The 72,089-nt window shown below is 35.0% G+C and overlaps 5 protein-coding genes and 7 non-coding genes across 12 annotated transcripts in view; 7 read left to right on the plus strand and 5 right to left on the minus strand.

The window, feature by feature from the left end:
- Window positions 1–7,537: 7,537 nt before the first annotated feature.
- LOC109162850 (glyceraldehyde-3-phosphate dehydrogenase A, chloroplastic) lies at window positions 7,538–11,294 on the plus strand. The gene is made up of 5 exons (XM_019311555.1): window positions 7,538–7,708; window positions 7,832–7,951; window positions 9,439–9,737; window positions 9,817–10,061; window positions 10,619–11,294. Exons 1-5 carry the CDS (start codon window positions 7,664–7,666, stop codon window positions 11,119–11,121), a joined length of 1,212 nt encoding a protein of 403 aa, XP_019167100.1. The 5' UTR covers window positions 7,538–7,663; the 3' UTR covers window positions 11,122–11,294.
- Window positions 11,295–14,200: 2,906 nt separating this feature from the next.
- Window positions 14,201–14,271, minus strand: TRNAS-GCU. Its single transcript has one exon. It is a non-coding gene; the product is annotated as a tRNA-Ser (tRNA).
- Window positions 14,272–20,931: 6,660 nt separating this feature from the next.
- Window positions 20,932–21,002, plus strand: TRNAG-GCC. Its single transcript has one exon. It is a non-coding gene; the product is annotated as a tRNA-Gly (tRNA).
- Window positions 21,003–22,197: 1,195 nt separating this feature from the next.
- On the plus strand, window positions 22,198–22,268 carry TRNAG-ACC. The gene has a single exon. It is a non-coding gene; the product is annotated as a tRNA-Gly (tRNA).
- Window positions 22,269–24,646: 2,378 nt separating this feature from the next.
- On the plus strand, window positions 24,647–24,717 carry TRNAG-GCC. The gene has a single exon. It is a non-coding gene; the product is annotated as a tRNA-Gly (tRNA).
- Window positions 24,718–27,177: 2,460 nt separating this feature from the next.
- On the plus strand, window positions 27,178–27,248 carry TRNAG-ACC. The gene has a single exon. It is a non-coding gene; the product is annotated as a tRNA-Gly (tRNA).
- Window positions 27,249–29,624: 2,376 nt separating this feature from the next.
- On the plus strand, window positions 29,625–29,695 carry TRNAG-GCC. Its single transcript has one exon. It is a non-coding gene; the product is annotated as a tRNA-Gly (tRNA).
- Window positions 29,696–32,135: 2,440 nt separating this feature from the next.
- TRNAV-GAC lies at window positions 32,136–32,206 on the plus strand. The gene has a single exon. It is a non-coding gene; the product is annotated as a tRNA-Val (tRNA).
- A 4,899-nt stretch (window positions 32,207–37,105) lies between these two features.
- Window positions 37,106–40,368, minus strand: LOC109162754 (exopolygalacturonase-like). Its single transcript, XM_019311437.1, has 4 exons — window positions 40,177–40,368; window positions 39,290–39,598; window positions 37,678–38,190; window positions 37,106–37,562 (listed from the first exon to the last, which is right to left on the minus strand). Exons 1-4 carry the CDS (start codon window positions 40,324–40,326, stop codon window positions 37,344–37,346), a joined length of 1,191 nt encoding a protein of 396 aa, XP_019166982.1. The 5' UTR covers window positions 40,327–40,368; the 3' UTR covers window positions 37,106–37,343.
- An 11,790-nt stretch (window positions 40,369–52,158) lies between these two features.
- Window positions 52,159–53,552, minus strand: LOC109162645. Its single transcript, XM_019311332.1, has 2 exons — window positions 53,286–53,552; window positions 52,159–53,154 (listed from the first exon to the last, which is right to left on the minus strand). The coding sequence occupies exons 1-2, from the start codon at window positions 53,550–53,552 to the stop codon at window positions 52,159–52,161; spliced, it is 1,263 nt and encodes a 420-aa protein (XP_019166877.1).
- A 5,877-nt stretch (window positions 53,553–59,429) lies between these two features.
- LOC109162633 (protein IQ-DOMAIN 14-like) lies at window positions 59,430–64,086 on the minus strand. Its single transcript, XM_019311320.1, has 3 exons — window positions 63,598–64,086; window positions 63,327–63,509; window positions 59,430–60,375 (listed from the first exon to the last, which is right to left on the minus strand). The coding sequence occupies exons 1-3, from the start codon at window positions 63,976–63,978 to the stop codon at window positions 59,728–59,730; spliced, it is 1,212 nt and encodes a 403-aa protein (XP_019166865.1). The 5' UTR covers window positions 63,979–64,086; the 3' UTR covers window positions 59,430–59,727.
- Window positions 64,087–71,434: 7,348 nt separating this feature from the next.
- Window positions 71,435–72,089, minus strand: part of LOC109162646 — a 1,752-nt gene continuing 1,097 nt past the window's right edge. The window contains exons 2-3 of the mRNA XM_019311333.1: window positions 72,080–72,089; window positions 71,435–71,962 (exon numbers count right to left, since the gene is read on the minus strand). The exon at window positions 72,080–72,089 is cut by the window's right edge and continues 109 nt beyond it. Coding sequence (XP_019166878.1) covers window positions 71,435–71,962; window positions 72,080–72,089 — 538 coding nt within the window. The remainder of the gene's footprint in view (window positions 71,963–72,079) is intronic.

The raw sequence follows: 72,089 nt of genomic DNA on the forward strand, positions 1-72,089 counted from the left end.
AACGGAAGTAACGGTTTCCGTTACTTAACCTATAATGATGGCACATAGGTTATATATATGTGTATGGTCCTCCCACTGCTCCTGTGACTTGTGACTACACCATCTAGTTGTACATGAGACTAAGTGGTAGACAAAATTCTAAAGTTTCTTACTGTTCTTCAAACAATGCAACGAAGATTACAACTATGGCTGGAGATACTTGATCATATGCTTCCGCTATAAGGTTAGATAACATGTATTGTTTAGTATATTTCTAACATTTGGTATCAGAGCCTGTTTAATCTCTGCCTAGTTGTTTAAATTACTTGATAGATACATATTTTGAGTTATATATATGCAGTATATGTTTTTACTGTTTTTTCCTTGAAAATATGTATCAAGTGTGTATATCTATTGTTTTAAAATTTTTACAATATAGAAGTATATATGCATATACATACTTTGTTATCCATGGTGTATATTTTGTATATTTCTATATGAAATGGATATATGCATTTGGATGTTCGAATAAAAGAAAATCAACATAATCAAAAGTCCTCTATCACTGTTTGGATGGTTGTTGATGGAATTGTTGCCTTAGCCTTTTAAGTATATATATACATTTGTATATCTAAGTTTGCAATTCACTGTGTACATACTCATAAACATATAAATGATCATTGGCCATCCGTTTATCTTTGATATAAAATATTTAATGATGGCACGTAGTATAAAGTATTTAATTTGCAAATGCATATAAAATATTTATTACTATATGAATATACCTGGGTTTGTTACTGTTGGTATATATTTTGTTCTTGCCTGGAATTGTTGTCTTTTTTCCTTTTCCGGCGAGCTTTCACTGGAGGTAAGGAGCACTATGGAGTGGGTGCTGTCGGAAAACTGTGTCAGCAACATTGCAACTCCTATTTTGGTGGTCAACCGCTGTCTTCGCCGATGAGAAGTCTTGTGGCGATTTGCAGCAGATGGAAGGTCACCAGCCGGCTATGCATGAAGAAGTTGGAATCGTTTCTGATATTGACTTTTGCTACCGTGAGTCCGTGAGATTGCCGTAGATGCTCCGTTAGGGTGTTGTAACGCGGATCGAAGAACAGATGGATTCCCTCTGTTCCTAGTGGCATTAAGATCTCCATCTTCGTTTCCGGCTGAGGCATCAAGGTCGACATCGTAGTGCTTTGGCCGAAGGCTCCTGTTTCCAGAGGATAGGTAATAGGAGACGATAGGCGGTTCCATGGTTGCTGATGGCATCTCCTCGTCCGGCTTGGAGGAGATGGAGGGTCGTCGGTGTCTCCTCTACCTATTTTTGACGATAGCGTATAAGCAGCGCCGTGGGGTACTGTACGGCGGCTACCGGCCATTTTATTGTTCAGAAAGGTTAGCTGCCATTGATTTCGCTACTAGGAGGGGAGGAATGAAGTTGATGTGGCTTCCAATCGGCAACAAAGAGGAGGCTTCTCTTCCGGTGATGTCGCCGGCGTTCGCCTGGTCTGCAATCCTTCGGCTGGGTGTGGTCATGGAGAAGGCATGCAGTAAAGGAGTAAAGACGATGAAGAGTCTCCATGGTGCGTTAATTTCTCTGTTAATTAAGTTATCATTAATTGTGATGCCCACTTTGATTGAGTATGAATATTTAATTTTATATTCATATTTTTTGAGTTTGTTTTAGGCATATAATTAAATTAAGTGCATAATATTATGGTTTAAATTATGCAATTTAGTTTGTGAGAATTTATTTTGTAAATGTCAACATATCATATGGTTTTGATATGGTTAGAATTTACAATTTTAAGCTAGTTCTCATAAAGTTTACTATATGCATTGAATCACTTTCGTTTTGGGCCTACAAGTTAAAACCTTTCAATAATTGAAAAGTATATGGTTATTATAAATTCTTATTCAAATTTTATAATCCTTCAAGTTTTGGATTTATGTTGTTATTTGAATAATAATTTTATAGCTCATTTTAAATTGTTATTATGATGTACAATTTATTTGGATATGAGCATATTGAATTTCACATATAATTGTTCACTAGCATATAACATTATATTTTATAGTTATGTGTATTAAATTATGCCTTTGGAATTGCATAAGATAGGAATTATAATAATTCCTTGTTAAGGTGAACCTTGTGTGTGGAATAATAAACGGCAGTGCATTATGTTTAAGCACCTTTAGACCGTTTAGAATGCTCACTTGAGATTAAAAGTCTTTCCATATGCGAACTATTAAAGATTTGAAAAGATTGTTCGTCAATTATGTCTTTAGTGTAAGAAAACATGAACCAGTGAAAAGTTTCTCGGGAAGGGGCCAATGTGCTACTAGTTCCCTTGAAACATTACTCTGTCTAAGGAGTTGGTTATTTTTAATGAGGCTCTGTCCCAACCAACTTTCCTGGGAGTACACTTGGAATTTTTTATCACATTGCTGCATAATTATTTTTTAGGCTTTAAAGTTGATGCCTAAGATATTAAGAAAATCGTCTAGTGATCTTATAATTTTGATTAATTAAGTAGTAGCCACGGTGTCTTTTGATTAAATTGAAATTTTGTGAGATCACATACAGTCATAGATGTATTGATTGTGATTAATTATATGATATAATAAAATTTAGCCCACAGACAATTTTGTTATGTTTATATAATTAATTAGGGTAAAAACACCAAACTATGATCATAATTTAGCCCACATGCAATTATGCATCGGAATATAGTTTTGGTGAGTTTTATCATTGCAGATAGGAAGGTCAATTTATTTAACATATGGTTTTAATATAAATAAATTGGCGTCTTCTATCATAAAATTATGATATATGTACACATTCAAAAGTATTTTTATGTGTACATTTTTTTAGTATTAGTCTAGTTTCTTTTATGTGTATTTATTATGTATGGAAGAAATTTGGATTAATAGCTTGGTACATTAATATTCTTTTGTGTACAAATATCAAGTGATCAATACAATTTCATAACTGAAATTATTAAGTTATTTTGATCACTTTGTGACTAATTACATAAAGTATAATAAAATCTACCCACAAGAATTTTATTATATTAATGTAAATAGTCAAGATAAAATATTAAATCATATTTCTTAATTTACCCACATGGATTAAGAAAAGGAACATGGTTTGATAGTTTTATCATAAAGTTGTAGATGGATCTAATTGAATAAAACTTTAGCCCACAGGCAAGTTTTATGTCACTAGATTCTTCTATTCCCTTTGATAATAATTTTATCACAAAGTTTTAGTTGAGTCTAATTGAACAAAACTTTAGCCCACAGGCAAGTTTTGTGTCACTAGATTCTTCTATTTGATTATCATAAAGTCTCAGTTGAGTCTAATTGAATAAATCTTTAGCCTACAGGCAAGTTTTATGTCACTGGATTCTCCTGTTTAAATTGATGATCAAGATAAAATTTCATCATACCAATTTTAGAATTTATAACTTTAAGGCCAGTTATAATTCTATATTATGTCACATGGGTTGCATTGGCAACACATGTATTTTGTTAACCTCCAAAACTTTAGTAACTTGAAATTGTTACTGTATGTGGCTTACTTGGTTTTTTCAGCCCAACCACAGTAGAGATTTTGAATTTAGACATGATATACTTTTGGATCCTTATATTGGAATTGTACATATCTAGCCAAATTTCAACTAAAGCAATTTATTTTGTTTAAGTAGTTGGAAATTGTGTTTGTTACATGTACATATTTAACATGTCCAACTATGGTGGGGAATTATAATCCTTGTTAAATTAGTTGGACTTGAGGATCATTAGTGTGTATATCATTTATGCTCAAGAATAACTTTATTAGTGGGAGTAATGATTTGATCAGTGGGGGTGATCATTTGAAAAAGATCCAATAAAGATACCCGTTTGATCAGTGGGAGTGATAATTTGGAAAGATCATTAAAGATGTCTCACTTCAATATTGCTCCACTTAAAGGATAAGACACCTTGCCTTGTTATTATCAATAGTTCAAATTGTTGAACTACAAGTTGTGCAACATATTTTTGAAAATGTTGTAACAACATTAATAGTTTTTTTATTATAACATTGGCATGAAGTTTATGGTGAACTATCACGAGTTGGATTCTTTAGCATTTATTGGAGTCTTTCGTCTCATCAAATTGATCCTGGGCATTAAGATCTAAAAAGGCTCAAAAATCAATGTTGAGAGACATAAAGCAAGCAAAGACTCATGATGTTGGTTCATATAGATGAATCTTGTGGATTTTTGTTATGTTGACACAATATTTTTATTGTTTCATAAAGTTAAACTAATAAATCCTCGTTGTTGCTCTCGGGCATAAAAACTGGACTTCTTTTTATTTTGGAGATTATTTATAAGGTGTATGTTTAAAGTTCCGTTTGTGGGCTTAGACTCAAGAATTTGTTATCTAAGTCTTTGGAATATAGACTACTCAATTACTGTCGTTTGCTAAGATTAATAAGAGTAGGAGTGATAGACGTGTCGACTCTGAAAACTTAGCTCTCAGCGATAATATTAAAGATAATAATGAGTTAGTCATGCAACATATTAGCATTATGCTAATAGTTGTGGATCCCTACTTAAGGCATGCTTATAAAAGTTTTGGGATCATACGGGGTACATGGAACTTATTATGTGACTATATTTTACGTACATTTATGTTGTCACTTCTATGTAATTTGGATGGTTTCTCCTAGGGTTATGCGCAAAATTATTTGAGAAACATCCATAAGGTTGGACCAAGAATAAACGTTAGGTTTATTCATAAAGAACCTGAGTTGAGAATCAAAATGCATGTGATGCATAGATGGTATTACTCACACTTTAATTTAGAGGACATACCACTATGATTCATGTTTTTGATCTTCAACGAAGGTTGTGCCAATACTTGCACCAAATGGAAAATTGTAACATTTTCAATTAATATTATACAAATGAGGTTGTGCAAGTAAATTAGGCCAAATTTAGCCATTGCGGCAATAATTAGTTTTTATAACTAATTATAATTAAGAATGAACATAAGGTTTATTCATTAAGTTTTATACCACATAAGGTACTTAGAGAAGAAGTTACATTGTAATCATAAGTGGATACTACTCTGATTAAGAGGAATTATCTCTATGGTTCATGTTTTTTGCTTCTTTGAGTTAATACTTGCACCAAGTGGGAGAATGTAACATTTCCATTATGTCACCATTAAGTGGTGCAAGTTAATAGGCCATTTATGGCCATAATGTTGTGGTTTGAAACGGAAGTAACGGTTTCCGTTACTTAACCTATATGATGACACGTAGGTTATATATATGTGTATGGTCCTCCCACTGCTCCTATGACTTGTGACTACACCATCTAGTTGTACAGGAGACTAAGTGGTAGACAAAATTCTAAAGTTTCTTACTGTTCTTCAAACAATGCAACGAAGATTACAACTATGGCTGGAGATGCTTGATCATATGCTTCCGCTATAAGGTTAGATAACATGTATTGTTTAGTATATTTCTAACATCTACCTCTTTACATTTCATTATCTACCATACAAATTTACTGACATTTATCGTACAACGATCTCGGGGTATTGGGTTAATCAGAAGACCGAATTTACAACAATTCCATTTGTTGAATCTTTGAATATTAGATAATATTGTAAAATGTTTTTCTTATTTTTGTTAAATAAAATATATTTATTATCTCAATTGAAAAAATAAGCTAGACTTACAACCTTACACTAAGTCTAAGAAAAATGCCAAATAGTTTTCACAATGTAGTTCAAAAACAAAAACAAAAAGAATGATGAGAGAATATTCAATTCAGGTCAATTTAAATCCACAATGAATAAAAAAAAAAAAACTAGATATATATCATACACTAGCTTATTGCTTTCAGGAGCCACAAACTTTGCTCTCATTATTCAATGGATGTTTTTTTTATTATTTTTTTTATTTTTATAAATTAAATTTAATTATTGATGGTTGAGGCCTTTGGATCATTTAGCAAAGGTGTAGACACAAATTTGATGTGGCTGATGGATATGGACAAAGGATTTCTAGTCATTGGCTATCCAATGGCAAGGAGTATCACTGACATGTTGGCAGTTGTGAATTGTGATGGATAGTGTAGCTACCATATCACTACATACATATATAATTAAAAAAAAAATATTGAAAAGCCAAAAATAAAATAATCTATAAAGAAAGAGGAAATTTCAATTTTGGTCATATGACTAGGGTCTTGTTAATTTCAGTCCTTGACTTTTAAAAGTGTCAATTTAGTACTTTAACTATGCAATTTTTGTCAATTTTGGTCACTCCGATCAAATTGTCGGCCAAATTTCGTCGGAAAATTTTAATTGTTAAAATAATGAGGGTATTTTGATCATTTCACGTCTCTTTTCTTCTTCCCAGGCGAGTCCATCCCTTCCTCTCCGTTTTCGGTGAATGCAATGAACTAAGATGATGGGGAAAGGAGGCTTGATGGGATATTAAAGATAGGGTTTAGAGGGAGAAAGAATGCTGGAAACGGGAGAGAAAGAGATGGACTCGTCGGAGAAGAAGAAAAGATGCGTGAAACGATCAAAATACCTTCATTATTTTAACTATTAAAATTTTCCGGCGAAATTTGGCCGGAGTGACTAAAATTGACAAAAATTGCATAGTTAAGGTACTAAATTGACACTTTTAAAAGTCAGGGACTGAAATTAACAAGACCCCTATAGTCATATGACCAAAATTGAAATTTCCTCTATAAAGAAATTATTTTTTTGTTAGTGTGACAATTCACATCTGTCTCTCGAGTGCAACATCTCACTCGTAGTGTATGTTTGCATACAACAGTCATATAAAATGCAACGAATAAGGTTGAATTTGAAAGAGTTAATATAACATTCTACTATTCCAATCCGTTTTTAGAATGAAATTTGAATGAATTATAGTTTATGATGCATATAAACTCTTAAAGGTTAATGATTTTGTGTTTTGGAAACATTTCCTCTTATTTATAGGTTTTATATTATCATTTATCTCACACATTGTACATATCCCATGTTTCTAGCTATCCCATTTCTTCATTTTCTATTTCTGTGCAACCTAAGTTATGGTTAAAGCAATTGAATAAGTAAAATGCTTAAAAGTTTCATAAATTTTATCAAAAATATTATAAGTGTGTTTGCTAGTTCGGTGTCAACCGGGGATGATTAGACAATTCCAATCTCCCTATTAAAATTGTGTACTTTAACCGTTTCAATTTCACCATTACAACTATTGTAAGTAGACATAGTTAGCCAAAATGACCCACTCACTCGTTCAGTAAGTAGTATTTGGGAGAAGAGACAAATGTTCGAAACTTGACAGTAACAATGTGGAGGCCTTATCTGCTGAGTCACTGAGTTACTGCCGTGACCACCATTTTGTAGAAGAATGGTTAGCCAAAATGAGGAGAGTGTTACTACTACTACTATTCCCACAAAGGGAAAGGGTCCAATCACCACAGCCATAGAATGAGTGAGAGGCTATATATGTAGGTATGATCCATAATCTGATCCACTCTAGCTACTTCACACTTCACACCACACATTCTTCACTCTTCCCTCTTTGATAAACCAATAACTCAAAACCTCCCCACTCCTGCAGTTAACTCTCCTCCTCGCTCCTCCTGTAAACCCCGCCATGGCTTCGGCTGCTCTTTCCGTAGCCAACTCCACTCTCCACCAGGTCGATCGCTCATTCCTCTGCTCTGCTCTTTTGACAACTACTGATCCATATATATAATGAATGCACAGAAATGCGATTATTATTGTAGCTAATTTTAATTCGTAGGTGTGGTTTAATTTGCAGGTGAGCAACAAGGGATTGTCGTCGGAGTTCTCCGGACTTCGCAGCTCGTCTTCGTCGCTTCCGTTCGCGCGGAGATCCTATGACGACTTGCACTCCGTCGTTTCCTTCCAGACCTCTGTTGTGAGCATCATATCGCATTTACATCCTACTTTCAAACTCTTCTTCTCTCTCTCTCTCTCTCTCTCTCTCTATATATATATATATATATATATATATATATATATATATATATATATATATATATATATATATATATATATATATAATCTCAATCGATCTTCTTCTATTCTATATATGCCGCATATACATACACAGCGTTAAGTTTGAATTGATTGTATTCATTCATGTTTACTACTTTAATTTCTTCATCAATTCTGTCTCTAGCTAGCTTTAATTTGCTACTCATACTCTGATCTATCTAGGTTCATCATCATCGAGAATCAGATTTTTGTAATTCAAATAAGTTGGGCATTGGTGTTCTAATTATAAGTGAAAAACATTTTTACATTTATTGATGGATTGATTTTGACGTATTACAGTCGAAGTAATTCAGTGATTGAATTGTAAAAGATTTAGTATGCATATATATCATAATGATATTCATAAATACATTTAATCATGTCAAATTGAAAATATTTTTGTCTTAAGCAATTGTAAAGTGTGGAATGTATTATACTTCCAAGATATTCATAAATCAACTAAATTTTAATTTTATTTAAATTTCTTTTATGTCAATTTTAAGGACCAATCCACATTTTCATTTTTTACTTTTAATTCTTGATTATCAAATTTAGTCGTCCATTAACTTTTTTAATGGACTAAGTTTAGTCTAAAATGGATTAAGTAACCTGGCTCACATGTTTATATAGAAAGGTAAATTAAAATATGATGAATGGTGATACAAAGGATGATATTTTCAACTAAATTTGATTGGTTTGAATTGTTGAATGACTAAATTAATGAGTAGTGAAACTACAAGTAAAAATTTGTTGTACCAAAAGTGATTAATTATTGTATGATAATAGAGTGCTTTAGCTTGCATTCATGTTGAGATGTAGGAGTTAGGAAAGAAAGAATTCTGAGAAAAAAATAAGTTGAGAATAAAGTATAAATTAAAATTACATTGCTTGGTAGTTAAGAATATAATTTTTGAAAATTGAATGGAAAAAAACTAAAATACCCTGGATAATAATAATAATCATCAAGGGTAATGTTGTAATTTTATTTTTTTTCTTCTTTTCATTCACCATCGAATTGGAATTTATAGGGGAACACTATGAATTTTAATTTCACTATAAGTATAATTTCTTCCAATCAAACATTGTAATTGTGTACATTTTTAGTATATTAAATGTACATTATTTGTGTACTGAAGATACATTATTTGATAGTATATATAAAATAATGTACTTTTAGTATTAAAATAATGTACTTTTAGTATATAAATAATATACCTTTAGTATATTAAAAATGTATTTTTTATTTATGATCCACACAATTATGGTCCATGCAATAATGATTGCTCCTAAAGATGATATTGTGGCATTGGTTGCAATAATAATAATAATAATAATAACAATAATAATAGTAATTGATAATATATATAGGTCGGAGGGAAGCAGAGGAGGGCAGTAGTGGAGGCGAAGCTGAAGGTGGCCATTAATGGATTCGGAAGAATTGGAAGGAACTTCTTGAGGTGTTGGCATGGAAGGAAGGATTCTCCCCTTGACGTCATTGCCATCAACGACACCGGAGGTGTGAAGCAGGCCTCTCACCTTCTCAAATACGACTCCACCCTCGGCATCTTCGACGCCGATGTCAAGCCCGTCGGCGACGATGGCATCTCCGTCGACGGCAAGGTCATCAAAGTCGTATCCAGCCGCAACCCCCTCAACCTCCCTTGGGGGTGAGTAATATTTTTTTAATTTTGATTTCAATCAATCACTACTTTTGATTTGATTTGATTTTTCAAACTATATGTGCAGGGAATTGGGAATCGATTTGGTTATTGAGGGAACCGGTGTTTTCGTGGACAGAGAAGGCGCCGGAAAACATATCGAGGCCGGAGCGAAGAAGGTTCTGATCACAGCACCGGGAAAGGGCGACATCCCCACCTACGTTGTGGGCGTCAACGCCGACGCTTACAGCCCCGATGAGCCCATCATCAGCAACGCCTCTTGCACCACCAACTGCCTTGCTCCTTTCGTCAAGGTCCTCGACCAGAAATTTGGTAATAATCTCTCTTATTTGTTAGATCAAATGTTTATGCTAGTAGCCAAAGTACAACTTTAATCCCTTATAGATAACCATCATATTTTATGAGCACAACAATTTCTTAATTACTAATTGATAGATTTGGTCCTTCATGAGTCTTTACTCAACAATTCTTTAGTCACTAATTGATGAACTTGACTTTTTACTGACCTTATCCATCTAGACACCAATTAATGAACTTGACACTTGTCTTGGCCCAATTGAAGAATTTGGCGTGAGGACTTGACCTTTTACCAGTATTCACCCAACAATTTCCTAGCTATCAATGAATAAACTTGATTTTTTACCGATCTTTGCCCAACAATCTCTCAAACCAATTAATGGACTTGACCTTTTTACCAGCTTCTACCAACAATTTTCTAATCACCAATTGATAAACTTGATCATTTACTGGCCTCTGCCCAGCAATCTCTCAAACTAATTGATGGACTTGTCCCTTTTAAAAAAAGTAAATGCATATCTATCTCTCCTTGATTGATTATGTTAATCCTTTGAGATTACTATACTACACAGGCATCATCAAGGGCACCATGACTACTACTCACTCCTACACCGGCGACCAGAGGCTGCTGGACGCCAGCCACAGGGATCTCCGACGTGCAAGAGCCGCCGCGCTCAACATTGTCCCAACCTCAACCGGCGCCGCCAAGGCCGTCGCGCTTGTCCTCCCCAGCCTCAAGGGCAAGCTCAACGGCATCGCCCTCCGAGTCCCCACCCCCAACGTCTCCGTCGTCGACCTCGTCGTTCAGGTCTCCAAGAAGACCTTCGCCGAGGAAGTCAACGCCGCGTTCAGGGAATCCGCCGCCAACGAGCTCGACGGCATCCTCTCCGTCTGCGACGAGCCCCTTGTGTCGGTCGACTTCAGATGCAGCGATGTGTCGTCCACGGTGGACTCCTCGCTCACCATGGTCATGGGAGACGACATGGTTAAGGTTATTGCCTGGTACGACAATGAATGGGGTTACTCACAGAGGGTTGTGGATCTTGCTGACATTGTTGCAAATCAATGGAAATAAATGCCGGCCTCTCATCTAAACCTCTCAAAGTATTAGCATATATATATAACTTTTGTACTATGTATGTAGATTGTTTCTTTAATTTCCTTCTTCCTCCAAAGTGTACTGTGATGAGAATTTAATTCCTCAAAACAATTTTTCATCTCCATTATATTATTGGAGCTTAATTCAAATATATAAAAACTTCAATTCCTTTGGAAGGTTTAATGATACAAACATCTTCTGTTGAATGATCTTATCTTAACATAATAAAACTTAATCTATCCCGCCGGATCGTAGTGCAATGCAATGCAAATCCAGAACCAACCAGGACAAAATTAAGTATTATTGCTCCCACTTAATTTGAGTTGACTCCTACTTCTTCATAGCTAGCTTAGACGGTAAGATTTTCCTAATATAGCTTAGACAGTTGATTAGTCTTACTAAGCAGTTTGGTTGGACTGAATAACTGAAGTTGTTATTCAACCACACTCTTATATAGCAAAATCCAGTTACGGTACTCATACTGTTCAATAGACACCAATACACCAGAGGGTTCTAAGTAAGTATGAGACAAAATATGGCTATTGTGACTGGAGATCATGTTGTACAATAGAGGGTTAAATCTGATATAATAACAATGTCGTACACGTATCGATAATATACGAGTACTATAAATTTAGGCTGGGTGAACCAAGGGAATAGAAAAAGGACGTTCTTGCTATGCGTTATAATTAACATTTGCATTAAAAGCATTTCACGACCAGGATATCATGTGCTTTCTACTTGCAAACACAGAACTCGGGACTACTTTGTAGGCTCAGACGAGGGAAAGGAGAATAGAAAGCTGTAATGCTCGGTGTGTTTTGATAAAGGTGGTAGGAGTTGTTTATAAAGGTGATACTAAACAGCTCCTCCACTCCAACCAAAGAAAGGAGGGAAAGGTGTTGGCCACAAATAAATGAAAGGCTAAAATTCTCCTATCCACAAACAAATGAGAGGCTTAGGTTTATTTGCATCTTTAAATTTCCCAACAATCCCCCACATATTTAAAGAGGAAAGGATAATGTTTGAGCGAAACCCTAAGATCTGATTTTAATGTCAATGAGGAGGTCTTGAACTGACATGTGAAACCACCGAGTATTTTACTTTCTGTACGTAGGATGCTCCTTTGAACTTTCAGGTTATTAAAATTTGAACTCAGGTGTTCACGTCAACTCTGATCAGGTTCTACACAGTCAAACACTTTGACTGATAATCAATCCCTGTTTAGTCAAACTGTACTCTATTTAGATTTTTAATTCTGTCAAGTCTATCTCAATATAGACCACCTTCATGCTATAGAGTATGTTATGATTGCTTATTTCCATAACTTGGTTGTAAGTCTTTTCATTATTTCGTTTGACCACCAAAGGTGGTATCCATCACGAATTCATTACCTCATTGGCTTTAAGCCCATCTCCCTTGAGGTTTCAAGGGTGGCTTTTCAATTTAAGCCTTTTGTGAGAGGATCTTCTATATTCCTCTCAGATCTCACAAATTTCATTGTGATGACCCCGTTTAGCATTAGCTGCCATACAGACTCATGTCTGACTCTTATGTGTCTTCTTTTTCCCATTGTAGACACTATTCTTTGCCACACAAATGGCGGTTTGGGAATCACAATGTATGGGCACGGTAGGTGTTGGACACCCCCATAATGACACATCTGCGAATAAATTTCTTAGCCACTTAGCCTCTTAGCAGGCTAGATCAAGTGCTATGAACTCTACTTCCATAGTCGATCTAGCAATGCATGACTGTTTCGTTGATTTCCAAGATACAACTGCCCCACACATGAGGAACACATATCCACTAGTTGAACTGACATCCTCGATGTCTGTAACACCCCACCTTTTTCTTAAACTTTAAAACATAGATTAAACCGTCTAAAAAGACGAAAATAGCGGAAATAAGACTAAAAAAAAAGGATAAATTAGAAACCTTAAAGGAATCTTAAAACTTCAAGGGAAACTTAAACCCTAAGATCTCAAACTTAAGGCTTATAAAAGTCAACTTCCTAGGCTCATATATTTAACTTTAACAACCCTAGGACATCAACCTAGAGCTCTGATACCAACTTGTAACACCCCGCCTTTGTAAGACTCAATCATCACGTGTAATATTATATTTTTTTGTCATCATATATATATATATATATATATATATATATATATATATATATATATATATATATTATAGGATAGAAATGAACAGTCGGCCCTCAAATTATGTACCAAAATGTAATTAGATTATCAAATTAAAAAACTTCAAATTGAACCATTAACTTTGTGTGCATTTTGATTCCGAATATTATTATAATCAATGTAATCGTGCATTATTTTAGGAAGTACATTTTTTGAAGGATTAAGTTCTTTCTACAACCTCGTCAACAACAGAGCTCACGTTATTTTTGTCGTACATTCTTAAGTATTTTTTTTTGTGCATTTTGAGATAGGGATTCATGTGTGCTGATGGTGTATGTGTAGACTTTAGTCAAATTTCTTGTGCATTTTAGTCAAAGTTCCCGAAAAGAGGTCCTTATGGAGCAACTAGCTCTTTCCGGATGGACCCTACAACTCCTTCCGGAAACAGCTCCTATTGGAGAGTTTTAAACTTGTGCGCGCTCCTATGTTCTAAGTCATATTTGGTATTCTTCTATAATACACACTAATTTGTCTATAAATGCACACTTCAGTAAGAGTCTAAGAGATGAAGACAACCGACGAGAGTGATTAAGGAAAATCGAATATTTTCTTAAAGTGATGAGACAAAAATACCCTTGTCTAAAACAAAGTTTCGTCGGAAAAGTTATCAAAATGTCAAAAAATGTTCAAAATTTTATAGTCTAGGGAGTTTAATGACAAAAACGATAGTCTTACATTAAACGTGAAATTGTCACAAAAGACTTGAGACCTCTACAAATATAATGAGAAGGGAAATAAATCATGATATTTAAAAATGAAGATTCAATATATAAAAAATGAACAATGATCTGCATATAACATATAGTGATTGGTAATAATTAGATTAGTTTATAAAACATTTCTAAAACCAAAAATGCACCAGTCGAGAATCGAACTTGGGTCTATACCATAGCAGGGTACTATTCTACCACTAAACCACTAGTGCCTCCACAATAAAATAAAGGTGATCGGAAATACCAACGTTTTTACGTCCACCACAATTCTTTAATGAAAATTTGATATAGAATACACTTTTTTCAGCTATTTTTTAGAGTGATTGGAAAAGTGAACATTTCCCGCAGTGGTTATGGAATTAGCAACATAAAAGTTAATTTATGTGTACCTAAGACTCAATCATCACGTGTAATATTATATTTTTTTTGTCATCTTATATATATTATAGGATAAAAATGAACAGCCGAGCCTCAAATTATGTACCAAAATATAATTAGATTATCAAATTAAAAAACTTCAAATTGAACCCTTAACTTTGTGTGCATTTTGATTCCGAATATTATTATAATCAAATGTAATCGTGCATTATTTTTTGTAGGATTAAGTTCTTTTTACAACCTCGTCAACAACAGAGCTCACATTATTTTTGTCGTATGTTAATTGTTTCGTTGGACTCGCTGGTTCCAGGTAAGTTCGTCGTCTGACTGGAATTTTCAAACTATATGTCATATGCGGATCATTGTTCATTTTTTATATATTCAATGTTCATTTTAAATATCATGATTTATTTTCCTTGTCGTTATACTTGTAGAGGTCTCAAGTCTTTTGTGAATATTCCACGTTTAGTGTAAGATTATCATTTTTGTCATTAAGCACCCTAGACTATAAAATTTTGAATATTTTTTTTGTCATTTTGATAACTTTTTCTACGAAACTTTGTTTTAGACAAGGGTATTTTTTTCTCATCACTTTCAGAAAAAAATCGATTTTCCTTAAAATAACGTGAGCTCTGTTGTTGACGATGTTGTAGAAAGAACTAAATCCTTCAAAAAATATACTTTCTAAAATAATGCACGATTACATTTGATTATAATAATGTGCGGATTCAAAATGCACACAAAGTTAAGGGTTCAATTTGAAGTTTTTTAATTTGATAATCTAATTATATTTTGGTACATAATTTGAGGCTCGGCTGTTCATTTTTATCCTATAATATATATAAGATGACAAAAAAAATATAATATTACACGTGATGATTGAGTCTTAGGTACACATAATTTAACTTTTGTGTTGCTAATTCCATAACCACTGCAGGAAATGTTCAGTTTTCCAATCACTCAAAAAAATAGGTGAAAAAAGTGTATTTTTTTTTCAAATTTGCGTCGAAGAATTGTGGTGGACGGAAAAACGTTGGTATTTCCGATCACCTTTACTTTATTGGGGAGGCACTAGAGGTCTAGTGGTAGAATAGTACCCTGCCACGGTACAGAACTGGGTTCGATTCCCGGCTGGTGCATTATTGGATTTAGAAATTATAGTTTATAAACTAATCTAATTATTACCAATCACTATATGTCATATGCGGATCATTGTTCATTTTTTATATATTGAATGTTCATTTTTAAATATCATGATTTATTTTCCTTGTCGTTATACTTGTAGAGGTCTCAAGTCTTTTGTGAATATTCCACGTTTAGTGTAAGACTATCATTTTTGTCATTAAACACCCTAGACTATAAAATTTTGAATATTTTTTTGTCATTTTGATAACTTTTTCTAAGAAACTTGTTTTAGACAAGGGTATTTTTTTTCTCATCACTTTCAGAAAAAAAATCAATTTTCCTTAATCTCTATTGTCGGTTGTCTTCATCTCTTAGACTCATACTGAAGTGTGCATTTATAGATAAATTATTGTGTATTATAGAAGAACACCAAAGATGACTTAGAACATAGGAGAGCGCACATGTTAAAAACTCTCCAAGAGGAGCTCTTTCCGGAAGGAGTTGTAGGGTCCATCCGGAAAGCGCTAGTTGCTCCATAAAGAGCTCTTTTCGGAAACTTTGACGAAAATGAACAAGAAATTTGACTAAATTGTACACATACACCATCAGCACACATGATTCCCTATCTCAAAATGCACAAAAAAATGCTAAAGAATGTACTACAATTAAAACGCACCTATCACGTTTTACTTTGAAAATTCCAGTCAGACGACGAACTTACCTGCAACCATCGACTCCAACGAAACAATTAACATAAGACAAAAATAACGTGAGCTTTGTTGTTGACGATGTTGTAGAAAGAACTAAATCCTTCAAAAAATATACTTTCTAAAATAATGCACGATTACATTTGATTATAATAATGTGCGGATTCAAAATGCACACAAAGTAAACGGTTCAATTTGAAGTTTTTTAATTTGAAAATATAATTACATTTTGGTACATAATTTGAGGGCCGGCTGTTCATTTTTATCCTATAATATATATAAGATGACAAAAAAATATAATATTACAAGTGATGATTGAGTCTTAGGTACACAAAATTTAACTTTTATGTTGCTAATTCCATAACCACTGCAGGAAATGTTCAGTTTTCCAATCAATCAAAAAAATAGGTGAGAAAAGTGTATTTTTTTTTTCAAATTGGCGTCGAAGAATTGTGGTGTACGGAAAAACGTTGGTATTCCCGATCACCTTTACTATATTAGGGAGGCACTAGTGGTCTAGTGGTAGAATTGTACCCTGCCACGGTACAGACTTGGGTTCGATTCTCGATTGGTGCGTTATTGGATTTAGAAATGTTTTATTAACTAATCTAATTATTACCAATCACTATATGTCATATGCGGATCATTGTTCATTTTTTATATATTGAATGTTCATTTTTAAATATCATGATTTATTTTCCTTGTCGTTATACTTGTAGAGGTCTCAAGTCTTTTGTGAATATTCCACGTTTAGTGTAAGACTATCATTTTTGTCATTAAACACCCTAGACTATAAAATTTTTAATTTTTTTTTGTCATTTTGATAACTTTTTCAAAGAAACTTTGTTTTAGACAAGGGTATTTTTTTCTCATCACTTTCAGAAAAAATCAATTTTCCTTAATCTCTATTGTCGGTTGTCTTCATCTCTTAGACTCATACTGAAGTGTGCATTTATAGATAAATTATTGTGTATTATAGAAGAACACCAAAGATGACTTAGAACATAGGAGAGCGCACATGTTAAAAACTCTCCAAGAGGAGCTCTTCCCGGAAGGAGTTGTAGGGTCCATCCGGAAAGCGCTAGTTGCTCCATAAAGAGCTCTTTTCGGAAACTTTGACGAAAATGCAGAAGAAATTTGACTAAAGTGTACACATACACCATCAGCACACATGAATCCCTATCTCAAAATGCACAAAAAAATGCTAAAGAATGTACTACAATTAAAACGCACCTATCACGTTTTACATTGAAAATTCCAGTCAGACGACGAACTTACCTGCAACCATCGACTCCAACGAAACAATTAACATACGAGAGAAAATATTAACAAAGCTATTAAAAACAATAATAAATAAAAATAGATATAAAATTAAATTAATTATTGTATATTAACTATAAAAAGATTATTAAAAATAACAATCAAAATAATGTTTATCAAATCTCCACACACTTATTTATTTGCTTGTCCTCAAGCAAACACAAAAAGAAACGGTAAAAGAATGTACACATACACCATCAGCGCACATGAATCCCTATCTCAAAATGCACAAAAAAATGCTAAAGAATGTACTACAATTAAAACGCACCTATCACGTTTTACTTTGAAAATTCCAGTCAGACGACGAACTTACCTGCAACCATCGACTCCAACGAAACAATTAACATACGACAAAAATAACGTGAGCTCTGTTGTTGACGATGTTGTAGAAAGAACTAAATCCTTCAAAAAATATACTTTCTAAAATAATGCACGATTACATTTGATTATAATAATGTGCGGATTCAAAATGCACACAAAGTAAACGGTTCAATTTGAAGTTTTTTAATTTGAAAATATAATTACATTTTGGTACATAATTTGAGGGCCGGCTGTTCATTTTTATCCTATAATATATATAAGATGACAAAAAAATATAATATTACACGTGATGATTGAGTCTTAGGTACACATAATTTAACTTTTATGTTGCTAATTCCATAACCACTGCAGGAAATGTTCAGTTTTCCAATCACTCAAAAAAATAGGTGAAAAAAGTGTATTTTTTTTTTTCAAATTTGCGTCGAAGAATTGTGGTGGACGGAAAAACGTTGGTATTTCCGATCACTTTTACTTTATTGGGGAGGCACTAGTGGTCTAGTGGTAGAATAGTATCCTGCCACGGTACAGACCCGGGTTTGATTCCCAGCTGGTGCATTATTGGATTTAGAAATAATTAGTTTTATTAACTAATCTAATTATTACCAATCACTATATGTCATATGCGGATCATTGTTCATTTCTTATATATTGAATGTTCATTTTTAAATATCATGATTTATTTTCCTTGTCGTTATACTTGTAGAGGTCTCAAGTCTTTTGTGAATATTCCACGTTTAGTGTAAGACTATCATTTTTGTCATTAAACACCCTAGACTATAAAATTTTGAATATTTTTTTGTCATTTTGATAACTTTTTCTACGAAACTTTGTTTTAGACAAGGGTATTTTTTTCTCATCACTTTAAGAAAAAAATCGATTTTTCTTAATCTCTATTGTCGGTTGTCTTCATCTCTTAGACTCATACTAAAGTGTGCATTCATAGATAAATTATTGTGTATTATAGAAGAACACCAAAGATGACTTAGAACATAGGAGAGCGCACATGTTAAAAACTCTCCAAGAGGAGCTCTTTCCGGAAGGAGTTGTAGGGTCCATCCGGAAAGCTATAGTTGCTCCATAAAGAGCTCTTTTCGGAAACTTTGACGAAAATGCACAAGAAATTTGACTAAAGTGTACACATACACAATCAGCACACATGAATCCCTATCTCAAAATGCACAAAAAAATGCTAAAGAATGTACTACAATTAAAACGCACCTATCACGTTTTACTTTGAAAATTCCTGTCAAACGACGAACTTACCTGCAACCATCGACTCCAACGAAACAATTAACATACGACAAAAATAACGTGAGCTCTGTTGTTGACGATGTTGTAGAAAGAACTAAATCCTTCAATAAATATACTTTCTAAAATAATGCACGATTACATTTGATTATAATAATGTGCGGATTCAAAATGCACACAAAGTAAACGGCTCAATTTGAAGTTTTTTAATTTGAAAATATAATTACATTTTGGTACATAATTTGAGGGCCGGCTGTTCATTTTTATCCTATAATATATATAAGATGACAAAAAAATATAATATTACAAGTGATGATTGAGTCTTAGGTACACAAAATTTAACTTTTATGTTGCTAATTCCATAACCACTGCAGGAAATGTTCAGTTTTCCAATCACTCAAAAAAATAGGTGAGAAAAGTGTATTTTTTTTTTCAAATTGGCGTCGAAGAATTGTGGTGTACGGAAAAACGTTGGTATTTCCGATCACCTTTACTTTATTAGGGAGGCACTAGTGGTCTAGTGGTAGAATTGTACCCTGCCACGGTACAGACTTGGGTTTGATTCCCGATTGGTGCGTTATTGGATTTAGAAATTTTTTATTAACTAATTTAATTATTACCAATCACTATATGTCATATGCGGATCATTGTTCATTTTTTATATATTGAATGTTCATTTTTAAATATCATGATTTATTTTCCTTATCGTTATACTTGTAGAGGTCTCAAGTCTTTTGTGAATATTCCACGTTTAGTGTAAGACTATCATTTTTGTCATTAAACACCCTAGACTATAAAATTTTGAATATTTTTTTGTCATTTTGATAACTTTTTCAACGAAACTTTGTTTTAGACAAGGGTATTTTTTTTCTCATCACTTTCAGAAAAAAATCGATTTTCCTTAATCTCTATTGTCGGTAGTCTTCATCTTTTAGACTCATACTGAAGTGTGCATTTATAGATAAATTATTGTGTATTATAGAAGAACACCAAAGATGACTTAGAACATAGGAGAGCGCACATGTTAAAAACTCTCCAAGAGGAGCTCTTTCCGGAAGGAGTTGTAGGGTCCATCCGGAAAGGGCTAGTAGCTCCATAAAGAGGTCTTTTCGGAAACTTTGACGAAAATGCACAAGAAATTTGACTAAAGTGTACACATACACCATCAGCACACATGAATCCCTATCTCAAAATGCACAAAAAAAATGCTAAAGAATGTACTACAATTAAAACGCACCTATCACGTTTTACTTTGAAAATTCCAGTCAGACGACGAACTTACCTGCAACCATCGACTCCAACGAAACAATTAACATACGACAAAAATAACGTGAGCTCTGTTGTTGACGATGTTGTAGAAAGAACTAAATCCATCAAAAAATATACTTTCTAAAATAATGCACGATTACATTTGATTATAATAATGTGCGGATTCAAAATGCACACAAAGTAAACGGTTCAATTTGAAGTTTTTTAATTTGAAAATATAATTACATTTTGGTACATAATTTGAGGGCCGGCTGTTCATTTTTATCCTATAATATATATAAGATGACAAAAAAATATAATATTACACGTGATGATTGAGTCTTAGGTACACATAATTTAACTTTTGTGTTGCTAATTCCATAACCACTGCAGGAAATGTTCAGTTTTCCAATCACTCAAAAAAATAGGTGAAAAAAGTGTATTTTTTTTTTCAAATTTGCGTCGAAGAATTGTGGTGGACGGAAAAACGTTGGTATTTCCAATCACCTTTACTTTATTGGGGAGGCACTAGTGGTCTAGTGGTAGAATAGTACCCTGCCACGGTACACACCCGGGTTCGATTCTCGGCTGGTGCATTATTGGATTTAGAAATGTTTTATTAACCAATTTAATTATTACCAATCACTATATGTCATATGCGGATCATTGTTCATTTTTTATATATTGAATGTTCATTTTTAAATATCACGATTTATTTTCCTTGTCGTTATACTTGTAGAGGTCTCAAGTCTTTTGTGAATATTCCACGTTTAGTGTAAGACTATCATTTTTGTCATTAAGCACCCTAGAATATAAAATTTTGAATATTTTTTTTGTCATTTTGATAACTTTTTCTACGAAACTTTGTTTTAGACAAGGGTATTTTTTTCTCATCACTTTCAGAAAAAAATCGATTTTCCTTAATCTCTATTGTCGATTGTCTTCATCTCTTAGACTCATACTGAAGTGTGCATTTATAGATAAATTATTGTGTATTATAGAAGAACACCAAAGATGACTTAGAACATAGGAGAGCGCACATGTTAAAAATTTTCCAAGAGGAGCTCTTTCCGGAAGGAGTTGTAGGGTCCATCCGGAAAGCGCTAGTTGCTCCATAAAGAGCTCTTTTCGGAAACTTTGACGAAAATGCACAAGAAATTTGACTAAAGTGTACACATACACCATCAGCACACATGAATCCCTATCTCAAAATGCACAAAAAAATGCTAAAGAATGTACTACAATTAAAACGCTCCTATCACGTTTTACTTTGAAAATTCCAGTCAGACGACGAACTTACCTGCAACCATCGACTCCAATGAAACAATTAACTTACGACAAAAATAACGTGAGCTCTGTTGTTGACGATGTTGTAGAAAGAACTAAATCCTTCAAAAAATATACTTTCTAAAATAATGCACGATTACATTTGATTATAATAATGTGCGGATTCAAAATGCACACAAAGTAAACGGTTCAATTTGAAGTTTTTTAATTTGAAAATATAATTACATTTTGGTACATAATTTGAGGGCCGGCTGTTCATTTTTATCCTATAATATATATAAGATGACAAAAAAATATAATATTACACGTGATGATTGAGTCTTAGGTACACATAATTTAACTTTTATGTTGCTAATTCCATAACCACTGCAGGAAATGTTCAGTTTTCCAATCACTCAAAAAAATAGGTGAAAAAAGTGTATATTTTTTTTCAAATTTGCGTCGAAGAATTGTGGTGGACGGAAAAACGTTGGTATTTCCGATCACCTTTACTTTATTGGGGAGGCACTAGTGGTTTAGTGGTAGAATAGTACCCTACCACGGTACAGACCCGGGTTCGATTCTCGGCTGGTGCATTATTGTATTTAGAAATGTTTTATTAACCAATTTAATTATTACCAATCACTATATGTCATATGCGGATCATTGTTCATTTTTTATATATTGAATGTTCATTTTTAAATATCACGATTTATTTTCCTTGTCGTTATACTTGTAGAGGTCTCAAGTCTTTTGTGAATATTCCACGTTTAGTGTAAGACTATCATTTTTGTCATTAAGCACCCTAGACTATAAAATTTTGAATATTTTTTTTGTCATTTTGATAACTTTTTCTACGAAACTTTGTTTTAGACAAGGGTATTTTTTTCTCATCACTTTCAGAAAAAAATCGATTTTCCTTAATCTCTATTGTCGATTGTCTTCATCTCTTAGACTCATACTGAAGTGTGCATTTATAGATAAATTATTGTGTATTATAGAAGAACACCAAAGATGACTTAGAATATAGGAGAGCGCACATGTTAAAAATTTTCCAAGAGGAGCTCTTTCCGGAAGGAGTTGTAGGGTCCATCCGGAAAGCGCTAGTTGCTCCATAAAGAGCTCTTTTCGGAAACTTTGACGAAAATGCACAAGAAATTTGACTAAAGTGTACACATACACCATCAGCACACATGAATCCCTATCTCAAAATGCACAAAAAAATGCTAAAGAATGTACTACAATTAAAACGCTCCTATCACGTTTTACTTTGAAAATTCCAGTCAGACGACGAACTTACCTGCAACCATCGACTCCAACGAAACAATTAACATACGACAAAAATAACGTGAGCTCTGTTGTTGATTCAAAATGCACACAAAGTAAACGGTTCAATTTGAAGTTTTTTAATTTGAAAATATAATTACATTTTGGTACATAATTTGAGGGCCGGCTGTTCATTTTTATCCTATAATATATATAAGATGACAAAAAAATATAATATTACACGTGATGATTGAGTCTTAGGTACACATAATTTAACTTTTATGTTGTTATTCCATAACCACTGCAGGAAATGTTCAGTTTTCCAATCACTCAAAAAAATAGGTGAAAAAAGCGTATTTTTTTTTTCAAATTTGCGTCGAAGAATTGTGGTGGACGGAAAAACGTTGGTATTTCCGATCACCTTTACTTTATTGGGGAGGCACTAGAGGTCTAGTGGTAGAATAGTACCCTGCCACGGTACAGAACTGGGTTCGATTCCCGGCTGGTGCATTATTGGATTTAGAAATTATAGTTTATAAACTAATCTAATTATTACCAATCACTATATGTCATATGCGGATCATTGTTCATTTTTTATATATTGAATGTTCATTTTTAAATATCATGATTTATTTTCCTTATCGTTATACTTGTAGAGGTCTCAAGTCTTTTGTGAATATTCCACGTTTAGTGTAAGACTATCATTTTTGTCATTAAACACCCTAGACTATAAAATTTTGAATATTTTTTTGTCATTTTGATAACTTTTTCTACGAAACTTTGTTTTAGACAAGGGTATTTTTTTTCTCATCACTTTCAGAAAAAAATCGATTTTCCTTAATCTCTATTGTCGGTTGTCTTCATCTTTTAGACTCATACTGAAGTGTGCATTTATAGATAAATTATTGTGTATTATAGAAGAACACCAAAGATGACTTAGAACATAGGAGAGCGCACATGTTAAAAATTCTCCAAGAGGAGCTCTTTCCGGAAGGAGTTGTAGGGTCCATCCGGAAAGCGCTAGTTGCTCCATAAAGAGCTCTTTTCGGAAACTTTGACGAAAATGCACAAGAAATTTGACTAAAGTGTACACATACACCATCAGCACACATGAATCCCTATCTCAAAATGCACAAAAAAATGCTAAAGAATGTACTACAATTAAAACGCTCCTATCACGTTTTACTTTGAAAATTCCAGTCAGACGACGAACTAACCTGCAACCATCGACTCCAACGAAACAATTAACATACGACAAAAATAACGTGAGCTCTGTTGTTGACGATGTTGTAGAAAGAACTAAATCCTTCAAAAAATCTACTTTCTAAAATAATGCACGATTACATTTGATTATAATAATGTGCGGATTCAAAATGCACACAAAGTAAACGGTTCAATTTTAGGTTTTTTAATTTGAAAATATAATTACATTTTGGTACATAATTTGAGGGCCGGCTGTTCATTTTTATCCTATAATATATATAAGATGACAAAAAAATATAATATTACACGTGATGATTGAGTCTTAGGTACACATAATTTAACTTTTATGTTGCTAATTCCATAACCACTGCAGGAAATGTTCAGTTTTCCAATCACTCAAAAAAATAGGTGAAAAAAGTGTATATTTTTTTTCAAATTTGCGTCGAAGAATTGTGTTGGACGGAAAAACGTTGGTATTCCCGATCACCTTTACTTTATTGGGGAGGCACTAGTGGTTTAGTGGTAGAATAGTACCCTGCCACGGTAAAGACTCGGGTTCGATTCTCGGCTGGTGCATTATTGGATTTAGAAATGTTTTATTAACTAATTTAATTATTACCAATCACTATATGTCATATGCGGATCATTGTTCATTTTTTATATATTGAATGTTCATTTTTAAATATCACGATTTATTTTCCTTGTCGTTATACTTGTAGAGGTCTCAAGTCTTTTGTGAATATTCCACGTTTAGTGTAAGACTATCATTTTTGTCATTAAGCACCCTAGACTATAAAATTTTGAATATTTTTTTTTGTCATTTTGATAACTTTTTCTACGAAACTTTGTTTTAGACAAGGGTATTTTTTCTCATCACTTTCAGAAAAAAATCGATTTTCCTTAATCTCTATTGTCGATTGTCTTCATCTCTTAGACTCATACTGAAGTGTGCATTTATAGATAAATTATTGTGTATTATAGAAGAACACCAAAGATGACTTAGAACATAGGAGAGCGCACATGTTAAAAATTTTCCAAGAGGAGCTCTTTCCGGAAGGAGTTGTAGGGTCCATCCGGAAAGCGCTAGTTGCTCCATAAAGAGCTCTTTTCGGAAACTTTGACGAAAATGCATAAGAAATTTGACTAAAGTGTACACATACACCATCAGCACACATGAATCCCTATCTCAAAATGCACAAAAAAATGCTAAAGAATGTACTACAATTAAAACGCTCCTATCACGTTTTACTTTGAAAATTCCAGTCAGACGACGAACTTACCTGCAACCATCGACTCCAATGAAACAATTAACATACGACAAAAATAACGTGAGCTCTGTTGTTGACGATGTTGTAGAAAGAACTAAATCCTTCAAAAAATATACTTTCTAAAATAATGCACGATTACATTTGATTATAATAATGTGCGGATTCAAAATGCACACAAAGTAAACGGTTCAATTTGAAGTTTTTTAATTTGAAAATATAATTACATTTTGGTACATAATTTGAGGGCCGGCTGTTCATTTTTATCCTATAATATATATAAGATGACAAAAAAATATAATATTACACGTGATGATTGAGTCTTAGGTACACATAATTTAACTTTTGTGTTGTTATTCCATAACCACTGCAGGAAATGTTCAGTTTTCCAATCACTCAAAAAAATAGGTGAAAAAAGCGTATTTTTTTTTTCAAATTTGCGTCGAAGAATTGTGGTGGACGGAAAAACGTTGGTATTTCCGATCACCTTTACTTTATTGGGGAGGCACTAGAGGTCTAGTGGTAGAATAGTACCCTGCCACGGTACAGAACTGGGTTCGATTCCCGGCTGGTGCATTATTGGATTTAGAAATTATAGTTTATAAACTAATCTAATTATTACCAATCACTATACGTCATATGCGGATCATTGTTCATTTTTTATATATTGAATGTTCATTTTTAAATATCATGATTTATTTTCCTTGTCGTTATACTTGTAGAGGTCTCAAGTCTTTTGTGAATATTCCACGTTTAGTGTAAGACTATCATTTTTGTCATTAAACACCCTAGACTATAAAATTTTGAATATTTTTTTGTCATTTTGATAACTTTTTCAAAGAAACTTTGTTTTAGACAAGGGTATTTTTTTCTCATCACTTTCAGAAAAAATCAATTTTCCTTAATCTCTATTGTCGGTTGTCTTCATCTCTTAGACTCATACTGAAGTGTGCATTTATAGATAAATTATTGTGTATTATAGAAGAACACCAAAGATGACTTAGAACATAGGAGAGCGCACATGTTAAAAACTCTCCAAGAGGAGCTCTTCCCGGAAGGAGTTGTAGGGTCCATCCGGAAAGCGCTAGTTGCTCCATAAAGAGCTCTTTTCGGAAACTTTGACGAAAATGCACAAGAAATTTGACTAAAGTGTACACATACACCATCAGCACACATGAATCCCTATCTCAAAATGCACAAAAAAATGCTAAAGAATGTACTACAATTAAAACGCACCTATCACGTTTTACTTTGAAAATTCCAGTCAGACGACGAACTTACCTGCAACCATCGACTCCAACGAAACAATTAACATACGACAAAAATAACGTGAGCTCTGTTGTTGACGATGTTGTAGAAAGAACTAAATCCTTCAAAAAATATACTTTCTAAAATAATGCACGATTACATTTGATTATAATAATGTGCGGATTCAAAATGCACACAAAGTAAACGGTTCAATTTGAAGTTTTTTAATTTGAAAATATAATTACATTTTGGTACATAATTTGAGGGCCGGCTGTTCATTTTTATCCTATAATATATATAAGATGACAAAAAAATATAATATTACACGTGATGATTGAGTCTTAGGTACACATAATTTAACTTTTGTGTTGTTATTCCATAACCACTGCAGGAAATGTTCAGTTTTCCAATCACTCAAAAAAATAGGTGAAAAAAGCGTATTTTTTTTTTCAAATTTGCGTCGAAGAATTGTGGTGGACGGAAAAACGTTGGTATTTCCGATCACCTTTACTTTATTGGGGAGGCACTAGAGGTCTAGTGGTAGAATAGTACCCTACCACGGTACAGACCCGGGTTCGATTCTCGGCTGGTGCATTATTGTATTTAGAAATGTTTTATTAACCAATTTAATTATTACCAATCACTATATGTCATATGCGGATCATTGTTCATTTTTTGTGACAATTCCACGTTTAATGTACGACTATCATTTTTGTCATTAAACACCCTAGACTATAAAATTTTGAATATTTTTTGTCATTTTGAAACCTTTTTCGAAGAAACTTTGTTTTAGACAAGGTAAATTTTTCCTCATCACTTTCAGAAAAAATTCAATTTTCCTTAATCTCTCTCGTCGGTTGTCTTCATCTCTTAGACTCAAACTGAAGTGTGCATTTATAGATAAATTATTGTGTATTATAGAAGAATATCAAAGATGACTTAGAACATAGGTAATCGCACAGGTTAAAAACTCTACAAGAGGAGCTCTTTCCGGAAGGAGTAGTAGGGTCCATCCGGAAAACGCTTGATGCTCCATAAAGAGCTCTTTTCGGAAACTTTGACTAAAATGCACAATAAATTTGACTAAAGTGTACACATACACCATCAGCACACGTGAATCTCTAACTCAAAATGCAGAAAAAAATGCTAAAGAATGTACTACAATTAAAACGCACCTAACTCATTTTACTTTCAAAATCCCAGTCAGACGACGAACTTGCCTGCAACCATCGACTCCAACAAAACAATTAACATACGACAAAAATAACGTGAGCTCTGTTGTTGACGAGGTTAGTTGTAGAAAGAACTTAATCCTTCGAAAAATATACTTTCTAAAATAATGCACGATCACATTTGATTATAATAATGTGCGGATTCAAAATGCACACAAAGTAAACGGTTCAATTTGAAGTTTTTTAATTTGAAAATATAATTACAATTTGGTACATAACTTGAGGGCCGGCTGTTCATTTTTATCCTATAATATATATAAGATGACAGAAAAATATAATATTACACGTGATGATTGAGTCTTAGGTACACATATTTTAACTTTTATGTTGCTAATTCCATAACCACTGCAGGAAATATTAAGTTTTTCAATCACTCAAAAAAATAGGTGAAAAAAATTGTTTTTTTTTTTCAAATTTTCGTCGAAGAATTGTGGTGGACGGAAAAACGTTGGTATTTTCGATCACCTTTATTTTATTGGGGAGGCACTAGTGGTCTAGTGGTAGAATAGTACCCTGCCACGGTACATTCCATGCTGGTGCATTTTTGGATTTAGAAATGTTTTATAAACTAATCTAATTATTACCAATCACTATATGTCATATGCGGATTATTGTTCATTTTTTACATATTGAATGTTCATTTTTAAATATCATGATTTATTTTCCTTATCGTTATACTTGTAGAGGTCTCAAGTCTTTTGTGACAATTCCACGTTTAGTGTAAGACTACCATTTTTGTCATTAAACACCCTAGACTATAAAATTTTGAATATTTTTTGTCATTTTGATAACTTTTTCGACGAAACTTAGTTTTAGACAAGGGTATTTTTATCTCATCACTTTCAGAAAAAATTCGATTTTCCTTAATCTCTCTCGTCGGTTGTCTTCATCTCTTAGACTCATACTGAAGTGTGCAATTATAGATAAATTATTGTGTATTATAGAAGAATACCAAAGATGACTTAGAACATAGTAGAGCGCACAGGTTAAAAACTCTCCAAGAGGAGCTCTTTCCGGAAGGAGTTGTAGGGTCCATGCGGAAAGCGCTAATTGCTCCATAAAGATCTGTTTTCGGAAACTTTGACTAAAATGCACAAGAAATTTGACTAAAGTGTACAGATACACCATCAGCACACATGAATCCCTAACTCAAAATGCACAAAAATATGCTAAAGAAAGTACTACATTTAAAACGCACCTATCACGTTTTACTTTAAAAATTCCAGTCAAACAACAAACTTACCTGCAACCATCGACTCCAACGAAACAATTAACATACGACAAAAATAACGTGAGCTCTGTTGTTGACGAGGTTGTAGAAAGAACTTAATCCTTCAAAAAATATATTTTCATAAATAATGCACGATTACATTTGATTATAATAATGTGCGGATTCAAAATGCACACAAAGTAAACGGTTCAATTTTAGGTTTTTTAATTTGAAAATATAATTACATTTTGGTACACAATTTGAGGGCCGGCTGTTCGTTTTTAACCTATAATATATATATAAGATGACAAAAAAATATAATATTACACGTGATGATTGAGTCTTAGGTACACATAATTTAACTTTTATGTTGCTAATTCCATAACCACTGCAGGAAATGTTCAGTTTTCCAATCACTCAAAAAAATAGGTGAAAAAGGTGTTTTTAAAAAAAAAAAAAAATTCGTCGAAGAATTGTGGTGGGCGGAAAAACGTTGGTATATCCGATCACCTTTATTTTATTGGGGAGGCACTAGTGGTTTAGTGGTAGAATGGTACCCTGCCACGGTATAGACCCGGGTTCGATTCCTGGCTGGTGCATATCTTGATTTAGTAAAGTTTTATAAACTAATCTAATTATTACCAATCACTATATGTCATATGCGGATCATTGTTCATTTTTTATATATTGAATGTTCATTTTTAAATATCATGATTTATTTTCTTTATCGTTACACTTGTAGAGGTCTCAAGTCTTTTGTGACAATTCCACGTTTAAAGTACGACTATCATTTTTGTCATTAAACACCCTAGACTATAAAATTTTGAATATTTTTTGTCATTTTGATACCTTTTTCGACGAAACTTTGTTTTAGACAAGGTAATTTTTTTCTCATCACTTTCAGAAAAAATTCAATTTTCCTTAATCTCTCTCGTCGGTTGTCTTCATCTCTTAGACTCAAACTGAAGTGTGCATTTATAGATATTATATTGTGTATTATAGAATAATACCAAAGATGACTTAGAACATAGGTAAGCGCACAGGTTAAAAACTCTACAAGAGGAGCTCATTACGGAAGGAGTTGTAGGGTCTATCCGGAAAACGCTTGTTGCTCCATAAAGAGCTCTTTTCGGAAACTTTGACTAAAATGCACAAGAAATTTGACTAAAGTGTACACATACACCATCAGCACACATGAATCTCTAACTCAAAATGCAAAAAAAATGCTAAAGAATGTACTACAATTAAAACGCACCTGTCTCGTTTTACTTTGAAAATTCCAGTCAGACGACGAACTTGCCTGCAACCATCGACTCCAACGAAACAATTAACATACGACAAAAATAACGTGAGCTTTGTTGTTGACGAGGTTAGTTGTAGAAAGAACTTAATCCTTCGAAAAATATACTTTCTAAAATAATGCACGATTACATTTGATTATAATAATGTGCGGATTCAAAATGCACACAAAGTAAACGGTTCAATTTGAAGTTTTTTAATTTGAAAATATAATTACATTTTGGTACATAACTTGAGGGCCGGCTGTTCATCTTTATCCTATAATATATATAAGATGACAAAAAAATATAATATTACACGTGATGATTGAGTCTTAGGTACACATATTTTAACTTTTATGTTGCTAATTCCATAACCACTGCAGGAAATATTAAGTTTTTCAATCACTCAAAAAAATAGGTGAAAAAGGTGTTTTTTTTTTTCAAATTTTCGTCGAAGAATTGTGGTGGACGGAAAAACGTTGGTATTTTCGATCACCTTTATTTTATTGGGGAGGCACTAGTGGTCTAGTGGTAGAGTAGTACCCTGCCACGGTATAGACTCGGGTTCGACTCCTAGCTAGTGCATATTTTGATTTAGTAATGTTTTATAAACTAATCTAATTATTACCAATCACTATATGTCATATGCGGATATATTGAATGTTCATTTTTAAATATCATGATTTATTTTCCTTATCGTTATACTTGTTGAGGTCTCAAGTCTTTTGTAACAATTCCACGTTTGAAGTTCGACTATCATTTTTTTCATTAAACACCCTAGACTATAAAATTTTAAATATTTTTTGTCATTTTGATAACTTTTTCGACGAAACTTTGTTTTAGACAAGGTAATTTTTTTCTCAACACTTTCAGAAAAAATTCAATTTTCCTTAATCTCTCACGTCGGTTGTCTTCATCTCTTTGACTCAAACTAAAGTGTGCATTTATAGATAAATTACTGTGTATTATAGAAGAATACCAAAGATGACTTAGAACATAGGAGAGCGCATAGGTTAAAAACTCTCCAAGAGGAGCTCTTTCCGGAAGGAGTTGTAGGGTCCATCCGAAAAGCGCTAGTTGCTCCATAAAGATCTCTTTTCGGAAACTTTGACTAAAATGCACAAGAAATTTGACTAAATTGTACACATACACCATCAGCACACATGAATCCCTATATCAAAATACACAAAAAAATGCTAAAGAATGTTCTACAATTAAAACGCACCTATCATGTTTTACTTTGAAAATTCCGGTCAGACGATGGACTTACCTGCAACCATCAACTCCAACGAAACAATTAACATACGACAAAAATAACGTGAGCTCTGTTGTTGACGAGGTTGTAAAAAGAACTTAATCCTTCAGAAAATATACTTTCTAAAATAATGCACGATTACCTTTGATTATGATAATGTGCGGATTCAAAATGCACACTAAGTAAACGGTTCAATTTTAGGTTTTTTAATTTGAAAATATAATTACATTTTGGCACATAATTTGAGGGCCGGCTATTCATTTTTATCCTATAATATATATAAGATGACAAAAAAATATAATATTACACGTGATGATTGAGTCTTAGGTACACATAATTTAACTTTTATGTTGCTAATTCCATAACCACTGCAGGAAATGTTCCGTTTTCCAATCACTGAAAAAAATAGGTGAGAAAAGTGTTTTTTTTTTCAAATTTTCGTCGAAGAATTGTGGTGGACGGGAAAACGTTGGTATTTCCGATCACCATTATTTTATAGGGGAGGCATTAGTGGTCTAGTGGTAGAATAGTACCCTGACACGGTATAGGCCCGAGTTCGATTCCCAGCTGGTGCATTTGTATTTAGAAATGTTTTATAAACTAATCTAATAATTACCAATCACTATATGTCATATGCGGATTTTTTTTTATATTGAATGTTCGTTTTTAAATATCATGATTTATTTTCCTTATCGTTATACTTGTAGAGGTCTCAAGTCTTTTGTGACAATTCCAAGTTTAATGTAAGACTATCGTTTTTTGTCATTAAACACCCTAGACTATAAAATTTTGAATATTTTTTGTCATTTTGATAACTTTTTCGACGAAACTTTGTTTTAGACAAGGTAATTTTTTTCTCATCACTTTCAGAAAAAATTCGATTTTCCTTAATCTCTCTCGTCGGTTGTCTTCATCTCTTAGACTCGTACTGAAGTGTGCATTTATAGATAAATTATTGTGTATTATAGAAGAATACCAAAGATGACTTAGAACATAGGAGAGCGCACAGGTTAAAAACTCGCCAAGAGGAGCTCTTTCCGGAAGGAGTTGTAGGGTCCATCCGGAAAGCGCTAGTTGCTCCATAAAGATCTCTTTTCGGAAACTTTGACTAAAATGCACAAGAAATTTGACTAAATTGTACACATACACCATCAGCACACATGAATCCCTATATCAAAATGCACAAAAAAATGCTAAAGAATGTTCCACAATTAAAACGCACCTATCACGTTTTACTTTGAAAATTCCAGTCAGACGATGAACTTACCTGCAACCATCGACTCCAACGAAACAATTAACATACGACAAAAATAATGTGAGCTCTGTTGTTGACGAGGTTGTAGAAAGAACTTAATCCTTCAGAAAATATACTTTCTAAAATAATGCACGATTACATTTGATTATAATAATGTGAGGATTCAAAATGCACACAAAGTAAACGGTTCGATTTGAAGTTTTTTAATTTAAAAATATAATTACATTTTGGTACATAATTTGAGGGCCGGATGTTCATTTTTATCCTATAATACTAGTCTTTTCTATGCGCGATGCGCAAAAACATATGCCCAATATTTATATTTTTAAAAATAGCTAACAAATTTTTACTAATTATAATCTAAGTGAAATAAAATTTATTTATTATATTAATCTAATATATAATGAATATATAATGTTTTACAAGTATTGTTATAATTAATGAATATAAGAAAAGATATGGTAGATGCATGTGCATGGTAAAAGTAATGGAAAAGATAACGGAAGTTATAACGGTGTAAGGGTATTTTTGTCCAAAAAATTGTATAGTACAACTTTAAAAGCACAATGTACAAAACTTTTAGCATTAAAAACTTGGAAATAAATGAGGGGTATAACTTTGATTGAGACTTATTATGTTTTTAGATATATAAGATGACAAAAAAATATAATATTACACGTGATGATTGAGTCTTAGGTACACATAATTTAACTTTTATGTTGCTAATTCTATAACCATTGCAGGAAATGTTCAGTTTTCCAATCACTCAAAAAAATAGGTGAAAAAAGTGTTTTTTTTTTCAAATTTTCGTCGAAGAATTGTGGTGGACGGGAAAACGTTGGTATTTCCGATCACCTTTATTTTATTGGGGAGGCACTAGTGGTCTAGTGGTAGAATAGTACCCTGCCACGGTACAGACCTAGGTTCGATTCTCGATTGGTGCATTTTTGGATTTAGAAATGTTTTATAAACTAATCTAATTATTACTGATGGGGTGAGGACCCCAGCCCAAGATAGGATGTAAGGGTTAGTAAAAGAAAAAGCCCGATGGTGGCCTGGGCCAAATCCAGGAGTCGGCCCAGGCCCAAGACTCAGCTCAGGAGCCGGTAAGAAGTATTCAAGTCAGTCTAAGAGCCGTTGAGGGAACACTCAATGTGGCATTTAAGAGGACTCGGTCAAAAGGGCCGTTAGGAGGCCAAAGAGCTGTTGGTCGACTCGGTCAGTTTTCCAATCACTCAAAAAAATAGGTGAAAAAAGTGTATTTTTTTTCAAATTTTCGTCGAAGAATTGTGGTGGACGGAAAAACGTTGGTATTTCCGATCACCTTTATTTTATTGGGGAGGCACTAGTAGTCTAGTCTAGTGGTAGAATAGTACCCTGCCACAGTACAGACGCGGGTTCGATTCCCGACTGGTGTATTTTTGGATTTAGAAATGTTTTATAAACTAATCTAATTATTACCAAGTTTTTTAATTTGATAATCTAATTACATTTTGGTGTACAGAGCATGTACCCCGCGGGCAGGCCCACGGGTGGGGGCCTACCCGTGGCCCCACCCGCGGGGAACACTTGTGGTTGATGCGGGGATTTGTTCCCCGTGATCCTTTTCTTCTTGGTGTTGATGTTTTGACCTCCCGTTGTTGGATTATTGAGCCATTTGTGAGTCTTCTTGATGTTTCGTATGTCTAGATCGGTGTGTTAGGAATCCATGTTAGGATTTGGTGTCTTGAATTGTGCTAAGGGTCCAACCTAGTGATTCGTTGGGCTAATGTGAGTCTTGAAGGTTCGTTTGGACCATGTTGGTTTACCCGCTTGTTGAGCATGCTAGTTTGATGTTGTTATGCTAGTATGTGTGATTTGTTTCTTCTTGTTGGGGTTGGCAACTTGTGTTGTTAATCATTTGGTGTTGGATGGTATCCTTCATTGTTGAGTAGTGTCTCATGTCTTTGTTGTGATCTCTTGATTGATTCTTATGGTGTGATCTTGTACAAATCGTTGTACCCTTTGTTGATACTTGATTGGGGCTATTGATGGGCCTTAGTCTTCTTGATAATGATGATGACTATGTGTGATTATGAATGAGATTGGTGGTGTGTGACTTGAGCTTTACTCACATGATCGGTGGTGTGTGAATATGATATTTAATGATACCCATGTGTACTGAGTGTTCGGCGGTGAATGATTGGCGATGTAGGTGGGGGACGACGGTCCCAGGCATGCAGAATAAGGTTGGACTTTAATATGAAAATGTGCTAGATGATAGATAGATTATTTGACTTTAATATGAAAATTGAAAATGAAATGTAGATAATAAACTTTAATTTCCATAACCCAAATACATTTGTGTTTAAATTTTTTTATTTTTATTTTTGAAATTATTAATTAGGACAAGACCAATAAGTCTAATATTGGATCAATGACAGACAGGCTGGAGGCAATTGTATCAATTGGTGTCTCTAGGGAAAATTATACAGCTATGTGGACCACGGTCCAAAATATCGTCGTAAATATTATGAGTAAAAATAATGTACATTAATGTGTTAGAATAATGTACATTACGTGTTTAGAATAATGAAACATTTGTGGTAACATAATGTACATTATTTTTTTAAAATAATGTACATTATGCTTTAGAATAATGTATATTATGTTTTAAAATAATGTATATTATGAGTTATAAAAATGTATGTTACAGTCTAGACGCGCAAAAAAATAAAATTTAGCAAAACAATGTCGTTTTTGGACCGTAGTCCACATAGCTGTGTGGACCACGTTTCACGCATTAACCATTGTGTCTATAGTCTCCTGGCCTAATAATTTCTTATTTAGTAATCTAACCTTCTCACAACTTAGAACGATTAAGCTATTAAGTCTTACACTACTAAAAAGCAACCATTTCTTCCCTACTAAATTAAGGCATCGAAAACATTACATACACTGCTAATTAAAATTTCATTCGAAGACATCATTAATTTTTGATATATCATATTTTGTAAAACAAAAAATAAAAAAAAAAACAAAAAAAAAACAAAAAAAAAATTATTGGTAATTGTTGATGGAGAAAAGATTTCCGGTGGCCATAGCCCCCGGTTTCAAACCCAAAAATAGGGTAAAATTTATCATTTATGGGTTTGAATGGAATTCAAAAGGTTTGTGTTCTACTCAAATCAATAAACAGAAGAATTTCTTGGATTTAACGGAACCCAAAAGATGATTTCTTTACCATTTTCGAACCCAAGAAAATTTGTTTTTAAAAAATGTTCAAAAAGACAAAAACTGCAAAATTATGCTCTGGAACCGTGTTCACTTTGCAAAGTGAACACGGTTCAAAACTATCATAATTGTGAATATAGAATTCATTAATTATAAATATAGAATTCTATAATTATGAACATAGAGGCTCCACACTCCGATCCAACAGAGCATTTGGGAGGGTGTAAATCATGGTTGCTTATTGCGCATCCGGCTTGACAGAGCATTTGGGAAGGTATAAATCATGGTTGCTCTCACAATGCTGGTGAGACTCGATTCCTGATTATTCTTCCCAAACTTCATCCCTATGACTAAGTGAGCTATACATGCGGGCAAGATGGTAATATTTTGAAATTACTGACTGCCAGTACGTTGGACGAGCATTAGTTATTGCTGTTAACTTTTTAAATAAAATAAAATGAATTACCGATGTATAGTACTGTACTCTTTTGTTGAAAAGTTTGTCAAAACTAATTCCAATGTCAATATTACATTTTATATTTACTTTTTTGGGGGGGTGGGGAGGGGGGGGGGGGGTGGGGAATGTACCAAAAGTAAAACAAATATTGTTAAATGTTGTAAATTACTTATGAATGTTGGTATTTTGGAAAGATTATTTTTTGCTCAATGCCTTATTATTTTAACTTAGATGATCTTAGTTTCACCAGAGTAATCCTAAATTCACAGGACTCCACCTCTAGAGTCATTGCGGAAGTAAATTACTGTCTCCAGTCATGACTTTTAAGTCATGCGACGAATCAACTATGCAAAATCCTAGCCGGGTTACATTTTGATTATTTAACCTTCTAAATTACCGTACAACTAACGCAACTACCCAATTTTGAATTAAGCATTAGTTATTAAATTCTTGTGTAAAGTCATTAATTCTAAACACCGCACATCCTAAAGATAATCAAAAATAGAAAACAAAGATTAAAGTAATTGGCCAAACCAACCAGTACAATAGTTAAACCAAAACAACAAGATTTATACTAACTATATTATGCGCATATTTTGAACATAAAAAGAGGCTACAAAACGACATCATATATAGTGTTTCGAATGAGCCCTAATAGTCAATTAGAAAGGGAATAAAACTAAAAACCTATTGAAATAGAGTGGACATATTTTAAGATTAAGACGTACCATTACATTTATGTAACAAATAAAAAGAAGTACGAGGAAATTAAATTAGATCGAGTGGATCATAGACATCCCGGTGGCTGTTGTTCGCCGAAAGCGTCACCTCGAACATTGGAACAAAACGACGTCGCCAGCCCATCCTTGTATACCAAGTTGATGTCCACTAGCTTCACATCTTGGCATGGATATTTGGGACTGCAATTCAATGTCACCGCTGATTTTGAACCCGAAACTCCTCGAATTTTTGCAAACGTAACGTTCTTTATTTGCACGGAACTCGACTGTAAAAAATAATAGTGCATAATTAGTAAAAGAATAACCGATTAATCATCTATTGTTAGTAAAAGTTAAGAAGTAGAGAATACGAGTCCATGTATTAGAACTCGACAAACTAACCTGAGAAGTGCAAGGGGGAGCAGGACAATATTGCTGGTCAATGAAAATGGGATTATTGGCATTGGTCATGACAATATCCTCGAAAATAACGTTGGAGACTTTACTAGGATAGGAGGGCGCCCATGTCTTGATCCTCACTCCATTCTGCGTGTCCAATAGGCTACAATTTTTTATGTGTATGTTACTCACAAATTCATTTTGAGACTTCCCCAGACTTCCAATACTGATGCCGTGGCCGGGCCCGCACACCACATTTTCAACGGCGATGTTCTGGCTGCCAGAGACCATGGATATGCAGTCGTCTCCGGTGCCAATGACCGACCGGGAGATTCTGATGTTGGTGGAGCTTCCGATATGGATTCCATCGGTGTTTGGGCTATCGCGGGGCGCCAAAATCGTGACGCCAGTGAACGCCATGTTGTGGCATGCAAAGACGTTGAAATGGATGTTCTTGCTGTTGATTGAATGGATGTTGCTCACTTTGGCGTTCGTCACAAAATCAAACCTCACCGACTGAAACAATAACATTAGGATCAAACACTTACCATTACATCAAAATACTTATTTTATTTTATTATAAATAGTAAGGGTGCTGGATTTGGCCTTTTACATGCCTCCATCCAATAATGTTCGTAATTACATGGTTATGTACTCGACCTTTTATTAAGGTCCACCCAACAATGTTCCTAGTTATATGGTGTTGGACTTGTCATTTATTGGGCTCTGCCCAACAATATCTCTAACTACATGGTGGGCAAATTATGTTGTGCATACGGATGCAAAAACGACGCCGTTTTAATAAAAGGCGCGTCTCCTCTTTAAAAAAAAATCAGGTTCGATTCCCAGCAACAACATATGAACTAAAATTCCATAATCGATGAACTATAATTCCATAATCGATGAACTATAATTCCATAATCTAATCTATGAACTAAAAATTCCAGAATGAATGAACTAAAATTCCATAATCTATAAACTAAAATTTCAGAATCGATGAACTACAATTCCATAATCGATGAACTATAATTCCATAATCATTGAACTATAATTCCATAATTTATGAACTAAAATTCCAGAATGAATGAACAATATAATGTTATTGCTGGGAATCGAACCTGAATTTTTTTTAAAGAGGAGACGCGCGTTTTTTAATAAAATGGCGTCGTTTTGGCCCGTATGCACCATGCATGGTGCATACGGATGCACAGCATAACTATCCCTACATGGTGTTAGACTTGACTCTTTATTAGTCTCTGTTCAAGCACTTAATATGCTACTTTACTTGTCTCCCATATATTCTTACGTTTCTAGATAAACTCAAGCAATAAATACCGTTTCTATTGAACACAAACAAAAAAAAAAAAAAATCTAATCAATAATCTGACAGTTAGTTCAACATTAATCAATTCATTTCAGTTTTAACTTTACCGGATAACGATATTTTTGGACTCTTCACCCCCTCAACTGACCGGTCAATGTTTCAAAAGATTTTTTTTTTTTTACTTTTTCCGAAAACCAATAAATAAAATCACTCATTTTATTCTCTAGTCTAGTCTATATATCCCAAACTATAATAACTCAAATTATATTATAGATAATTGAGGATATTTACCGCAGGAAGTTTAGGGCAATGAGGGTTTTTGCGGCAATCGTTGTAGGGCCAAGCAGAAGCCCCTTGACCGTCCAAAGTCCCTCTACCTTCCATAACCAAGCCGTCAATGTAACGGAAACCGATCCACGTGTACCCGAAGAACAGCGAAGGGTTCGTTGGGGCCCTAACTATCCCTTGAATCTTAACGATAACGGTATCTTTGCACGGTCCTAAAAACGATACCGAACTAACCATGTACACTCCTCGCGGTATATGCATTTTGGCACCACCTTCCCAATTGCATGCATCCTTCCAAGCATTCAAAAACGCCTTCAAAAACAACAAAACAATACAAAATTAATTAATCATTAATAAAATTATTCTTAAACTACAATCCATATTGATAGAATAAATTAACTCAAGTAGCTCCAATAATGTATTGAGTGGAAAAAGAAAAAAAAAACTTTGTATGAATAACTACTGTAATGAGATTACAAGATTGACTGTCCTAAACGAGACAATTATGATTAAATTTATACTAATCTTGCTCCTCAACCATCCCATGACAAAAAGTTTGGGTAGTTACACTGTTTTGACTACATCCACGCCCCACCCACCCTCATGGCCCGGCTCTAACTAGCCAAGGCCGAGCCTAGGCTCGGCCAGAGCATTGGGCTGGTCCCCGGGGTTGGACCTGCCTTGTTAGGCCTCATTGGGTCAATTTATCCTGGACCCATCTCAAATATATTCGTCACGTATATAAAATCATACGACACAAACAAAAAAAAAAAACAAAAAAAAAAAAAATCATAATACATTACCTTAGAAAAAAATTACAATTACATATAAAGAATTATTGTAGTATGTATGGTATAAACTGAAAAGTAGAGATAGGCTATGGGACTCACCTCTTTGTTATCGGTTCTTCCATCGGGTCTGGCACCATAGGAAAGGACATTAAACAACCTTAATGGCATGGCGCCGACAAAACTACTATGGCAGAACAAGTGAAACCCTAGAAGAAGAAACACAACCCCAAAACAAACACTGGAAGCCATTTTCTTTCCACAGTTAGTTCAAAAAGGCTGCGTCTTGGCTTTACTCTACTCTATGGTTTTGCTTAACACACACATCACGTATATATAAAGGAGTTGGTCAAACCTAAACGTTGGAAAACTCGACAAAATTTTGGGTGTTTTTTCAATGTAGTGTAATTGGGGACAGATAACTTTCCTTTTCGAATGATGAAATTGGCGATTGCATACAAAAGAGAAGAAGAAATGCGATTTCAATCATCGCCGGGGAATGCTCCAGCTTACCTTAAATTGATTGGTGTCGAATACGGTACATTCTCTGTTTATTAAAAACTTAATAAAAGCTTTTCAGTCAAACACAAACTGAGAAAAGGACTTGAAAAGTCATTTTAGATTCCTTAACCGATTCTTATCATAATTACAACTTTACTATCATTATTATTGATATATATATCATCATTATAATTAAATATGTTTTCTAACTATTCTTGTGACAAATAGTGAAATGGTCCACCCAAAACGTCACACAATAATTATTACGTGGATTGTGGCCCACACTGGGGACATGGTCCATGGTCCATGCAATAACTATTGTGGGACATTATGGGTGGGCCATTTCACTTTTTGTCACAAGAATAGTTGAAAACACATTAGTCCACATAGCTGTGTGGACCACGTTCCAAAAACGATGTCCACGTTCTCCGGCATCAGTAGGTGAAGCTTGTCGGAAGGATGGCCGGAAATGGAGAGAAAGCTTGAATGCGATCGGAGAAGAAAAAAAGAGGAGTAAAATGACTAAAATATCCTCATTATTTAATCAATTAAAATTTTTCGGCGAAATTTGGCTGGTGTGACCAAAATTGACAAAAATTGCATAGTTAAGGTACTAAATGGACACTTTTGAAAGTTAGGGACTGAAATTAACAAGATCCCTATAGTCGTAGGCCAAAATTGAATTTCATCTTGTTTTGTATTCACAAATTCCTTTCAAATACTGCAATCACACAATATTAACATATTAGGATTTGATGACAATGTATTGTATTATGCGTTTTGACTTAGAAACACAATTTATATTCTAGAAGTTTACAATTTCAATACTCAATTTATACGTCTTTTAGGACCACGATCCACCTTGCAAGATGAACCCTGCTCCATGGTATAACAACTCAATTATGATAATTCAACATATCAATAGAAGTTAGACTTTTACTCACTATGCACAAGGAGCTTGCCTCCTCATTTGAGAGGTTGCTCCAACTATTCTTTTTGTGCCTCACTGTTAGCTCCAACTATTAATTCTTGAGTGAGTTAATTCCCAAAATGGTACTTGGACTATGACCTTTTCTCAAATTGGTTCTTTGACTTTTAATTGCACCCAAAGTGGTCCCCCGACTATTGAATTTTAAGTCAAAATAGTCTTTCGTTAGATTTGGTGTAAAGTGGATGTTAAAATGAAGAGCAAAATGGACAATTTATATTGTTTGTTGTTTAGACCTTTGACTAGCTCATTTAAAAAAAAAAAAAAAAAACTGCCCTGTTTATTATTATTTTTCATGTCGTGTCGCAATTTGGCAGAATCATTTCGCTGGGAAGAAGGAGAAAATAGTTTTATTGTTTAATTTGGAGATTTGGGGTAATTGTTTCGTTGGGAAGAAATCGACTGGTCAAGTTTTTTTTTTTTTTTTTTTTTTTTTTTTTTTGAGTATTGCATCGTAAGTAGTAGCTGGTCAATTTTTATATATTGTTTTTTAAATGAGCCGGTCAAAGGTCTAAATAACAAACAATATAAATTGTCTCTTTTGTCCTTCATTTTAACACTCACTTAACACCAAAGCTAATGGAGGACCATTTTAACTTAAAATCAATAATCGAATGATCACTTCGGATACAATTAAAAGTCAAGAAATCAATTTGAGAAAAGGCTATAGTCGGAGGACTATTGTGAGAATTAACTCTTCTTGAGTGGTAGATTGTTAACATTGGCACATGATCGAATGTTTAATTTGTGCGAGTGGGCCACCAAACTAATTAAAGAATTGGATGAAAGTGATGATAGCAAGTTTGAAGGAGAGAATTAAGGATAAGCTCTTTAGATTTTGAGGGAGATGATAATGATATAATGCATGACTCAAATGCTAAGGTTTCATTGAATAGTAATAACTTTCATCGTGATGATTTTGGAAGAGTTTTAAATGTGGGAGACATTGGTGTCATTGAGATTGGTGTGGACGAAGAAATTCGTCAAGTTAAGAGTAACTTTGGAGTTCGATTTGAAGAAGTGTGAATGCTTAAATTTTGGAGTAAAAAATTTGAGTTTGAAAGAGTTTGTTGATGGACAATATTTGAATCGATATTTGAAAGAGAAAGTTGATGAAAAGAAAGGATTTCGATCCATTCTCCAATCCTTTGAAGGCTTTAACTTAAGAGGTTACATCTCAATAGTGATGTTAATTCTAACACTTCATGGAAAACACCACATGTTATTTTTATTTTATTATACTTTCTTTCATTGCATTTTAACTTTAATTTATTACTTTTTTGTGTTTTGTTATGTTAAAGGGATTGAGTTTTGAGCTAATTCTTCATATTATGAAATATGGATCCCCATACTTAGAAAATTTTGCAGGTATTTTGTAAAGGAGAACACTACTCAGGCAATCGTTATATCGTGGACCGTGGTGCACGTGCACTGTATCGCGGTAAAAACGATGTCATTTCTTTAAGTAATGAAACGGCGCGCTGTTACAGTTAACGGAGCGCGCATATTTGGTGTATTAATTATCAACTGATACTACAGTGTATCTAAACCGATACTGCCTCACATATTATTTTATATATTATCAACTGAAACTACAATTCAATTGAAGTGAAATTGTAGTTGCGTTGAAATGAAACTACAGTGTATCTAAACTGACATTGCCTCAAGTATTAATTTTATTATCAACTGAAACTGCAATTGAATTGAAATGAAACTGTAGGTGTGTTGAAATGAGACTGCATTGTATATAAAATGAAAATGAATAACATTTCACATTTTTTAGTGTATATTGTGTAATGAAGTTGTAGTTATATCGAAATGATCATGTAATTGTGTTTTAATGAAACTATGGTGTATATAAAATAAAATTAAATAACATTTTCACATATTTGGGTGTTATAATATCGAATGAAACTGTAGTTATATTGAAATGTAACTGTAGTTATATCGAAATGAAATTACAGTGTATATAAAATGAAACTGAAAACAGAGTTACTTTTTGCGGAATGACACAAAACAGATGGCGTTTCGATCTTTTCATTAAATAAAACGACGTCGTTTTGACGCGCAATGCATAATCGATTATGCACTGCGGTACACGATATAATTTGCCCTGCTCAGGTTGTGCCAAAGGTGTGCGGCTGGACAAGTGATTGGACAACCCACACAAGGTCCACTTTAACTCTCTGCCTCACTAGTCCCACATTGGTACGGTGAAATAATCTTTCTACACAACTCAGAATAAATTGGATGAATTTCTTTTTCTTTTTTTTTTTCACAGGGATGAATTTTATTTATCAAACTATATAACATTCTTAGAGTAAATGTCAGCTAAGTGTCTTCCGAGTTTGGTAGTTTCATCATCTTCAGTCCTAAATTTTCGAATCAATCATTCTTGGTCCTCCGAGTTTTGAATTTAACCTGCCGTAGTCCTTCTATTAATATACGTCGTTTGCCGTGAAAATTAATCTATTTTTATTTTGAGAAAATTAATCTATTTTTTTTTTTTTGAGAACTGAAAATTAATCTATTAACATACGCCGTTTGCAGTGAAAATTAAGGGCAAAACAATCTTTTTATTTCAACCCCGGTCAAAACAATTTATTTCCTTAAAAAATAATTAAGGGTAAAACAGTCGTTTTATTTCAACCCCATCCAAAACAGTTCATTCCCCTCAAAAATTAAAATGAACCCTAATCTCCTCTCATCGAACTTCTTTCCCAATAATTCCCAATTACGCAAACAACGTTCTTTGGCTAGCCAAAACCGCAATTTGAATATGAAGATTTCACAATTGTGAATTCGTTCCTAGCAAAGAAATTAAAGCTCTACAGTTCTACAGTTTTTAAGGGAGATAATTTGTTTTGGCTGGGGTTGAAATAAAAAAGACTTTTTACCCTTACTTTTTATGGCGCAGACGGCAACAACTAACAGAAGGACTACAACAGGTCGAATTTAAAAATTAAGATTAAAGGTGACGAAACCACAAAATTCGGAAGATCTTCGCTGACATTTACTCAACATTGTCATATGTTTTTTTTGAGTTGTCATCACCATAAAACATACTTTGTCATGTCATCATTACCACGTGATAAGTGATATTTCAACATAGTTTTGCACCTCAATTAGCTCGTCAATTGATTAAATTTTAATGAGCTCGCATGCAGTATATTGTGTTCCTAATTGATTGGCTTTGGATCATAGGTAGAAAAGAAGAGACGCGTGGGAACGAGCAAGAAATTAAAGCAACATTTTAGGATTGAAAATGGGCTGTTTGTGACACATAACGAACACACATGGACACAACATAGTTGGAATACGAAAAAAAATTAGTCTTCGAAGAATGAAGTGTCACTAACATTATATAGTTATTATATAATTATTATAAGTTTATAACACATACACATTGATGATTAAATGAGAACCAAATGATAAGTGAGAACGTGAGAATCAATATTAATGTATTCAATCTACTCTAGAGTAGATTGTGTGCATATATATTGTAGTTCGCAATTATCACCTAAGGAGTGTGCTCACTTGAACACGCGCACGCGCGCGCGTGCGCACACACACACACACATATTTGGATATACTTAGGGTTTCCACCGTTGGACACCTAGGATTTTCACCGTCGGACACAGTGACTAATTCCCTTGCTGAATTGTAGGCACCTCTTGCTGAATTGTAGGCACCTTTTTTGGGTGTGACAGCTGGCTTAGAGATTTAAGACTGCTTCATTCCCAAAGTCAAGGATCGAACCATTGACCTTTGGTTAAGGATGATTGAGTATTAAAGAAGATATTGACATGATGGTGGGTCCTCAAATAGCCAAAATCATTGGAAAGAAAGGATATTGAAGATATATGAGATATTGTGCATAAATCGTCAAAATCATAGAAGATGCTCTTGAAATTTGGCTATGGTTGAGTAGAAGAGACTTTAATGAGTGGAAGATATTAATTAAAGGTCAAAAGTTTGATCATTAACTTTAGGTATGAAGCAACTTTAAATCTTCAGACGGTGCCTACAATCTAGTGAGGGAATTAGTCAGTATGAAATCGGTATACCCTACCATCATTTTTATTCATCAATCAATTTTTTACATATTTAGAAGTAGTAGCAATATAATACTTAGAATCCCATGTTAATCTGTGTTTTGCCTCAACACCCGCCTTAACCTCCGAGCTACAGACAAATCGCATAGATACCAAGTCCTTTGTCAAAGATGTTCGTTTAATTATCGCCTGAGAATGCTCACATGTTACAATCTAAGTTGTTGACAATTTGTGTTTGTCAATAAATTAGATTTCTCACAGGTTAATTAGCAACTAACTTACCCACATTTCAACGGAACAGTTGCTGTCAATGTGGTCCAATATACCCATCTATTTCCCTCGGCCCAACAACCAAAGCTCGCACAACAAATTATCAATAGTTATTGCATGGACTGTGATTCATACGGTCCAAAAATGACGTTCTTTTAATTAATTTTTTTTTCGCACGCCTAACTGCAACATACATTTTTATAACTCATAATGTATATTATTCTAAAACATAATGTACATTATTATAAAGCATAATACACATTATTCTAAAGCATAATGTACATTATGTTACCCCAGATGTTTCATTATTCTAAACACGTAATGTACATTATTTTAACACATAATGTACATTATTCTAACACGTAATGTACATTATTTTTACTCATAATATTGACGGTGATGTTTTGTACTGTGGTCCACACAATAATTTGCCACAAATTATGCTATCAATCTCATCAATGTTTATTAGTTATTAAGCGGACTATGCATAAGTTCGCGGCAAATTATTCGGTGGACCCTAGTCTACCTTGCAAGGTGGACTCAAGTTCAAATGTTCACAATTTACCTTTTAAAAATTCACAATTTGTATGCTACGAAAACAAAATGTTAACATATATGTAATTGATTGCCTTATTTTGTATTTACAAGTTCCTTTCAAATATTGCAGTCATACAATATTAACATAGTATGATTTGATAATCCTGTATTGTATTCACAAATTCCCTTCTATTAGTTGCTATGTGTTTTGACTTAAAAACACAATTTATATTCTAGAAGTTCACAATTTCAATACTAAAAATACACAATTTATACGTCGTTTAGGACCAGGGTCCACCTTATTAAAAATGGAATGAAAATATTTCAATAATAATATTCTACATCATCAATTGAAAATTGAACGGAAATTAGGTAAAAGTATCATTGCATCTGATATTCTAATTGACTAATTGATTGAAAATAAAAAAAAAAAATAATTGGCTAAAAATGAATATGATATTATTGATTAAAAATATAAAAGGATCATTGATTGACTGATATTCTACCATTATATATTTTCACCCGTGTCTCCCATCCTGGTGGACTGAAGGTGTTAGCTCTAGACGATGATGGACAAGATTGTGTTGCTACTACCAATGTCGTTTAGAAATAGATTTCTATAATGTGTAAATACAATCGGTGATATTATGTTTTTTTAATGGCAAAATTACTATATATCTAAACAAAAAATATATTTTCCATACAAATGAATTATGATAGCAATTCATTCATATAACTGAGTTGCTAGAGAACTAGCACGTTTGCGTAATTTATAAAAATACTAAACACTGATAAATAAAATCTTTAAAGTTACAGCACCGCATACGTACATCTACACATTAGCTATTAAGTTTAGCAATTATTTGCTCAAGCAATGTTAACATCAAAACACATAAACGATCCAAACCATATATTTAATTGCACTATATAATATTTGATTTTTTAATTTAAATAATTATATATCAATCCAAATATTCTTTATATATTACAACAAATCCATTCCGTACATCGCACGGGTGAAAATACTAGTTAGGTTAATTGGAAAAGGAAATGAATATTAATAATTGACTGAAAATAAAAAATGATCCATAATTGACTAAAATGGAAAAGAAAATGTTTAGATCATTGCATTTTAATTTTTCAAAATAATATTACACAGTTGAATAAATCAAATCACAATTATATCATAAATCTTTCACAATTTTAAACAATAGAACATAAATTAAAAATGGAACGAAAATTAAAAATGGAACAAAAATATTTCAATAATAATATTCTACATCATCAAGTAAAGGTAAATTAAAAATGAAAAGGAAATATTTCAATAATACTCCGTAATATTTTGCACCATCAATAGTAATTAGTAAATGCATATTTTAAACAATAGTAAAGGTAAACTAAAAATGGAAAGAAAATTAAAATGGAATTGAAATATTTCAATAAAAATATTCCACATCATCAATTAAAATGGAACGGAAATTAGGTAAACATATATCTGCATCTGATATTCTAATTGACTAATTGATTGAAAAAAAAAAAAGAATAATTGGCTGAAAATGAATCTGATATTACTAATTGACTGAAAATATAAAAGAAAATAAATATTAATAATTGACTGCAAATAAAAAATGATCCTTAATTGACTAAAATGAAAAAGAAATTGTCCGATCATTGCATTTTAATTAAAAATAGAAGGGAAATATAAAAAATTTGTATGAAAATATTTCAATAATAATATTCTACATCATCAATATATAGTAAATGCATACTTTAAACAATAGTAAAGGTAAATTTAAATTAGAACGGAAATATTTCAATAAAAATATTCTACATCATCAATTAAAAATGGAACGAAAATTAGGTAAAAATATCACTGCATCTAATATTCTAATTGACTCAAAATGAAAAAGAATAATTGGCTGAAAATGAATATGATATTACTAATTGACTAAAAAATATAAAAGGATCCCTGATTGACTGATATTCTACCATTATATATTTTTACCCGAGTCACCCATCCTGATGGACTGAAGGTGTTAGCTCTTGACGAAGATGGACAAGATAATGTTGCTACTACCAATGTTGTCTACAAATAAGTTTCAATAATGTGTAAATACAATCGGTGATATTATGTTTTTTAAATGACAAAATTGCTATATATCTAGACAAAAAATATATTTTCCATTCAAATGAATTAGGATATCAATTCATTTTTATATTTGAGTTACTAGAGAACGAGCACATTTGCCTAATTTATACAAATACTGAACAATGATAAATAAAATCTTCAAAGTTACAGCGTCGCATGCGTATATCTACACATTAGCTATTAATTAATTTGAGCAATTATTTGCTCAAATTCAAACAATGATAACATAATAAAAAAACATACACGGTACGGTCCAAACTATACCTTCATTGCACTATATATATATATATATATATATATATATATATATATATATATATATATATATATATATATATATATATATATATATATATATATATATATATATATATATATATATATATATTTATTTATTTATTTATTTATTTATTTATATTTGATTTTTTTTTTTTTTGCTTTCGATGAGGGGGGATACCCCAAAAACACTGGCTAGGACTCAAACACCCGTGTTGCTATGGGTGTTTCTCGCGACGTGCACTCCCAGCTTATCCAGCCAAATAGTCTCGGTGAACTCCTGGGGGATATCCGTCAACCTCCATAACCCAGGGCTTTTTGCTAGTGCAGCTGTAGCCATCTTGTCCGCCACTGTATTGCCTTCACGAAGAGTATGCTCAAAGACCACCCTTGGAATCTTCGCGGCCTCAGTCCGGCATCTTCCCACGATATTGTTTAAGAGCGACGAGTCATCGGCGCTCTGGCGCAAAATCTCCACTAGCCTCTTCGAGTCACACTCCACAACGAGTGCCGTTGCTCCGTACTCATTGGCCATGCGCAGTCCTTGCCACACCCCCCATGCTTCTGCCTCAAAAGCTTGGCAAATGCCTATGTTAAACAAAAAAACCCCGGCACCAATCTCCTCTGGAATCCTGTAGCAGACCACCGCAACCGGCCAGACCATTCCCCTTCCGGCATCCGTCGACATTGAGCTTCAGCCACCCCTCAACTGGTGCCGTCCACCCCACCTGAACCTCCATTTGCGTCCTCCTTCTCGCGGTTTGTACCTTGCGTGCATTAAACGCCGCCTTGGTTTCCCTATCATAGCGTGCAAGCCATTCAATCTTCTGTCCAAGAGCCATCGTTTGGGATTTGAAAATCTCATCATTGCGCCAGTGCCAAAGCCACCAAAGCCTGGTGCAGAATCGTTCCGGCCAGTTCTCTCCAAAGCCTTGCTTCGCCTCTCCGTTCAGATTCACCTCCAGCCACTCCCTCCATTGCATCGTTCTGAGTCGGTCATTCGTGCACCAATGAACAGCGTCCTCCCATATGCTCTCTGCCGCCGGGCAGAACCGGAAAAGGTGGTTTAAATCCTCTGCCTGTCCTGCACACCGAAAACAAGAAGAAACAAATGTTAATTTACGTCGAGTTCTCTCCATGTTAGTCATAATACGCCCGTGTCGAACTAGCCAGATAAACATGCAAACTCTCGCTGGAACGCGGAGGCGCCATATTTTTCTCCATTGCCCGTCTATGGGTGATGCCGTGTTGTTTACGACTAGCTTGTATACCGAACGAACAAAGAATTGCACGTTATCTTCCAGACCCTACCCGACTTTGTCTTGGGCAAGATCCTCCGCAAGCACATAACTCATCAAACGATGCTTTGTGGTCATCGGCAAAATGCCTTCCAGGGATTCCCACTTCCACCCGCGGCCTTCGTCCCAATAATCCCTAACATTTGCGTAAAGGTCAGGCAACGGAAGCGGGGTGTTAAGCTGTGAATACAAAGGCAAAGGTGTGATCCACTTGTCCATCCAGAACTTGGTACTCCTCCCGTCGCGCACCACTTGATTGGAACCTGCTGTAACGAAGCTCCAGGCTGCTACAATGCCACGCCACGCATTTGATACGTTTCGTCGCCCGGTCGTGCCACATTGCGGTGCCCCCGTCAGCTTGTATTTTGAGCTTAACGTCCTCGCCCAAAGACTATCGGTCTCCGATCTGAGCCGCCAGCCGAGCTTTGCCATATAAGCCATATTCATCTCGTTCATCCGTTTCACTCCCAAGCCCCCAGCATCTATCTCTGTCATGACAAGATCCCAATTAACCAAACTCATTCTATGTTCCAGATTGTTCCCTCCCCAAATAAACTTCCTAGTCCTCTTCTCAATTTCTAGGCCAATGCTTCTAGGAAGGGCTGCCGTTTGCATAATATATGCAGGAATTGCGTTGAGGACGGCTTTCGCAAGAACAACTCGCCCTGCCATGGATAACGTCCGTGCTTTCCAACCTTCCAGGCGTCCCGATATTCTGTCAAGGAGGTCCGAAAAGGTGGCACACGTGATCCTCCCATGGAAAGCTGGGACACCCAAGAAACGACCCATATCATTCGTGCGAGCAATGTTTAATTGCCTGGCGATGCTGTCAGCGTCGTTGCCATCCATATTCTTTGAGAAGAACACCTGTGACTTCGCCAGACTGATACGCTGTCCCGAGTCCCTACAGAACCGGTCAAGACAGTCTTTGACAACTCCGACCTGCTCACTTGTAGCCTCTGTAAAAAGGACCATATCATCTGCAAAACAAAGATGGGTTAGTGTTGGGCCAGTAGGTGCAATTTTAATACCTTTCCACCTGTGATTGTCCGTCGCAGAAACGATCATCTGACTGAGCCTCTCCATGCATAAGACAAAAATCGCTGGGGACATAGCATCGCCCTGTCTGATGCCACGGCCCGGGCAAAAGGATTCTAACCGATCCCCATTCCAGATGACTGAAAGCCTGGAAGTTCGGACACAAGTCATGATGAGGTCCTTGATCGTGCCTGAAAAACCCGCCCATTCAAGGGTGTCCTGAATGTAATCCCAGGAAAGCCGATCATAAGCCTTTTCGAGGTCGAGCTTAATAGCCATGAACCCCTTCGCTCCTTGTTTCATCCGCATGGTATGCATTACCTCTTGGAAGATAATAACATTATCTGAAATCTGGCATCCCGGGACAAAGGAGCTCTGAAAAGGTCCTACGATCTCCGGGAGGATAAGCTTAAGACGGTTGGTGATTGTCTTAGTGATGATCTTGTAGCTCACGTTACATAGGCTGATGGGCCTGAACTGTTTGATGTTCTCTGGGTCTTTTACTTTAGGGATCAGTGCAATCAAGGTATTGTTTAGGCCTTCCGGAATGGTGCCACTTGCGAAAGCTCCCCTAACAAGAGCGTACACGTCCTCCCCAACTTTGTCCCACATGTGCTGGTAGAAACCTGCCTGGAAACCATCGGGGCCCGGGGCTTTAAAGGGCTTCATGTCTTTGAGGGCTTTGTGGACCTCGTCTCTTGTGACCGTTCTATTAAAAACCGTCCAATCCAAAGTCCGGAGGCGGGGGAAGGTTGCCTCCAAAAAATTATGTGCATCTCCATCCGGTTCAGGCGTGAAAAGCTTGATGTAAAACTCGCGTATATGTTCCCTCAACTCATCTGTCCCCGACAGCCACACACCGTTCTCGTCCATAAGTCTTTGGACAGAATTGCGGGATCTACGGATTGTAGTCGCGGCATGATAATAAGCAGTGTTACGGTCCCCAGAGCAGATCCAATCTTCCCTAGACTTCTAGAACCAAATGAGCTCTTCCTGATGGAGAATGAGCTCAAGTTCGTCCCTGAGCTTTAATTCCAGCTTTGCTAGGCCTTTGTGGTAATTTGCTGCCAAGGCCTTCTGGGCCCCACTGATCCGGGACATCAGGACTTTTTTCTGTTTAAACACATTCCCGAATGACTCCTTGTTCCATTTAGCCAGATCTTCTGCCAGGACTCGTGTGTTGTCCACAAAGCCTCTGGTTGAGTTCCATGCCCTCCCTACTACTTCATGCACATCTGTACGGGTAAGCCAGGCCGCCTGAAAGGAGAAAGGAACCGTGGATAGTCGCTGTCGCTGCTGACCAACCTGCAAAAGTAAAGGAGCGTGATCAGAAGCAAGTCGCGCTAAGTGAGTAATGCACGCACCTGGGAAATTGTTTCGCCAAGCGGTGTTACATAAGGCCTGGTCCAGCCGAGCGCCTTTGACGCGTTCCGCCGCCTCGTTCTTGACCCAAGTGAGTTTAGGCCCTGAAAAGCCCAGGTCTATGAGCCCCTCGTCCTGGATCCAGTTTCTGAAGTCCGCACTTCGATGCGAAGAGAAAGAGCTATAATTACTCGTCTCTTCACTATTAAGAACCGCATTAAAATCCCCCGCAACAATCCAGGGGCCCGTGATGCTGTTTTCGGCTTGACGAAGGTCATTCCACAACCGTCGGTGCAGATGGTGTGCCGGGCTACCGTAGACTGAGGCAAGGTACCATGGCGGGTAGCTACCTGAAACTACCTGCATAAGAATAAACTGGGGGTGAGTTCGGAGGACTGAAATCCGCACTGGATCTTTCCAAAAAACCCATATGCCGCCACTAAAACCGACTGCTTCAACTCTGATCCAGTCCGAAAACCCAATCTTTGTACATATGTCATTTGCGTGGGTTCCCGAAACTTTGGGTTCGAAAAGGCTTAGCATGCAAGGCTTATGCAGCTTAATGAAGTGTTTGAGGGCGCGAAGGAACGGCTTACCACCCGCACCCTGACAATTCCAGAACATGTAGTCCATAAACAAACATCACAAAAATGGATTGATAGACAAAGATAAAACAGAAAGGCCAAAAAGACACAAACGCAAAAGCAAAACCACACTCGGGGTGCTCAGAGAGCAACCCCGTTACCTCCATCCTCGCGCTGGCCCAAGACTCCTTCGAGGTCCATGACAACATCTCCTTCATCATCAAACTGCTCCGGGGGGTCCCCATGGTGCTCCGTAGGGTGGTGCCAGACCGGTGAAGGTGCAATCCCGCCAGTGTCGCCAACGTACACCCGCGATGACCTGATCACCAAACCGCCTTGCGTGCCCCGGACAACCACGTGCTCATCTTCCTCCGCTGCCTTCCTCGAACCACCCCCTGTGTGCCGACTTACTTTGGGCATGGATACCCTTGCACTGGACGAGGACCCCTGCGCCACTACGGGCTCATTCATTATTTGTTGCTCCCTGGCAATGACATTTGGTCGTCACAGTCTTGCTCCCCCGCCTGCATTTGGCGCCACTCGTGAACTTGAAGCTCTTCGAGATGCGCCCACGTCCTCCGCTTGTCCCTCCTCGATGCCTCCACCATCTTTCTCCTGGCCATCCGCCCTCTCCTCTTCCGCCTCTGCCACAGTCTCCTCCTCCATTAGCGGCGCAAATTTGGACACTTGGACAGGCATTCCATCTCCGAAAACTGCCCCCTCCCTCCGGTCCGAAATGTTGCGATTAGCCCTGGTAGATTACTTCGCTATGTTTCTTCCCCTTCGCATTGGAGCGATCATCCACGTCCCAAAGGGGACTTTGGGATCCAGCATTTCAGAAGTCACGTTCGGAGGGTGCCTGGCATGAGCCGGTTGCATGTGATCTGCCTTATCCGCCTCGGCTTCTTCCATTGCACCTTCCCCCACGCTAGTTGTCGTTCTCAAGGCTGGGCAAGAATCCTTCGCATGCCCATATAAACCACACGAAAAACAAACTAAATGCATACCTTCGTAAGCCATGTGCCTGATCTTCCCCTCGTAAGTGAACTTCGACACCAGGGGCTTCCTCATGTCGAGTTCGACACACATCCTGGCAAACATGCCCCGAGACACCAAGCTAGTAGCTTGATCCACCCTAATAACTCTTCCAATGCGGTTTCCCAATTTCCTGAGAAAAATATAGTCAAAGTATTCAGCAGGCAAATCAGGTACACGAACCCAAACCAGTACCTTTTCTGTTTTGTCATTGTAGGGATCAAAATCTGGTTCCCAGGGCTTCACGATCAAATAGTGTTCCAGGATCATCCAGGGACCCTCATACATAGTGAATTCGAGATCGTCCACCGATCCGAAACGCACCAAAAAGTAGTCGTTGGCTATCGCGATCAAGTCCATGCTACCCTTCGGCTTCCACATTGTTGACAGTCTCCGAAGGAGGTACGCGTATCCCACCCGTCTTCCCAACACTTTGATGATCAAAGCCTTTCTCCAAGGAGCTCGGATCGCCGCCACCTCGGTTTTTGTCAATCTGATCGTTGGACAGAGTGGGTCGTCGCTCTCCTCCGCTGCATCATCGAAAGACTCTGCTTCTGGTTCATGAAGATCGCGACTGGTTTCAGGATCAACCAGATCGCAACCTGCCAGACTCTCTGCGTATGTTCTCCTCGGCGCTTCCGGCGAGCGGGGTGCCCCTTGGGCCATCGCGGAAACCGGCAGTGTCTCCTCAAGGTGATCCGTCGACGTAGCTCCATCGGCCAGCACCACCATCTCATCAGACGGCGTCTCATGCACTACTTCCACCTCCTCCATGCTCTGCCCCCCATCTCGTCCGATCTCTGCATGCGCCGACTGCATGGAATCACACCGTTTATGCTTCTTCGTACTCCGTACTAGGAGATCCAAATCCTCCGACGATCGTTGCTCTGAAAAGGTTCCCGTTCTCTCCATTTTTCTCTCTGCTGGCGTCTATTATTACTATGGATGGCTACGTCATTGGGTTTAGTCTTCATATTTAGTTATATTTGATGTTCTAATTTAAATAATTATATATCAATCCAAATATTCTTAATATATTACAATAAATCTATTTCGTGCATTGCATGCGTGAAATTAAAATATTAGTAAATTTGAAATGTAAATTTTTCTTATTTTTGAAATGAAAAAAAAAAAAAAAAAAAACTCCATAATTAATCATCATTGTCATTATTTACAAATTTCAACTTATCATATCTATCTACCCTAACAACCTAACTATCTACCCTACATGAGGTCCATATCTGCTTACCTATCTACCCACCATTATAATTACATTCATTAACATTTAACATATTCTTTTACTTTATCCACTATAACATGTATATCTTATTTATTCTCTGTCTACTTATCTTAGCATAATAACCTATTTATATACACTTAATTGTTGATTTTGGTGAATAAATCGACACACTAAATATATATAAAATGATATATATTTATACGAAAATAAAATTTAATTTGTAGAAAATTAATTCCAACTAATTTTTGACACAAAACCAAAAATAATATATATTTACGAAATATATATTAAAAAAATAGAGATTTACATTGTCAAAAATAATCACACCACAACTAGTAAAAGGATTTTTCAAAAGCTAATATATACCTGCATGCATAGTGCACTGTAAACCCTGGTCCAATACACAGAATTTGACTTCATAAGATACAGAATTCATGTTCACAATGCAAAGAATTCATGTTTATAATACAAATACACATAAACACGAGATAATGAACATGAATTCCGTGCATTATGATCATGGATTCTGTGTATTATGTTAAATGTTTATGTGTCCTCAACTATATAATACACAGAATTCATGTTCATAATACACAGAATTCATGTTCATTATCGTGTTTTTGTTTATGTGTATTATGAACATGTATCTGTACATTATAAACATGAATTCTATCTATTGGATCAAAGTCCACGATATAACAATTGTAGACTAGTCAATCATTAGTGTGTGGACCATATTTTGTATACTATAAAATAATGTATATTTAGATAAAAATAATAATGTATTTTTAGTATATTAAAAATGTACTTTGTATTAAGAGAAAGTACATTATTTGTGTACTGAATTGTACATTATTTTACATAATATATATTCAGTACACAAATAATGTACTTTTAATATATTAAAAATGTACTTTCTTTTATGCTCCATACAACACTACGCAAACCATGGCCCACACAATAATTTGCCTAGACCAGTGTTACAGGCTTATATTACTAGCCCAATAAACTAGTATTAATCTTTATGGACCGAACAAGCAATTACGATCCATAGTGGCAATCGTTATATCCTACACCACGGCGTACATAGCACTGTGCGCCGCGCGCCTCCCAAAACGACGTCGTTTTGGGAGGCGCGGTAGGAAGTTGTTGAGATTATGTGTATCCGTTCATACAATTATGTGTATTCGTTCATACAATTATGTGTATTTGTTCATACAGTTATGTACATTTTTTATACAATTATGTACATTCTTTTTATACAATTATGTACATCCGAATCAGAAAATTTGTGTGTATTATGTTAAGAGTTGATGTATATTATGTTAAAAGTTTATGTTTATTATGTATTATGTTAGATTATGTGTATTATCTTTTAAAAAGAGTATGTATATTTTGTTATATAATTATGTACATTCATGTATACGATTATGTGTATTCTAGTATAACATTATGTACATTTTTGAACAGCGGGTTTTTTTTAAAGAAAAAATTACTGCCATTCACTGGGGCGGGAAATTTTTTTAAAAAAAATAAATTAAAACGACGTCGTTTTGCATCTGGCGCACAGTACAACGCGCACCGTGGTGTAGGATATAAATTGCCCCATAGTGGGGATTGTAATTATTTGTGCTCTTTATCAATTTTATCCGGAACTTTTCAGTTATATGATGGACTAGTGGACCTAGTCCAATAACCATCAAATACCATAGAAAAATATCAATAGTAATACCATAGACCTGTGTAAACCTTGCAATGCAAGGTGAATTCAAATTTAAAATACACAATTTACATATTGAATGTTTACAATTTATATATTTAATGCTCACAATTTACATACTAAAAGTTCATAATTTACCTTTTACAGAATTCTGAATATTCAGTATGTAAATTGTGTATTTTGAACTTGAGTCCACCTTGCAAGGTGGACTCAGGTCTACAAAATAATTTGCTAAAAATATGTGATATTAATAAGAGAAAATGAGGGTCTACTCGGATAAGGCGATCAGCAGTTCCTAGTTATTATGTTTCGTATCTACAAGAATCTGGCATAGGGGCCGAAAATGATCCTGAAACATTCTCTCAAGTCACAAATTGTGCACAATCTGACTTATGGTTACAAGCCATGAAGGATGAAATGAATTCCATGAAGGACAATGGAGTTTGGGATCTTGTTGAGTTGCCTAATGGGGCCAAGGCCATTGGCTGTAAATGGGTTTTTAAGACTAAAAGAAACTCATTAAGCAACATTGATAAATTCAAGGCCCGACTACTTCACAGGGTGTTTGGCTAAAAATTTTTATCTCTGGGCTTAGTATATCTAAGCCATTGAAAGCCTACTGTGACAACTCAGCTGCAGTCTTCCTAGCTAAGAACGATAAAAGTGAAAGTCGAACTAAGAACATCGACATCAAGTTCTTAGCAATTAGGGAGCGTGTCAAAAATAAAGTTGTATTCATTGAACACATTCATACTGAGTTGATGTTAGCAGATCCCTTGACTAAAGGCATGCCTCCATATAAATTCAAGGATCTGATTCAGAAAATGGGACATACGATGTGTTTGGTTTATAAGAAATGTTTTATTGGGATAATGTTTTTCCTCAAATTTGAAGAAAAACATATTTTACTTTGGTGGATGGAAATTTATTCGATCCAATGAAAGATGAATTTTTGGTTCTTTTTTGAAATTTTATTTTCTATACTTTTTGGAAGAAAAGTTACAACATGAAATTCTATCTTTATTATGTAAGGATATTTGAGTTTTTATAGTAATTATTCCCAACAATTTATTTCACACTAATCAATGGAATCAATATTTCAAATAATATATTTTTCTATAAAATTTGAATTTTACGAACCAAATCTTCAATTATGGAAAAATAAATGACTCAGCCCTTCAACTGTGGGAGCAATTTTTATGCCGTGGAACCATATCCACCTTGTAAGGTAGACATGATTTTATGTTCATAATTATAAAACTCTATGTTTATAATTTTTGAACTTCATATTCACAATTATTGAACTCTATATTCACAATTACAGAACTCTATGTTCATAATTTTTGAACTTCATATTTGCAATTATTGAACTCTATATTCACAATTACATAATTTTATGTTCATAATTATAGAACTCTATGTTTATAATTTTTGAACTCTATATTCACAATTATAAACAGTTTTGGAACCGTGTTCACCTTGTAAGGTAGACACGGTTCCGTAGCATAATTTGCCCTGTGGGAGGTTTACATTTAACCCCTCAATTATGATCTTAGTGACGAGTATATTAGATAGCCTTCAATTACAAAGTTTGTGATATATCAACGTCCCTCAAATCCCCATACGCCTATTTTTTTCATTGATCGAGATGATAAATGAAGTTAGGGGCTAAATATGGAGATCTTCCATGATTGAGGATTTGAGTCACTTATTTTCTTATTATGAGAATTATAACTTATGGATATCTTAAATATGGACCTGATCAGACTGAAGAATTTAAACAGACTCGAAGAGAAATGGAATACCGATTCGGGAGGAGACGAACCTATTCAGATGAAGTTGACCCCAAATTTGGCCAAAGGTGGTCTGGCTCGAGGCCAAAGGGTTGGGTCGACGCCACGAGGTCGGCCTAGACGGCTGCACGACACCACAACTAGGGTTGTAACTACCTGTCCCGAACGGGCGACACTCGAGTCGCATAGGCAGTTGTCTGAGAGATGTATAAATTGCTTTGTATTTGTCTTGTTTTTTTTGAGTTAGATCATGAGGTGTCATGAGGAGACCCTAACTGTAAAATGCACCTTTAAGCTCGTACCATACTCAGACTAATCCACATTCGCACCGGGTTGGCCCAGTTAAGGGGCAAAGTGCTAACAATATTGTATCTGATCTGTCTTGTTAGGACATCATTGGTACTCTCTTTAAAAATCAATATAATCCCAAGACTATCTTGTTTCTTTCAAAGACTTATTTGTCACTTACATTTCTTGTTCTTTATTTAAGCAGGTTTATTAGTTTAAGGTGTTCGAATTATTTTTCTCCATCAATATAAGTACCATTTTCTTTAACAACAATACCAACAATAATAATAGTTTTTGTAAAAACTTTTCGAATCTAACATCATCATCAAACCTAATAAATCAACAAATTAAACCTCACACCCACACCTAAAAGTCGTTATTACACAAAGGTGTTCTTAAACAATAAAACATGGAATACCAAGCTGACCTCGGGCAATGACGATCCAATATATGCAAGTTGAATCTGAGGTTTAATTAGTTTGTCCCTTTTCCTCTTTATGAATGGAAACCGTTAGGATGTCAATTCATGTATGGATAATCTGTGCACCTACCAAGCCTACCAATTACAGCACTCTTGAAATTCATTACTTCTTGGGCATGTGAGCATGACTTCTGCATTCTAACCCCACTTTGACTTGCCCTTGATTCCATCATTTCATTTAATGACACCCTCTTCCTTCTGGGCCCGGGCCCTAGCTCGGGCCGTTGTTTCGGGGCACTTTGGGACCTCAATTTCGACATGAATGATTGTGTGCTAGCCATGTATTTGGGGTAGCCCTCGTAGTTCCTGAAATATGGTTCCATAAACATACTTTTAGACAACGTGATCGGGTTGTTGGATCCCCTGACATTGGCAAACCTTGGGGTGGTTTGGGCCGTCGAAAAACGGTATTCATCACTAATTTGACTCGTATCTAAATCTTGAAAATCTTGACTGGTCGAGATTTTATAGGGAAGTGGTGAGGAGTGCGGAGGGCCAAATGGGTTGCCTTGAAACTCAGGCACCCAAGTCTTGGACCTTCTTGATTTCCTAGATGCCTTGGGCGTAACCGAAGTGTCCATCTCAACCACTTTTGTGATTACATCATTTTCACTTCCAAGTGATGCAAAATATCGTCCACTATGGACTGATGTAATGTTCTCACTTCGTGCTTCTTTATTTTTGTCCTACACCATAGTATAAAAGAATTCAATAAAGAGATAATATCATATAGAGTCATTTGAGTATACTGATTTTACCATGTTTAGTCCTAACATTCAAATTGACCACTTGTGGTCCTTCAACTTTCAAATTATTACCATCTGTAGTCCAAGTTTATCACTCATGTTCTTTCAACTTTCAAAATTTAACCAGATGTAGTCCTTCAGAAGGGACATAGGTGGATAGGTGGTTAAAATTTGATGGGTTAAGGACCATAGATGGTTAATTTGGATCACGGATGATAATAATTTAAAAATTGAAGGGACCATAAGTAGTCAATTTAAAAATTTAAGACTAAATGTGAAAAAATCACTATATACTTGGATGATATTAATTCATTCAATAAACTATCTACAATAAATTAAATTTATAAAATTTTTATATATAGTATTGTATCTCTAAAGTACACATCTAGCTAAGACCTAAGGGCAGAAAGTTGAGAGTAATATAATTGCGTATGATGCACCCCCTTCTATTTGCTATTGAAACAAAAGAGTCAACACCCTATAAATGAATTGTCAATTGCGACATTAGGTGAAACTTTTTACCTGATATATGCAGTAGTGGTACTAATTCCAAAATCAAAAGACAAGGGAAAATGATACTTTTTTCCCCTGAGTTATATACCTATAACACTTTTTCTCCCTCAATTATTGAAGTGACTGTTTTTCCCCCTGAAATGTTAAATGGACATATTTACCCTTAAAATAAATATTTAAAATAAATATTTTATTTATTTTTCTTCTCCAACAAATTATGACCATAATTTGGTTCAAACCGAACAAACACTATAACAACCAAACCGAAATATTCCAATTACAATTTAGAATCGAAACCCGATATTTAAAACTTATTAAAATCGCGAACCAGAACAGACAGTTCATGTTCCAAACTGAAAAAATGAAATACATTTATTGTTGAATTTAGACTATTTTAAAATAAAAATTTAAAATTTAAAATAAAGACGGTTCAAAATCGCGAACCGGATCCGGAACCCCCGGTTCACGGTTCAGCCGTTCAGGATCCAATTTGTTTGATTCATAATTTTAATAAATTAAAATCCAAATGTTGGGTTATAGATCTGAATCATAATCAGAAATTTTTAATTCGATTGCTTTAGTGTCCGGTTCAGTTCGAACCGAACCGTGGTCATCCCTACGTATACGCAATAATTTGTTGGAGAAGTAAAATAAAAAAATGTTTACTTTAAGGGTAGAAATGTCAATTTAATATATCAGGGGGAAAAACCACCACTTTTAGAATAATTGAGGAGACTAATGTGCTTACCTAAATAATTGAGGGGGAAAAAGTGTTATAAGTATGTAACTAAGGGGGAAAAAGTGTCATTTTCCCTATTTGTAAAAAAACAAAAATGATAATGCAAAAAATACAAGAGTATTCTCATAAAATTTCATTTTAAACGAAAATGTAATGCTTTTTAAAAGAGTTAATTTCATTTTCGGTCCTGTATTATGGGTGTCAATTTACTTGTAGTCATTTTTTTTTTTTTTCAAAACATCCTCCTTTGATCTTAGTATTATTGTGCATGACCATTTTTGGTCATTTATTAATAAAACAGTTTAAATGCAGATAAAGACAAGGGCATTTCTGTCTTCATTTATGATTTTGTTTTAAAATAATAAACATAAAAAATATACATACGGGTCATTGCACTATATATAAAAAAGATCAAAATGTCATTGTATTTAACGGTATTTCAACGATTTGTTGATGGAGGATGAAAAATAATCATGCCACAAAATAATAGGACCAAATGGAGATGTTCTGATAAAAAAAAAAAAAAAATTAAAAATAGACTGTCATCTATAAATCTATGACTAAAAATGAAATTAACTCTTTTTAAAAATATAATTAATTTTATTTTTAATAACTTATTTATAAATATTTTTTTTTTCACTTTCTGTTCAGCCAAAATGATGTGCAATTATTGATAGTAGAACAAAAACTGTCCCAACCGGAATAATGCCCATTTTCAATAACGTGGGCCACTGTTATTCATAATGATGATCAATACCAAAAATATATCTGAAAAGTGAAAATACTTTTCAAAATAAAGAGAGCATTTTCGTTGATTTATTAAATATATTCAAAATTAATTAATATTATATTTTGTGATTGTAATACATTATTCCTTACTCATCATTTCATATGTAGGTCACATATGTATAATTAAATAGTCTATTTGGAATAAAAAAATTTAAGGTATAATTGTTGAAAACTCATAAATATATTCCTAGTTTAATGATAGGCAAAATTTTTGAATTAAATATATTAAAATATAATACATTTTAATAACCCGCAAGCCCGCAAACCATACAAGAAAGATACTAAAATATTTGTGTTATTGTATAAAGGGTCAGGGTCTCCAATCTTAGGTATGCAATATATCTCTCCATCCCCGCCAAGAGAAATAATAAGAAAAACTTACTCTACTATTTGAAAGGTCATAAACCATAAATATCATCCTACCGAATTTAAGTAGGCTTCTAAAATTTATATGAAATTTAGAGTTCATGGGATTAAATTTAGGGAAAATCACAATTTTGATTCCCCAATTGTTTCCTAACTGTTAATATAGTCCCTAGTTTTCAATTTCAACTAATTTGATATTCGAATTGTTTAAAATTTCGTCAATTAAATCTTTTGAAGATCAAATCGACGAAATTTTAAAAATGAAGAAATCACCATTTTGGTCCCTATGAAGGGTTTAATTGACGAAATTTAAAACAATTCGAGGATCAAATTAGTTGAAATTGAAAACTAAGAACTATATTGACAATTGAAAAACAATTGAGGGTTCAAAATAGTGATTTTCCCTTAAATTTATTACTCCTGTAATATATTTTTCCTAACATAGAATTTTTATATAGAATCTAGTGATATAAACATGACTTACAATAGACTTTTGTGGATGATTGATGATGGACGGTCGAGATTTTTGGGCAAGAACAGTGGCTTGGGCTCTCATTAGAGCTTGCATGCTATGAAGTGTAGCAGAGGCTTGTTTCCGTACCAAATAGCCTCGTAAAAGTGCTTGGATTTTCACTAATCCTTTCAAACACCGTAGAGCTTTTCTTGCCTGTTTTGTAATTCCCAACAAAATAATCAAAATCCAACATAGAATTCATCGAAGAAATTTAGGTAATCTATAGGGTTTTCGAGATTACCAAGTAGCCCCGAAAAGCCGCTTGAATTTTGATAGCCGCCCACCTTTCGCGGCAAAACAGGGGCCCTCCTCTTCCTCTCTCTCGGCTGGCGATCCTGACCACGGCCGCCGCCGCCGCGTGGGCGGCGGCCACGGCGGCGTCTGCAGCCGCGGCGGTGGCGGCGGCCACCGCAATTGCGGCGTGGTTGCTGTGCTCCTCACCCCCGGAGGGACCGTAGAAAGAACTGAGCCACGCGGCCTCTGCGGGCGTTATGTTAGGAGGTATGGTGGTTGGGTTGTGGCACAATCCGGTTGCGGCGGTGGCGCCGCCGCTTCCTGATCGCCCGCCGTTGCTTTGCCTTGTCGTAAACAAACCCTTCAACCACTTTATAACTTTGCCCATTTTGCTTTCGTTTTTCAGGGATTTTATGTTGAACAAAGAGAAGAAAAGAAGTGTATTAAATTAATGAAAAATACAGAGAGAGTGAGATAGAGAGTTGCTTTAAATGTTTGAAAAATGAGGGAAGAAGAAAGAGAGTTTTGTTTAAACCTCATTATATATAGGCATTTTACAATTGGTAATAATTTCAACAAAACAAAATATTAGAGGTAAATAATACTCCATTATCTCATTTTAAATGAAACGAATTCTTTCTTCTTTACTAATTTTTTTTTTTAGTACTTTGAACTTAATTATAAAATTATAAAAAATTGAATTAAAAATAATTTCAATCAAACCTCATTAACCAAATCACACACATGAGATTAGGGGTGTAAACGAGCCGAGTCGAGCCCGAGCCTGGGTATGCTCATGCTCGTGCTCGTTAATGATAGCACTGCTCGAGCTCGTGAACTGATGCTCGAACTCGAGCTCGGCAATTGTCAAGCTGCTCGAGCTCGAGCTCGAATTCGAGCCTCAACTCGAGCTCGAATTTAGGCTCGAATTTGAGATCGAGTTTAGGCTCGAATTTGAGCTTAATTTTGATCTCGAATTTGACCTGTTTGATTTAAAATTTAAACTGCTTTGTTTTATGACTTTTATTCATACATAATTATTAAAGTATTTTAATTTCCCTCCCCCTAATTATTATTTTTATATACTAAATATAATATAATTATATTATATATTATATATTATATATTATATTATAAAGCTCGCGAGCGGCTCGTCGAGCCGCGAGCCTACAATATCTAAGCTCGACTCGTGCTCGTTTAATCCACGAGCTGCTCGAGCTCGAGCCGAGCTCGATTTTGACCGAGTTTTAGCCGAGCGTTGACCGAACCGCTCAGGAGCGACTCGCGAGCGACTCGGCTCATCTACACTCCTACATGAGATTAGGAGATTGTAGCGGACAGATCGTGTTCGGCTCAGATGGTCGGAGGTTCAAGTCGTTTGGATTTCAAATTTGATTATTTAAACCCAATTATATTTTTAAATGTAAATTAACCTTTTAATTTTACGTTCCGTCGGTTCGGTTGGATATCCAAATAGAATTCGCGTAGTATTCATCACTGAAAAAAAGAATTAATAAATTTTAACAAAAGCCTTGAAAGTTGAAAATATATATGATATTTAATATTTTGTTCCATATTTCCAGAATATATACTCCAATACATGTATAATAAATTAATAATGTACTAAATTAAGCAACTTCGTAATTATTATATAAAACTGAAAATCTGAAATACAAAATTACTGTAAGTCTATAATCTAAATAAAATCTGCATATTTACAATTTACACATTACAATAAACTTAGAATCCAACTACTTAGTACTAAGTAATAACAATATCATGTTATCCAAATTCCAAATCGTTACAGATTTACAGATTCATAATTCATCCACAAAATATCAAGGCATCAACCCATTAAGCTATCCATTTCCCATTATACTCCAAAATTCAAAACCTACTCTTATTCTTGTGAAAAGTTAAAAAAAAATAGTAAAATAAATAAGCAAGCAATAGAAAATAATTAAACACTAGATAATTATAAAGTTGGCTCAATAAGTTTTTTTGTCCATATCAATGTTTTGATTAAGGACAAATTGCTACAATAATTTTGGATGTAGCTAAGAAAAGCAACATCACCATGAACATTGAGCAACATACCAGCTCAATCATTCTTTCAGATCATAGGTGGAAGCTTCATCATTGTCATAGAAATGGGATAAACATAATAAAATTTGCCAAATAGGAACATTACCATATTTAAAGTAGTGCACAAGAGGCTTAAGGCAGCAACTTACAAAGTTACCAAGCCTCAAAATAGGGAGTAGTGGGCAACATTACCATTTACCAGTGCAAGGGCAGCAGCAAACAAGTTACTAAGTTTCAAAAAATTGGGATATAGATTAGTTTGCATGTGATAAGACAATTAATTAATTTGAGACACATATAATACAAAGTATAAGGAATAAAATTATTGGAATGGTAGGCAGTACCTATAGAACTACCGGTCCTCCTGCTTCCACCATCAGCACTTCACTCTGCAAAATAAGAATTACAAGAATGTAGGAAGTGTTACTTTGTTCAAATATCTCCAATTCTTCCTGATTTTCCTGAATACATAATGGGTATTTGGCAGCCTAAGCCAACCATGAGTACAAACCAAAGTTTCCATAATTTTTGGAGTTAATGAACTCCTAAAAGGATCTACCCCCCCCCCCCCCCCCTCTCTCCCCCATCCCCAGGTGTATTGAAAGCATATTCTGAGGCAACAATTGAGATTGGTATAGCTAAGGACATCCCTAGCACGCTTAGAAACGGGCAGGAAACCTTTCAGATTTAATCTTCCACCACCTAAGTATATCAAAATAGTTTTCCTCTTCAACTATTACCTTACTTAAGTAAATATCTAACTCAGTTTTTTCTTACACCCACTTTTCAATCTTTGTTTCTTTATTTTGGACTTCAATAAATATTGTGGTATCCTAACTGAGGCAGATACGAACTGAGTAGAATCAGTACAAGGACTTCCAATACCAGATTGAGTAGAAGAAGGAACACTAGGGACAATAGTAGGATTACAAGTGTCAACATAATCATTAAACAATTCAGTCAAAGCAGCAATCACTTTCTCATAGTAAGGTTTACCTTTAACCTCACCATACATATGATTGATTTGAGTTGGCATATACTCTAATTTGTCCCTGGGGTCTAGAATGTTTGCAAAGAAAATCAAAAAATTCATTTTATTTATATCACTGATAAGCGTCAGAATATGCTAGTTTTTAGGAGCCTTTTGAAGGAGTTTTGTGCACGTTTTGATATGAAAGTCTTGCTTTTTAAGAGCAAAATTATCCTAAAAGTACGGTTTGGTACGGAAATACCTTCCTAATAGTATTTTACATGTTTTAGGTGTTTTTGGACGGAAAAAGTGGCAAAAGAAGATAAAAAGAGCAAAGCCAAGAAAAGAGCGCATGCAAGGACCAAACACGCTGTGGCCGCACGAAAGAAGGAAGAAATGTGAATTATTTCCCATTTACGCCAGCCTCACGACGTAAGAGTGGCGTTAAAAGAAAAAGGCAAAAGCAAAAGAGAGTTATACTCGACTTACGAAGGCCTCACGACGTAAAAGCCAGTGTAAATCTGAATTAAGAAAGCCAAATGAAGCTAAGCATGGAAGGGAGTTATTTCCTATTTACGCCGGCATGACGCCGTGCGTAAATAGGAGGCCGAACTGCCTACCCTACCTATTTAAGGAAAAAATATATTCATTTGCTAGGGGAGCCACAAAATTTTAGAGAGAAGTTTTTTTAGAGAGATTTTAGATCTAGAGTAGTTTATATTTTCTCTTTCTAGGTTTTAGCCAAATTCCATTTGATTTGCAAGAAGACTTGACGATTTGGAGTCCTTTGTAGCTTGAATCTTCATCTTCCACTTATCATTGAAGAGATCTAGCTTGCATTTGGGTGAAATCTATTCCTTACTCTAAATTTCTTAGATCTTGTTTTGCCTATTTTTCAATTGCTTGATCTTGGTCTTAACGATGGTTGGCTAAAATTCTAGGGGTTAGGATTATTGTGTAAATTGTGACTGTGTTGGTTGACTTGATTTGATTTGTGATATTGTTATGATTGAATGTTGTTGGCTTGGATGTCATAGTTTCTTGGAAGATGAATGTTTATAATGACTCTTGTATGTGAGTGCACCACATGCTTGTAAGTTTAGTAAGGATTATGTTGTCAAGAGATTGAGACATAATCCTAAACTCTTTCTCTGGCAATTCCCGTCCTAGATCCGAGAGGGCAAGTTCCGGAAAGGAATGTAGGCAAGGTGTTTGTTAAATTTCCCCATAGAAGATAAGAGCACTAGCATGTCACATATCCCTATGGGAGGCGTATATACCGAGAGGTTTCGCGTTAGCGTTACGCACTAGCAACCCATTCCTCTTAACCCAGGCCACAACACTCAACTATCGCCCAACCGATGGAGTAGTCAACCACACAATACAATTAACATGCAATCCTAACCCGTCTTTCTTTCTCTTGTTTCACTTTTTTTTTTTTTTTTTTTTTTTTTTTTTTTTTTTTTTTTTTTTTTTTTGTGTCTGCTATGTGAGGGGTTGGGATTTGACAAGAAACTTGGACGTGAGTTGAGATTGGCTGCGATGGAGCCTTTGACGAGACTTGATATTGAGTGCGCCAGGGTAGTTGAAGACGAGGGAAACCAGAACGAGGAGGATGCACCGCAAGCACAAGGTGCTGATTCTGACATCCCCGAGCATTTTGGGCAAGTCGATAGCTGGGAGACTCTTCGTTGATTCCAGTACAACTTGCATCTAGATCAGACGACCAGAAATGACGCTCGTTGGGATGCTCTTCAGTCCCATGTTGACACCAGATTTGATGGTCTCAGTCCCATATTGACACACAATTTGATAGTCTCCAGGCATATGTGGATGCACATTTCAATGCTCAATTCCCTCAGTTAACCCAAGACCCGAGTCATGATCCTGTGAATTTATGAGTGTTGCTTTGTGATTCCTGAGCTTCACTGAATTTCTGATCTTGAAGCATAGATTTTAGGTACCCTATGTGTGGGGTGCCGACTTTATTTCTTTTACTTTTCTGCAATTTTACTTTTAAACTGCACCTTTGTTTAATCTGTTTTTTTAAACTATCTTTTAATGCTTTGAATAAGTGTTTGATCTCTCTTTTATCTATTTCTTTTAAGTCTATCTATCTAAGTGCTTAGCTTGTGTGCTTAACAGGAAATCAGTAAGAATGCTGTGTCATTCTTACGCATTTTATTTCGCTGCTTTGAACTTTTGCCACTAACGCTTTTATTGCATATATGTGTTGTCCATAGAAAGGCTGGGGCAAAGAATCTTAATGACACGTTGAGAAATCTCTTACAAAAGGGGGTTTCTCTTCTCTCTAATCTTTATCTTTACCCCAGTTCTTGTCTTTAAAGTGTGGAAAGGTAATTTCCTGTGCTAATCGTTGCTAGACTTAATCTTTTGCATGCTTTGTTGTCCCTTGAGTCCCATTGTCCATTCCTAAAGTATGGAAATGGACAACCCCCTTAGGCTTAGTTTTTGGGTGTTTGTGAACAATCAGAGGCATCCCACACTACACTTCTAAAGTGTGGAAAGGGAAACCATGTTTTACCCACCCGCTCTTGTTCCCGCCCTTGCGCCCGCATTAGTGAACATCGAGGACGATGTTGTTCTAATGTGTGGAAAGGACGCACGTTTGTGCTTTAATCTTGAAAATTTTCCGCGTACCATTTGTTGATTGATAGAAGTTGCATGTGATTAGAAAAGAATGAAATTGGTTGCATTATTTTGAAAATGTGTTTTATGATGCTTTGGTTAGCTTAATTTTTGGAATATCTCTGAAAATTACATCTTTTACACCTTAGGGAATGCATAGAACCCAAATAGGGTTACTTTTGTTGCGTGCTTGCATGATAATTCACCTCCTATTTTGCTTAGACCTTAGTAAATGATCTCTCGAAGTGGGAGTGTGCACTCTCCAACCTTGGAAAGATAAAATAAAGCAAGGTCGGAAATGAATTAAATCTTGGTGAGGTATGGAGCAAAAGGTGAGCCTTGGGAGTGAGATTGAAAAAAATTCCAAAAAGAAAAAATCACGAGCGAAATAAAAAGGGGAATAAAGAAGAGAAAAATGCAAGACCATAAAGAAAAACAGTTGCCCAATGTAAAAAAAAAAAAAAAAAAAAAAAAAAAAAAAAAGAGAAAAGAAAGTCAAAGGGAGAGCCATTGCTTATGTCGGGATCACAAAAGATTCCCTCGGGCTTAAACATAGAGATCTATGCCGTGGAGAGTCGACCTTTGGCATAAGGGTGGAGGCGAGAGAGAACCAACGCTTAAGTCGGGACCATGAAAAATTTCCCCGGGTTACAACACAGAGCTCTGTGCCAGAGAAAACTAGACTTTGGCTTAAGGTTGGTGAGCGGTCCATACCAAACCACTCACTTACTTTTTGTACAGGACCTTGGCGATATAAGGATGGATGTCGGTTGGGATGTGCACATCATTCCCACTAGTGTGGCTCGACTATAGGCCTTTGTAAAATAAGAGGTGAATTCCCCACTTTGGATTGCATGATTGAATGGTGGTGTTTAGAGTGAGTCACCCTACCTTGCTAAAAAAAAGTTTGTACTTTCTTAGGGGACCAATTTTCTCAAATATTCCACGAGTTGTTAACTGTTGCATGATTTATACATTTTCGCAATAATACAAGGGATTTCTTAAGCTGGTCTAGCACACATAAAAGAGGCATATGGTACACCGAGAATTTGTTTAGAGCATATCTTGAGCTTATCAGGTCTTAAGTGTGAAATTGCTTGAGGACAAGCAAGCTAAAGTGTGGAAACTTGTGATAAGCATCAAAATATGCTAGTTTTTAGGAGCCTTTTGAAGGAGTTTTGTGCACGTTTTGATATGAAAGTCTTGCTTTTTAAGAGTAAATTATCCTAAAAGCACGGTTTGGTACAAAAATACCTTCCTAACAGTATTTTACATGTTTTAGGTGTTTTTGGACGTAAAAAGTGGTAAAAGGAGATAAAAAGAGCAAAGCCAAGAAAAAAGCGCATACAAGGACCAAACACGATGTGGCCACGCACGAAAGAAGTAAGAAATGGGAATTCTTTCCCATTTACGCCAGCCTCACGGCGTAAGAGTGGCGTGAAAGAACAAGGCAAAAGCAAAAGAGAGTTATTCCCGACTTACGAAGGCCTCACGGCATAAAAGCCAGTGTAAATCCGAATTAAGGAAGCCGAATGAAGCTAAGCATGGAAGGGAGTTATTTCCCATTTATGCTGACGTCACGACGTGACGCTATGCATAAATGGGAGGCCGAATTGCCTAACCTAGCTATTTAAGGAAAAATATGTTCATTTGCTAGGGGAGCCACAAAATTTTAGAGAGCTTTAAGATCTAGAGTAGTTTATATTTTCTCTTTCTAGGTTTTAGCCAAATTCCATTTGATTTGCAAGAAGATTTGGAGTCCTTTGTAGCTTGGATCTTCATCTTCCACTTATCATTGAAGAGATCTAGCTTGCATTTGGGTGAAATCTATTCCATAGTTATCACGGCGCCCTGTTAAGTCGCGGCGCCCCCGACCGACTTGTCGCCTAGGCGACAAGTTAGGAAGAACAATATATATATATATATATATATATATATATATATATATATATATATTAATATATATCTAAAGTTTAAACATGCTAAAGTCTAAAACTCTAAACAATTAAACATATTCAAGTATTCAAGCATTCAACATATTAAGGTACCAAGTTACCAAATACATAACACACAAGTAACACAACTACAGAAGTAGAATACTAGAATAATCAACAAGAGAACAATATCCAAGTTAAAAGTCTCAAAGGTCCATCAAGAAGTCATCAATATTTGTTTCTCTCTCATTGCCATCATTACTATCTTCATTTCCCACTTCATCATCATCTTGAACATCATCCTCATCTTCAATGTCTTCATCATCATTAGGAAAATGCTCTTCTTCATTTTGTTCTTCCTCATCTATCCTAGAACTAGAAGGAGTACTAGTAGAAGCATTGCGGCGTCGTGAATAGCTCAACATTTGTGCACGTGAACCTTCCCCCGCGTGAGCTCTTGTAGAAAGATGAGAGCCCTCAAGGTTGTTTGATGCACCAATTACTTCATCAACATGCCTCCATGAAAGATCACCCCCGGGATGAACATCATCACTAGATTCACCACCATTAATCCATTCATTGTCCCATTGGAACTCTTCTAAGACCAATGGATTAAAGTTGGAGCCTTCTTCACGCATCTTTTGAAACCTACTTGCAATTTTGCGATTGTATTGAACATAGACCAAGTCGTTCAATCTCTTATGCTCTAAGCGGTTTCTTTTCTTTGTATGGATCTAAAAAAGTAAAAGTAGAAACATAAACAAGTTTAAAATTCTTGTATTAAAATTTTAGATAAATTATAATTTCTATAATACTATTTACTATTTACTAATTAGGAAAACTATACTTACAAATTCAAAT

The sequence above is a fragment of the Ipomoea nil genome, unplaced genomic scaffold, assembly GCF_001879475.1.
Source record: "Ipomoea nil cultivar Tokyo-kokei standard unplaced genomic scaffold, Asagao_1.1 scaffold2957, whole genome shotgun sequence".
Classification (NCBI taxonomy): Eukaryota; Viridiplantae; Streptophyta; class Magnoliopsida; order Solanales; family Convolvulaceae; genus Ipomoea; species Ipomoea nil.

Bases quoted from the DNA above. Each gene is read 5' to 3' on its own strand.
- LOC109162850 (XM_019311555.1), top strand. From the start codon at position 7,664: ATGGCTTCGGCTGCTCTTTCCGTAGCCAACTCCACTCTCCACCAG. The intron at 7,709-7,831 runs GTCGATCGCTCA...TTTAATTTGCAG, and splicing joins CCAACTCCACTCTCCACCAG to GTGAGCAACAAGGGATTGTC. The intron at 10,062-10,618 runs GTAATAATCTCT...TATACTACACAG, and splicing joins GGTCCTCGACCAGAAATTTG to GCATCATCAAGGGCACCATG.
- LOC109162754 (XM_019311437.1), bottom strand. From the start codon at position 40,326: ATGGCTTCCAGTGTTTGTTTTGGGGTTGTGTTTCTTCTTCTAGGGTTT. The intron at 38,191-39,289 runs GTAAATATCCTC...TTATTGTTTCAG, and splicing joins ATTGCCCTAAACTTCCTGCG to TCGGTGAGGTTTGATTTTGT. The intron at 37,563-37,677 runs GTTAGTTTGTCG...TATTTTTTACAG, and splicing joins CTCCCCCTTGCACTTCTCAG to TCGAGTTCCGTGCAAATAAA.
- LOC109162645 (XM_019311332.1), bottom strand. From the start codon at position 53,552: ATGCCCAAAGTAAGTCGGCACACAGGGGGTGGTTCGAGGAAGGCAGCG. The intron at 53,155-53,285 runs GTTGCTCTCTGA...TGGAATTGTCAG, and splicing joins GCGAGGATGGAGGTAACGGG to GGTGCGGGTGGTAAGCCGTT.
- LOC109162633 (XM_019311320.1), bottom strand. From the start codon at position 63,978: ATGGGCAAAGTTATAAAGTGGTTGAAGGGTTTGTTTACGACAAGGCAA. The intron at 63,510-63,597 runs GTAATCTCGAAA...ATTACAAAACAG, and splicing joins CGGCTTTTCGGGGCTACTTG to GCAAGAAAAGCTCTACGGTG. The intron at 60,376-63,326 runs GTAAGTCATGTT...ACTATGGTGTAG, and splicing joins ATCATCCACAAAAGTCTATT to GACAAAAATAAAGAAGCACG.